At 38.0% G+C, this 72,089-nt stretch overlaps 2 protein-coding genes and 1 long non-coding RNA gene across 3 annotated transcripts; all 3 read right to left on the reverse strand.

The window, feature by feature from the left end:
- Positions 1–25,311: 25,311 nt before the first annotated feature.
- On the reverse strand, positions 25,312–26,163 carry LOC115985524. The gene has a single exon (XM_031108464.1). The coding sequence runs from the start codon at positions 26,161–26,163 to the stop codon at positions 25,312–25,314; it is 852 nt and encodes a 283-aa protein (XP_030964324.1).
- A 252-nt stretch (positions 26,164–26,415) lies between these two features.
- LOC115985526 lies at positions 26,416–26,934 on the reverse strand. The gene has a single exon (XM_031108465.1). The coding sequence runs from the start codon at positions 26,932–26,934 to the stop codon at positions 26,416–26,418; it is 519 nt and encodes a 172-aa protein (XP_030964325.1).
- A 3,876-nt stretch (positions 26,935–30,810) lies between these two features.
- On the reverse strand, positions 30,811–34,750 carry LOC115983284. The gene is made up of 6 exons (XR_004089985.1): positions 34,342–34,750; positions 33,448–33,597; positions 33,090–33,345; positions 32,071–32,162; positions 31,181–31,775; positions 30,811–31,041 (listed from the first exon to the last, which is right to left on the reverse strand). It is a non-coding gene; the product is annotated as an uncharacterized LOC115983284 (long non-coding RNA).
- Positions 34,751–72,089: the final 37,339 nt, after the last annotated feature.

Below are 72,089 nucleotides of genomic sequence, written 5' to 3' on the forward strand. Positions count from 1 at the left end.
GTGTGAGTATGAAAGTAGACCAAGCTGATCGGTGAGCTTGGTGACTGGTGACTGGTTTGTGGACCTGATGTCAAAGGCAGTGAAGAATGGAGGAAGATTGAGAGAAGCGAGACTAAGAGAGAGAAATTAAATGGCTAAAGTTGGGAATTTTTTATTGTTTTGTTTTTGTTTGGACCGGATTTGTGATTTATTTTGTAGTTAATTTTGGTTTGTCTAAAGGTTATTGATGTTGTTCTTATATTTTGTTTTTGTTTGGACTGGATTTGTGATTTATTTTGTAGTTAATTTTTGGTTTGTCTAAAGGTTATTGATGTTGTTCTTAGGGCAATTTCTTTTGTTTAAACAAGAGGATTTTCTGGTTATTCTTGGATCAATATCCAACGGGCAAAAGGCTAGAGCAGTTTTTTTTTTTTTTTTTTCATGGGTTAATATGTAAATATTTTGGAGAAGGAAGGCCAAAATATATACTTTGGGGTTAATTTTTTATTTTTCTGGTTAGATATATATACTATTCTATATTTTTTTTGTCATTTCGGCCACAAAACCTGAACTTTTTTTTGACAAGTCAGACATTATTCTCGCTGTTTGTAAAACTGCCACTATTTACGCGTGAGATACAACATCATTTTATAACACTTAACAGCAATTTTATAGACGACAATGGACAAAAAGTCTAATTTGACATATATGTTAAGTTTAGGAACTAAAATGGAAAAAAATAAAAATTAAAAATTTTAGGACAAAAATAACAATACAGCAAACTTAAATGGTATAATTTTGATTTTTGGCCCTTTTTTTTTATAAATCTTTTTGTCACTTTAGAAAGATTTCAACAAGGTTACGAATGACTATGACTTTGTTACATTGCTGATAAATTAAGTATGTACTATTTAAACAGTATACAGCCCATCTGGATCAAAAGTCTTGCTTGCTCTATCGTTTAACTCTCCCAATTTAAAAATTCACTAATTCCCTCCACTCCTTACTCCCTTATTGATTTGTTAACAATAGCAACATAGAGATAGGGGTGTCAAATGGGTGGATTTGGGGTGGGCACAATTGGATTGAGTATATAAAACTCATTTAACTAATTGCTTCTAACCCAAATCCAACCCAACCCAATTATAATGGGTAAACCTCAACCCACCCAATTACCAAAATACCACTAAAGTGAAAATGACCAAAGTACTCTAAAAATATTAAACAAATTTCTTGTACTTTCCCACACTTTTTCACCTACCAAACAGTTGAAATCTACCAAAAATAAGAAAAATACAGAAAACCCCTAAAAAATCTTACCCCAAATCAAAGAAAAAAAAAACTATTGATTTTTTTTTTTTTAAATCCAACAAATTTTCTATACATTTTTGCCGCAAAAATAATCAACTACATATATTCAAGCGGCCAAACAACCGTTACTTTCCCAGTAACCAAACAACTTTTCTTTACCCTTTCATAATTTTCCTAGCAAACAAAACAATTTCCACACATTACACCCTTCTCTGTCACTAAACTCCATGACAATTCAACGGAGATGCGAGGCTTCAAACCCGACATGGAGCACAGGGAATACACAAAAAGGATGGATGGTCCAGCGTCTTCGAATTCATGGAGGACTAAGATATTGGCAGTGATCAAAATAGAGTCGTTTTGAGACAAGAAACCCAATTTGGAATCAAAAATTGTAGAAGAAGGTGTGAAATCACACCAACTATGAGATTTCTTCTTGGTTGAGAATTTGTGCCAGGAATCACGGTAAATAGTCTTCGAATCGTTGTGAACATTCGCCTCCGCCTCCATCCCTTATCACTACTACTAGGTCCTCTACCACCGCAGCCATTGATGTTGATGACGACGACGATGGTTGTGATGGCTCTGATGATTGGACGGGTGTAGAGGATGACGATAAGACAGCCTCAGGTGAACTCTGATGCTTTGAAGTTGTTGGGTTTCAATTAAAATGTGATTGGAGGCTAAGAAAATGAGGGAAAATGAGGTTGAGAAAATGAAGGAAATGAAACGTTTGAGGGCTAGATTTTTTTTTTTTTTAAATGGGAAGGGCTGGGTTGAATTTGGATATATTGTTTTTGGGTTAAATGGGGCTCAATGGGTTTTAGTTTAAAACCCAATAATCACTGGGTTTAATTGGGTTGATGCCAATTTAACCCAATTAATAATTGGGTGGGTTTGGGCGGGCAAATGGATTTAAGCATATTTTGCCACCCCTACTTGTAATTTGTCTCTTTTATGGTAATACTATTATGGAGCGACTCCTAAAAAGCTAAAATTACCATTCCTTTTGTTTTTGTTATTACTATTATAATAATCACGCAATTTGACTTTGGGTTTTAAGTATATTACATGAGCATGTTGTTATATTTCCTGGCTTTGAATAATTAGTAAAGCTCATGTTACATAAGAGTCGCAATATTCAATGCATTTCTACAATTTAGCTACATAGAATGACATATCTCTATTCCTATATACTTTGATAAAATTTAAAAACCAAGATTGTCCCAAAAAAAAAGTACACCACAAGAAATAAATATTCCATATAAGTTGCACCAAAAAAAGGTCAAAGCTAAGCTAGAAAACAAAGAGATTTATAGCTTCCACTTTCCTTTCCTACATTTCCTCAGCAACCAAACACAACAAAATCAAAGCAAAGCTAGTAAGAAACACAAAAAACACATACCTTTAACAGGGTCAATATCCAAAGCCTCAACATCAACCCCATTATCAAACTCAAACCCACTTCCCAAACTCTCACCCAAACCAATCTCACTCTCCAAAACCCACTTCTCTCTCTCCCCAAACTCACTTTCCCTCACAACAAACCAAACGGGTCTCTTCCCAAACAAAACGCAGAGCCAATCACCTTCCGCCACATCACCCTTCTTACCCTTCCTGAAAACCCATATTTCCCCACTCTCACATTCCCTCACCCACATGGGATTCTTCCTAACAACCTTAGCCCTGGACCCAGTTTGGCTATCACCACTTTTCGCTAGTTAAAACACAATGTGGCGACGCGACACTGTCTTGTCTTTCGTGTTAAGACCAAAGCCTCGTCCAAACACGACCTTGTCCCCCACATTTTGTAGCATAATTTTGGAACCGTCTTCTCCTTCAACCTCCATAGCTTCCCAACTGCTTCAAGCCTTCAACTAATTTGTCTTTTTGGGTCTTATTGCTTTAATTTAATGTATAATCGAGCATGTCCTGCTTAACCCATCTAGCCCAAAATTTGAACCCATCTCGCATTTTTTCCCTGAAGCCCAAATATCTCACCAAAGCCCAATCAGATATATACATATACCTCTCTCTCTCTCTCTCCAAAGCCCAATCAGATTTCGCCTTATGTATGTGTGTATATACAGAAACGTAGCCCACTTTTTTTGGGGGGGGGGGGGTTTAAAAGAGAATAAATTTTTAAGACTAAAAATGTTCAAAATACTATTTTGGACCTAGTTTCGGCTTTTCCATCAGAATAGAACATTTCGATTCCAACCAATTTCATTGTACTTTTTTGGCATTACTATTAAAAATTATGTAAAATATTATATCATATCAAATTGCTTTTTGATATGATATAATATTATATATATAATTATGGGATGGCTAACTAGATATGGAGTGTGGGCTCTTTTGTTCCATAATTGATTAAATCTGTGTGAGAAAGGGCAGTTAGACTTAAATGATTATGGAAATTAGGTTCTTCAAATCTCTTTACAAGCAATTGTGAACTCTAGGAGAGCATTTGTGGGCCATGATTGATGATGAGTTTGTGGTCAAGTTTTGGATAGCATTTTTTTTCCCAAATAATCTGATCACATCTTGAGGTACAAATTTTGGATAATAAATTATTGGAGAATCAGCCATAATCCTCACTCTTTGTTGGCTAGAACTTTTAAGGCTAAATATTTCCCTAGCTGCTCAATTCAGGAATGTAGACCTAAACCTCACCACTCCTAGTGTTGGAAAAACATCATCTAACAAGAAAACCACAAACTAAGAGAGGGGAAATGGTGGGTTGGAAATGGTTATGGTATTCCACTCAACCACAAAAATTGGTTTCATTACCCTTCTTTGAACTTGAACCACCCAAGCCTTACTACTGGTAAAGTGGGAGACTTAATTGATCAACATACCAATACCTAGAAAACAGATCTGATTAGATCCTTATACCCATTCCCCCAAGCCTCTACAATCTTGCAAATTCCTATTTCCAAAATAAGATCAGTTCAAGATAAAATGCTATAGAAATACTCAAAGAATAGGGATTATCAGGTCAAAAAGGAATTTGAATTTCTGGTGAAGGAACATTCAACCCTTGCTAGGCAAGCTCAAACTCAGGAAGGGGTGTGGAACTTAATTTGGAGAGTTAAGGTCCCTCTAAAAATCAACAATTTTATGTGGAAACTCATACATGATAGCCTACCCACTTTACTTATCCTAAAAAACAAAGGCATCTCAACCTCTAGTATATGCCCTCTATGCAATGAAGAAGATGAATATACAACCCACCTTTTCTTGCTTTGTCCCTTTACTAGAGCTTGCTGGCATAGCTCCACCCTAGCCATTCATTCCTCAGATTTTATTGACATATTTGTTCAACATTGGTTAACTTTGCTCTTGTCTAAATACAAAGTAAGATGGACAGATTCAATAGTGTCTTGCAAGCCATCTTCACGACTCTATGGACCATTTGGAACCATAGAAATAGGGTGATTCATCAAGGTATGGGTTCTTTTTTTGGACAGTACCTAGGCCCAAGTAGCAACAAGGATCCTAGGCCTTATACTTGTTGTTTGGTGGACTGGGTTTGGTTCACCGTAGCTATATTAGGCTAATTATGAATTAAGTTGTGCACAAAGCATGGATCCCACAACACATACATATTCATACATGCAAATATATACATATTATAAAGTAAATAGCTAAGGAACAATAAAGAAAAAACATTTAAGGACATTAGGGATCCTCAAAAAATAAAATGATATTTCATTATATTAAGTTTTAGTATATTGGGCCCTTCTTTTCACTGGGATGTGTTACTAGATTCAAATAAGTTTAAAAGTCACAAGCTTGGATAGCTTTCTATAGACTTCCAAGACTTGTGAGATTTGAATACAAGTGTATCCTCTAATGCCTATCTCAGGATCCTTCATAGTATTTTCCATTTTTCTATTTTCCTGAGATTTAAAGGAGTTTTTCAGAGTGTCTTTGTGCTCTAATTCCTTATTGCTGAATGGTTTTTGCTGATGACTTAATCCCCCTTTATCATACCTTCCTAGGATTTTTGATATACCATTGATTCCCTCTATTTACTGCCCTAGGTACTAGAACCAATGTTGTGTCAGCAACATTGGTGGCTGGTCCTTTATTTATTCTCACTATATTCTTCTTTTAAGGTTTCCCTCGAAAAAGTCCCCAATTGAATTTCCTCTTTGGGGGAGAGGGGGTCCTAGAGACTGACTTTTAATCTCTTTTTCCAAGGTTTCTAGAGAGACTTTTTAGAACCTCCATTTTGTTTACCTCATCCTTTGTCTTTTTTTCTCTAAATAGGCAAATTCCCCCTCTGTCAGGTTGAAAGATCCCCAGCCACCTTCCTTCATGGTTCATCTTGTTGCTCTTCCCAAGGTACCAGGCTTCCCTTCATAGGTGTTGGTTCCTAAGTCATCATCTGTTTCCAAAGCCTTTTTTTCTGAGCTGCAAGCAACTGATGGGACATGTCTTTCTTCGTTACTTGTGCCCATGAGCATGCTTCTTTGAGCTGTCTAACTCCTAACTGATTCTTTCCTACACTTCCCGAGGATCCCCTCCCTAGTTCTGTTAGCTTCTCAGTATCCTAGTCCAATCTCTTTTTGGGCTCCCTAGGGGTTTCTCTCACAGAGCCTAGGCCAAGCTTCCTTTGATTTTTTCTTCTTTCTCTAAGGCCCAAGGCTTACCCATTCATGAGCTTGTACTTTCTTTAACCCATTTTAAATGGGCCTTAGCTCACGGATTAGGCCTTTTCTATCCTTAAGGGCTCATTAGTTTTGGATTTAAATACTTGTAATATTTTGGATCTCAACAGAGGGAACTAACCCCAACCTTATGGATGTGATTCTAACTACCCAATCTTTATCTTGTAAGTACAAGGAAACCTTCATAGAACACCCACACAACAACAGACTCAATAGAAGCCCAAGGCCAAAGCACCAATTAGCAGTAGGGAAATGGCAATTGTTCATCAAAGTTGCAGGTGCTAGGGGCAGAAAACCTCATAAGAATGGCATTGCTTATGAAGCTGTCAATATCTAGGGAGATAGAATCTTTTATGGTGTAGTTAGTAGCAAAGCCAGAACCATAGGTGAGGCATTGCTAGAAGCTATGGTGGAAGCTGGAATCACAGCAAGAAATCATGGTTTTCAGCAAATTTTGTTTCTAAGTTATAGCAAGGAACTTCTTCAATCCTTTTAGAAGAAAAAGGCTCCAGATTGGCATGATAGTTCTAGAATGGCTGATCTAATTTTCCTAACTCAACGTGGTCTTTCCTTAAATATGATCTTCATTCCCCATTTGGTTGTAAAGGAGGTTTGGTCTGTGGCTAAATTGGCAACTCGTGTGCCAATGAACCAATGTTGGTTTAGTCCAATCCTTTTGTGACTTTTGGTTTTGTTTTTTATCTCCCTATGAATGGTATCAAAAAAAAGAGGAGATGAATTGCTTATGGCTATATGAAATTTTGGATGAAGAATATGTTGAATGAACATGTATAAAAGTTAATATAAGCTTGAGTACGCAATTATGAATTAAATAGAATCTTATAACTAACTTTTTTTTTTTAAAGGAAATTTTGACTAACTAGATTGCTTTAATTTTAAATAGGTATATTAAAATGATTAACATATTACATTTTATAAGTCGTAATAGTTGCACCCACAACTCTGGTCATAATCAAAGAGTAAGTTACTTATGTTTGGTATGCTTTATTATCATGAACCTCTCTTGAAAAATTTATGCTATTCTATTTCAAGTTATAACTCCTAGTAAGTTATGTTATTGTCTTGATAGCCAAGTCTTCAAATACAATAGTGTATTTATCATTGGCATTCGTCATGCATTTTGAAAAGTTAAAATGCTTGAAAAGCATGAACATCTAGAGATATCTCTTAGAATTTGTATTATGCTTTTGATTCATATGTTTGGTATCACTATTAATGATAAAGTAAATTTTATTTCCCAATTTTATGAGTTTCATCTTCTATAATATTAACATTATTATTTAGGAAAAATTGTTGTAATAACTTAAAATGAAGAAATTTTTGCAATCTATTGCAATGGAAATTTTGAACTAATACCTTATTGCAGTAATTTGATATTAATCATTTTACAATCTATTGCAATGACAAACACGAAATTGCAACAAATATATCATTGCAATAAGATGATATCAATTATTTCATAATATATCGCAATGATAAATTGAAGTAATTATCTATTACAATGAAGATATTATTGTAATAATTTAATTCGACTTATTTTGATCGAGCATTTGCAATCTATTGCAATAAGATTCGTGAAATAATAGCCTCTACTTATATGATATTGGAAACAATATATTATTTATTGCAACAATATATATATATATCATTGCATCAAAGTTATTAGTAAAATATTTATAGTTGATTGCAACAAAAGTTTTTTTGTTGCACAAACCTAATACCTCAATTTTTATTGTAATATTTGGTATCAACTATTGCAACAACTCTAATGTTATTGCAATGATTTTTTTTTCATTGCAATTAAAAAAAAAATTCTCGTAGTGTTTACATTTCATCTTTTAATTTTCTCAAAAAGAAAAATAAAAATTCAAGTTCCTTTCTTACCAATGGCTGTCAACATACCAGTGCAAATTTATGCCCAAGAACTTCTCAATGATAGGTTGAAATCTTTAAAGTCAAAAAAGTTTCCAAACTTCTACCAATCCACAAACACCACCAACTTTGCCTTTGATTTTGCTTCCTTTCATCAACCTTTGGCCAATGATGATGTAATTGGTTTTGTTGACATGTTGGAACATATGTCAACTAACAAACAACTCCCATCATTAACCATTTTTTCCCAAAAATACCCATCAAGGAATTCCTTGCTCCATGAGGCAGCAAGTTTTGGAAGTACTAAGATCACAAAATTCATTGTTGATCACTTCCCCTTCCTTCTTGCCAAGAAAAATATTCTAGGGGACAATGCAATTCACGTGGCCACAAAAAATAAACATCTAACAATTTTAGAAGTCCTCATTAATAGCTCTACTGTAGAGTTGCAAATGAGGAATAGTATAGGAAACACCGCTTTACATGAAGCTATGTTTTTTCCTATTTGTTATAAAGCCATCAATCTTTTATTTTGGGGAGATCCCAGTGTGGCATATATTTTGAATGAAGACAGAAAATCTCCATTGTGCCTAGCTACTCCCGGTAAGCAAATTTTTGGGCTTCTATTACTAGCGCCATATGGGAATCATGATCTTATTGGAAGGTCTCAACTTGAATTACCATTTTATGTTGCCATAAGGATGGAAAGATTAGGTATATTCCTAACTTTTATTTTATCAATTTTTTATTGTCATCTAAATTAATTCTTTTTAATCTTATAAACAATTGAGCATAATGTATATTTGGTAGGTTCAATAATAAATAAGTGCCATCTAAAATATTCCTAATTTGCATAAGTTTAGTGCAATAAAATAAAACATAATGCATTGCATGTTTTGTATCACATTTACTTTGTATTTTCCACTTGGTATTTTTTATTCTCAAAAAAAAAAAAAAAAACTTTGTATTGTCCACATTGATTGTAACAAACATATTGCATGTCATGCATGTTATAAATTAATATATTTTAGTTAATTCTTTCAAATGTCATTCATGTTTTAATTTTTTTTTTTTTTTTTGGTTAACTTAGATATATTAAAAGAGGTTTTTAGCAAGAACCCATTACTCTTCTACATAAGAGACCAAAAAGGGAAGAAACCTCTACATTTAGCAGTAGCCAATACTTACATTGAGGGAATTTAGTTCATGTTAACAAAATTCAGACAACAGGCCCTTTTATAGAGCCTAAAGGGTGACCTTCTTAGCCATATATCAAGCAAGAAGGGATACATTAAGGCCGTTGAAATATTTCTTGAATAGCAATGGCGCGATCAATCTAAATTATTGAATAGTTTAGGTCAAAATACATTGCATGTTGCGACAAAACATTGGCAAGACATGTTGGTGAAAAGTATATTGTCAAACCCAAGGTTTGAGAAGCTTCTAAATGAAAGTGATGAGAATGGACACATAGCTTTGCATTTGGCCTCTATCAATTTTCATTCAAATGTTATGTGTTCTCTTACATGGGATAGGAGAGTTAACTTCAGTTATCTAAATAAAGAAGGTTTGATAGCTTTGGACATCATTTGACAAAATGAATTGATAATGAGATAGGTATAAATGATCTTATCATTGATGATTGATCAAATAATTATTGCATCAACAATAATAAATTGCAATAACTTATAATTTTTTGTTGCAATAGAAGCTTTAATATATTAGGAAAATTGCTATAATAACTTAAAATGAAGAAATAGTAGCAATAAATTGATATCAATTATTTTTGTAGTCTATTGCAACGAAAATTTTGAACAAATACATTATTGTGACAAAGTTATCATTGCAATAATTTGATATTAATTATTTTACAGTCTATTGCAATGGCAAACATGAAACTACAACGAATATATCGTTGTAATAACCTAGTATCAATTATTTCATAATTTATTGCAATGACAAAATGAAGTAATTATCTATTACAATGAAGATATCATTGCAAAAATTTAATTTGACTTATTTTGTTTGATTATTTATAATCTATTGCAATAAGATTCGTGAAATAATAGCCTATATCTACAAGATATTTGAAACTTTAAATTGTTTATTGTTTATTGCAACAATATATATATGGCGTAAATGCACTTTTAGTCCATACATTTTGGCTTTTTTCCATTTTAGTCCCAACATTTTAGTTTTACCACTTTTAGTCCCTAAAAATTATTTATTAATTTTAACTAAATAAAAAACATTAAAAACAAACCATTTAAAAAAGAAATTAAATTAAAAAAAAAAATTCTTTACATTATGTTCTTCCCAGTCATCATGAAGAACATGTTCATGTTCTTCCTCAAATAATATGTTTGGTTGCCAAGGAAATTAAAAAAATCAAGAACATGCCAACATGGAACGCGTAAAATCAAAGGGCACAGATCTACAAAATACAAAGACCTTCAAAGATTCAAAACACAAAGAACACAAACCCAAACTCAGCCTTCAATCTCTAGCAAACCCAGAACATCACATGAAAAATCAAACCCTCCATACAAACATCAAACCCAGAAACAAACCCATAAATTTCAAACCCAAATTCGAGAAACCCGTAAACAAACCCAAAAATTTTAAACTCACCGATCTAATAGAGACTCACTGATCTGTGAGAGATTGGAGGTAAACCACTGCCAACCTCAGCCCCTCCACGGTCACTAATCAGTCCATCAAGCCACTGCAAGCCGGAGCAGAGCGAGTCATTCCAGGCCGAGTGCATGATGCGAGTCATGAAGGCTAACTCGGTGAGGAAGCTGAGCCTTGTGGGCCTCAGTTACAGTGGGTTTGTCGAGTACAGCATGGCGGCGAAGTTTAGGGAAGCGGTGGAGAGGGTGGTGCTATGCTGCGCTGGGATGTGCATGGAAGAGAAGGACCTAAGGAATGGTGTTTTTAGGGTTTTAGATTTGGAAGAGGCGGTTAGGATATTGGTGCCTCAAATGCCTAAGAAGCTCAAGGAGTTGATGAGCTACACTCTGTTCAAGCCTCCTCCTTTTAGATTCATGCCCTCTTGCTCTCTCAGACTTAGAGTATCACTCATATCTCATCCACCCATTCACACTCACATACAAAGATTGGAGGTAAAGAATTTTTTTTTTTTTTAATTTAATTTCTTTTTTAAATGATCTGTTTTTAATTTTTTTTATTTAGTTAAAATTAATAAATAATTTTTTTTAAATTTATAAGCTGACATGGCATTTTTAATAGTAAAATAAATTTTTTTATTATTATTTTAATAGTTCCATCTGCCTCCTAAGCAATTCCCGATAGTGGGCTAACAGAAAGGACCAAAATGGAATGCGTTAATTGATTTAGGGACTAAAAGTAGTAAAATTAAAATGTAGGAACTAAAATGGAAAAAATCCAAAATATAGAGACTAAAAGGGCATTTACGCCTATATATATCATTGTATCAAATTGTTATTAAAAAATATTTGGAGTTTATTGCAAAAAAAAATTTTGTTGCACAAAACTATTACCTCAAATTTTATTGCAATACCTTGTATCAACTATTGCAATGACTCTAATGTATTGCAATGATTTTTTAATTGCAATAAACATTTTTTCTTGTGGTGTTTACATTTCATTTTTTGATTTTCTCAACAAAAAAAAATCAAGTTCCTTTTTTATTAATGGCTATGGACATACTAGTGCAAATTTATGCCCAAGACATTCTCAATGAAAGGTTGGAAGCTTTAAAGTTAAAAAAGTTTCCAAACCCCCACCAATCCACGAACACTGCCCTCCTTGACTTTGATTTTGCTTCCTTTCAGCAACCATTAGCCAATGATGATGTAATTGGTTTTGTTGACATGTTGGAACACATGTCAACCAACAAACAACTCTCATTATCAAACATTTTTTCTCAAAAGAGCCCATCTGGGAATTTCTTGCTCCATGAGACAAGTTTTGGAAGCACTAAGATCGCAAAATTCATCATTGATCACTTCCCCTTCCTTTTTACCAAGGAAAACATCCTAGGGGACAGTGCAATTGACGTGGCCACAAAAAGTAAACATCTAAAAGTTTTAAAGGTCCTCATTAATAGCTCTACTATAGAGTTGAAAATGAGAAATAGCATAGGAAACATTGTTTTACATGAATCTATGTTTTCTTTCCTCTTTATTATGAAGCCATCAATCTTTTGTTCTGGGGAGATCCAAACGTGGCATATATTTTAAATGAAGACGGGAAATCTCCATTGTCTAGCTACTTCCAATAAGCAAATTGTTGAGCTTTTATTACTAGTGTCATATGGAAATCGTGGTCTCATTGGAAGGTCTTGACTTGAATGATCATTTTATGTTTCCATAAAGATGAAAAGATTAGGTATATTCCTTGATTTTATTTTATCAAATTTTTTATTGTCACCCTATTTAATTCTTTTTAATCTTATAAACAATTGAGCATAATGTATATTTGGTAGGTTCAGTAATAAATAGGCGTCATCTAAAATTATTCCTAATTTGCGTAAGTTTTGTGCAATAAAGTAAAACATAATGCCTGCCTACACCAAAAACTGATTGATGTCTTGGTTTGATGATAAAGAGCTATCATAAGAAGTGGACGCTATAGGTTGAAACTCTCTAAAAAATAATAAAAATAAATAAAACATTATTACTAGCATCATATGGAAATCGTGGTCTCATTGGAAGGTCTCGACTTGAATGATCATTTTATGTTTCCATAAAGATGAAAAGATTAGGTATATTCCTTGATTTTATTTTATCAAATTTTTTATTGTCACCTTATTTAATTCTTTTTAATCTTATAAACAATTGAGCATAATGTATATTTGGTAGGTTCAATAATAAATAGGCGCCATCTAAAATTATTCCTAATTTGCGTAAGTTTTGTGCAATAAAATAAAACATAATGCCCGTCTACACCAAAAACAGATTGATGTCTTGGTTTGATGATAAAGAGCTATCATCAGAAGCAGACACCATAGGTTGAAACTCTCTTAAAAAAAAATAAAAAATAATAATGCATTTTATATTTAGACATAATCTTATAAACAATTTAATATTGCATAATCACATCAATGGTAACATTATTTGACATTTTTGGAAAAGTTGTTGAGTTAATTATTGAGTTATTGGTTGACTAATTTGCACATCTGTTCTATGAAGCATATTGCATATTATGTAATTTGTCTCCATACACTTAAGGGCATTCAAGGTCTTAATGGTCAATTTCATTTTCTTCGCATGTATGTTTGTTTGGAAAATGAAAGTATATTTTTCCCAAAGTTGTATGTCATAAGATTCAATGAAAAATAGTAATGCACTTGTTTTCCATTCAGTTAACTAAGATATTGATAAAAGTAGTTGATTTTAATCCATATTTGATTCACATGATATAGTAATTGTGGGTCTATATTTGGCATTGGTGTCATGTCACACTATCACCCTTTCAATTAGCTTCAAAAAGTAGTTGTTTTTAAATTGTAATGTGCAAAACATATATGAGAAATCATCTCCTTTGTTATGGTAACTAACATGTGACATTTTAGTTCGTGACAGATTATTTTTTTGGTTAACGATTATTCGGCTTAGGTGGAGGGTTGAAGAATTTGAAACCCGTATAGCCCAACCCAACCGAAGTTTACAGATTTTTTTCAAAATAATATTTTTTTTTATTTAGCCCTCACTGGTTTTTAATCAAAGTGATAAGGCTTCCCACATGTGTCTTCCTCTTATTGGTACAAAATCTATTCTTATCTTGATAAATTAAATTTTTTTTCATCATTCATCAGTTAGCTTGATGCATTAAGTGTTGTAATCCTTATGAATAATGAGTCTGAAAATTTGGTGATGGAACCACTCTTAACTGATTGTAGGAACCTCTTGAAGGAAATTCCAAATAAGTGTGTGATCCATTCTTACCATGAAGCCAATCAATGTGCAGATGCATTGGCTAAGCTAGGAGTGCAATCCTTATCTCATTTTGTTGTATTTTGTAACCCACCGCTTGTGGTGGTGACTTTGTTAGCTTATGATAAAGCTAATATACATTGTAATAGACTTATGAATTCTTAGTTTAATGTTAACTCATGGTTTACCCAAAAAAAAAAAAAAAAACTTACTGTCATTGACTTACTGAGACTTACAATACAATTACAATTCCACACCACTAACACCTTAGAGCATCCATAATGGTGGAGTCATAAATTTAGCAATTTGGATCCACAAAAAGCTACTTTATCTATTTTACCACCTCACTTTACAAAACACCCAACATTAGTAGTTTTATTTTAGCTTTCAACATAATAAAATAATAAAAAACAAACACCATAGCCACCTCCACAAACAACCACAACCACCATTCTATTTTATGTTGTTTGGTTTGGATTTTTAAGTTGATTGATTTTTCTTGGCAACCAAACAAGGGTCTAGGATTTGTGTTTCTTGCTTAATTTTTTTATTTGTGTATTTGTTGGATTAGCATTGGCGGACAAGGAGATAATCATTAATGGCACTAAATTGGATCAAATGGGGGAAAGCTCCTACAATCTTGATCAGCCCGGCAATGGTGGCAATTATGATGCCAGGGTTTCAGAGCTGAATAGGAAGACTGAGTCCTTGGAGGGTGAGAAGCTTTAGATGGTGAACTTGAATTCGAAAAGCAAGGAGTGAATCAAGAAATTGAGTTTGGAGATCGAAGAGCTTCGAAACGATAACGCATCAAAGAAGGAAAAGCTCAAAGAGATGGAGAAGGAGATCGAATGGTCTGGAGAGGAGCTAAAGACTTTGGAGTTGGTGGCCAAGAGAGCAGTGGAGCTTGAGACTGAGGTTTCGAGGATGCAACATGATTTCGTCGATGAGCAAAGGTGATGAGGCGAATAGGGAAGTGAGTGAATTGAAGAGGGCTTACTACAGTATCAGGAGAGAGAGAGAGAGAGAGAGAGAGAGATGAGTTGAAAGAAAGAAAAAAGAATAAAAAGAGGAGAAAAGAATTTAAAAAATATTAAAAGCAAGTAGCAACTTGCTACAGGTACTAGTACTTGTTTAGAGCACCATTATTGGTGGAGGGATATTGCTATAATGTTATTTTTGCCTCCTCGAACTACAAAATGTTGTGCTTCATTGGTGGTGCCATAGCCAAAAAAATTTGGCTACATGTTAAAGTAAACATGTACTAGTACACACAGCTAAACTTTGTCCTAATTTAAGCTATTCTTGACATTGCTAATGTTAAGTTCTACTTAAAAATACACATAAAACTTAAATTTGAGGATATCGAATTTTACACAGAACTTGATTTTGTTAAAATTGAGTTCCAAAACAGGGGCATTTTGCTAAATATTTTGAAAAGATGAATATTTTGCTACATAGGTTTAAAATTAAGGATATTTACCCATTTTTCCTCTAATTTGAGTTTTATATGTTTGGCTTTTGAGTAATGTTTTGACTTGTTTGTACTGCCAAGAATTTTGGCAATCTCTTGGAATTTGAATGAGCAATGCAATGAATATAATTTTTATACTACTTTTATAATTTATAGAGATGATAGATTGTAATTAAACCATATTTCTTTTATATACAGCTCCCACTAGTCCGAAACCTCTAATCCTATACATAGTGATTTTTTTTAGTAAACAGTAATACTTATTAGAACACACGAACATAAAAATAGTATATAGAGTTTTTTAAACAGAGTTATGATATATTACATAATCAAAGTACTATTACAAAATGGCCTAAATTTTGTAGTAGTAGCCTGAGGTTATAAGGATTAAAACTCTAACACACATAACTAATGTAGGATAAACATCTCTATTTTTTTTATACATAGTGATTAGTGTCACTATACCTATCCAATATATATATCATAATGACACCGAACATATTGAATTTGTATTGGACAATCTTTAATTTTTGGGACTGCTAGGCTGAGAAAGAAAGTTTTCTCAGGAAATGCATAAAGAAAATCTAGTTCAGTTGTAGGGCCTATTCGTTCAGCTTATTATTATTTTTCAATATATACCTGTAGTTTTTACATGATAAACAAAATAATATGATGAAAATAAGCTCATCTAAATGCAGACTTTAATTTCATCAATTTGTGTGCATGAGAAATTACACTTTATTCTCATAAATTTTAAGATTCTCTAAAGTTTCTAGAACGAGAGATGCTATGTCCATAACATTTTTACAACAAATCACAGATGGTTAGTTGTTATTGGTTCAAATTTGAAACTAACACTAAGATTACTTTTTTGCCCCAACAATAACAACCAGTAACAACCTGCCACTTAGGCTTTGTTGTAAAAATGTTGTGAAAATGTTGTAGACATATCATTTCTCTTCTAGGACATATTCTACCAGGTAAAATTCGTTTAATTCCCACCTTCCTTTTAAAATAAAAGGCTAAGATTATGCCACTTCATCAAATCACAAACCTAAAAAATAATGCTTTCCAAAAAAAAAAAAAAAACTCAAACTCAATCACGGAAACCCAAAACTACTTCACTCTCCCTTCCTAATACCAGTCTCCGGTGATAACCCAAACTCACACCAAACATGAATCCACTAAAAACCCAACCCACGGGAATAGATCCATTGCACGTGGCCAAATTCAATCATACATACATACCATAATCCAAAAGGAAAACCAATAGGAAAGTCTTAATAGAAGTGACAATATATATTTAATTGCCATTGTTGTTATGTTATGACTTGTGTGAAACCTGTGGCTGGTTTTGTGATTGAAATTAAAGATACATTCTTTTCCTTTTCTTGATAACCTATGGATGATCTTTTGATTTTTAGAATATTGACTGTAATGTAAGACATTTGGGAAAGATAAGAATACCCAAATCGGATCTGGGTTGGTGGTGGAGTATAATTGGAGTGTGGTGGTAGGACCAATGAAGTCAATATCATATCGGCTCTGGTTGTACAAACAATACTAGTACTCCTTCAATATGTTTTTAAAAAAACACCGAGTTGCACCAACCTATACCGGCATGTATTGGGGTTTCGGCCAGTACAATAAAAAAAAAATTAAAAAAAAAATTGTTATTTAAGCTTATACATTGGTTAATGTACTTAAGCTAATATGTATAAAATATGTGGATTTCAAATTTTATCTTGATAAACATAAAATTTAATATATTCATACTTAAATAATATATATATATATATATATATATGTAGGGTGTTGGTATGAGCGCTCTTCCTATTGGACGAAAGGTCTCAAGCCCAACTGGCCCAATACAATGAATTTTTAGAGAGTGGGCCTAAGAACTAGGTGTTGGTCTAAACCACAATCACTATACATGGTTGGGTGTGGACGGACCAATAAGGAAATGGATTCAAGCTTGAAATGTTGTCCCTGAGCGTTTCGTCCGAGGAGCTTGATGTTCTTCTTCTTTTACTTTCAATACTAGGTTCCCGTGGTTTTTCCAGACCATGCAGACTACTGCCGTTTTCTCCTTTTTCTCTCTTCCTGTTCCTTTCTCGCTATCCCTCATTCTTGGGGGGTCTCTCCCATTATATATTTCTTTCCAGCCGATCTTAACCCTCCATCTGTTGAGTGTGTAGGCCATTACTCGAGTGCTCGTCCCATCAGCCACCTTCCCAAACCCTCTGTGAGTTGCGGCAACTAAGGCCATACTGTTCAGGAGTCCTTTCATCATTAATGCAGCCAGGATGTTAGTTGGGCGCATTAAATGCGGAAGTGATAGCCTTTCCTTCAATTGCTCCTACGCCATACTCCCTTATGCGTCCTACTGTACTCGTCCTTTCTTCGGGGAACGCTTTGGGAGGCTGCCTTTAATGGCGTGTTGTTCTTTCCTACTGGAGTCTGGAATGCTGAGGACAGAATCATCCTCGGCAACATCTCTAGGTCATTTGGACTTTCGTCATGCGTCCTCGGGCATTTCTATCCTCGGCGCGAGCCTTGGGCCCAGCACAAAATGGGTCGGGGTCGCCAAGTTCTCTGGCCCCACAATAGCCCCTCAAAATCTTGCTGTCCGGATCCTCGGACGGAAAGAAGGGTTTTGGTAACATCAGGCTTCTATCATGGCTTGTCAAGTCCTGTCCTTCATTAATGCTAGAGTCTTTTCATATGCCCGAGACACGTTCCTAGCGCCTTGGTATATGAAGTGTGTCTTCAATGAATGCTGGCGGCTCCGTGCTCCCCACATTCAATGGTGCGATGGTGATTTTGATGGTTGAGATTTCCACACCTTTATGGGCGGGAAAACCCGCACAGTTATTTTTAATGGTAGGTATAAATTCCCATTTGAATGGACTTATCTCTTTACCTTTGCACTTAAGAATTCTTGCGCATATATCCTGAGTTCAGTTAACTTCCAGCCAAACTCAAGTTTCTTTCCAGCATAAAGAGCCTCTCCGAAGAGCTTTTCCTCATTTCTGTAAGTTTTCTTTGCTCTTCAACTTGTGCTTTCCCTCTTCTAAGTTTATCTTTCTTTTGCTCCTTTCTTTCTTTCGTCATCCCCTGGGTCTCTTTGGCAATTTCTAGAGATGGGTAAATTAAAAAAGTTGGTTGAGGCCGAAGAGGCGATGGAAAAATTCATCGTCGATTATAGGATACCCCCCAATGTGGGTTTGAGATACTGTGAGGAAAGGGAATGGCACTTTAGGAGAAAGACGGGTGAGGTGGTGATTCTCGTACTTGCCTTTATAGAGAAGGGCATGAGAATCCCCATGGGGCCAGTAATGAGGGATTACCTTAGGCACTTCCGATTAACCCCCACCCAATGTGCTGCTAAAGTGTTTAGGATCTTGGGTTGTGTGGATGCCTTAAATGAGAAAATGGGGCTAAGGTTAACCCACCACAACGTGAACTGGTGCTACAACCTCCAACTCCTTAAAGGCAAGTCCTACTATTTGAAGACAAGGGACAATAAGGGTCGGCTTATTCAGTGCCTCCTTGAGTCCAACAAAAGGCTAAATAAGGACTTCCTCATCGTGTCTGGGGAGTGGCATGATGGCCTTCCTTGCCCCACGGTGGAGGGGGACCAGGTGGGGTATCTAGAGTGGGAGAGGGATGATCCCCCCCTTTTTTTTTTGCCATCACGTTTTGCACGGTTTGGTTATTGATATGAACATGCCTTCTTTTTGCAGATCCGCACGCTTTTCAGCAGCACTTCCACCTGATCAACAAGGAAGATTTGGAAACAATTCTTAGGGCGGCAGTTTTTGTAAACGAGGCGGACAATCAAGTCAGGGCCGCTCACAAGATCTTGGGGTACGATCTTATCCAGAGGTCATTTGCCAATCTGAAGTACGTGATCAGAGCAAACTATCCCTGGCTTCAAAGAATCACTATAGTTGAGCACGAGTTTTTGATTCCTGGAGGGTCTCCTGTCCCGAAGGGCATCTCGCTGGCCGGCTCTTCTTCAGCCCACCAAGCGGCGGAAGCCGAGAGTGATTCGGATTTGCCCAAAGAAGGATTTGGTGCATTTGACCAAGCTAGTTCTTCTGGGGATCCCGTTGGTGACTTAGGTGACCTCGACCTTTCCGAGGCGGATTTCTTGTTAGCGGGGACATCCTCTCAGGCGAGATAAGTCTTAAAAGGAAACCCCAGACAAGCCTACTCGACCTAATTGAGGGCCAACCGGGGAAGGAGGCACCAGGAAAGTCGCAATCCAAACCTCCATCTCCTCTGCCACAGCCTCAACCTGTTCAAACCAGGTCTTCCCCTGCTTATTCGCAAACACCGTCTCCCTGGCCCAAACACCTTGCTTCCCCCCAATCATCTTTACCTCCTCAGCTAGAACCCATCGACTTAAACAGGAAGAGGAGTTCTAAGGGCAAAAAGCCGATGGATGAGGGGAAGTCTCACATGCCTCAAGAGAAGGGCAAAGCCCCACGGGCTCAAAAGCAGCTAAAGATTGGGCCTCAAGGCCAAGGCAAGGAGATCGATGCTCAATCTACGCCCGAGGCTTGGCTTCTGGCCCCAATGCTCCACGGGGAACCGTTGATGGAAGATGCCTCTCTGAGGGACTTTCGAGGCAGCGAAGGCGCTTATATGGCTGACGCTTTGGAGAGGTCCCTGCTCCTTCCCGCTGACATGAAGGAGTTAAAGAATATGAGGAGGCAGGAGGTCTTCCTCAGCATGAAGAGGTACCTGGCAATGGTAAGGCTTCTGATACTTGTGACTCCGTCAATTTTTTGCTCCTTAATTTCCATTCATGGTGTGTTTGCTCCGATTGGCAGGCCGTCCAGGCCACTTATAAGCTGGAGGATGACTCTAAGGAGCAGAGCAGGTCCTTGGAGACCGAACGTAATAAGCGCCTGGATGCTACTCATACCATTAAGAAATCCGAGGACGACCTCGCCAAGGCCAGGGAGGATCTGAAGGAGATGACCAGGCAGAGGGACAGCGCTGAAACAGGCCTATCTGGTGCCCAAAAGCAGGCCGAGGCCCAGACGGAGCGCTTACTTGAAGCTGAGGATTAGCTGGGGATTGCTAAGGAGCAGATTGTTGATCTCAAAAAGAGGCTAATTAAGGTGGATCAAGCCAGAAAGGTTGCGTAATGGGCTAGGGACGAAGCTCTAAGGGCCAAGACGGAGGCTGAGTTTGCCAGGACGGAGGTCGAGACCTCCAGGGACAAAGTCGAGGAGGAGGCCTATGACTCGAGGGTGGCTGACACCCAGGCCATCCTCAAGGCCCAAATCCTTGGGGTGTGTCAGCTTTATTGCTCCCAGGTCTGGAATGAAGCCCTCAAACAAGTTAGGGTGGAGGCTTCCTCCGATCTGTAGAAGGTGGAGAAGGTATACTATCCTCTGGCCATCCATGAGATGAATCCTTAGACGGCGAGAGCTCCCGAGGAGACTGAGGATGCTTAGCTTGAGGCTGCTTTGATCGCGTCCACCACTAACGAGCCAGCCGAGGGGAGCGAGCTCCCTAAGGTGATTGACGCAAGTGGGAGCTTCAACCCCGAAGCGCCCCAGGAGGCTGTTAGATCTACAGTTGGCGCTCCAGGTTCTCATGTCGAGGAGCCACCTCTCTTGGTTCAGCCCCCTCAGTCCATTTCCCCTGCTGATGTCACTCTTGGCCCCGAGGCCAATCTTATTCAGCTTTCCAAGGAAGGGACCAAAACGAAGTCAAAGAAGTAGGGGTTCCAGCCAACCTTTGTATTGGTTCTCTTTTTAGTTTAGCTTTTAGTTAGTTTGTTTCTGTTTTAAGAGTTTTGGGATTCGTTTGTAACTGAATTTTTCGACTATATATATGAAACTCCTTTCCTCATTTCCCTTTTGAATTATGTGTTCGTTGCCTTTACCGATATTACTATTACTACAAATCTTGTGGCTTGTGAATTAATTATCCTAACGGGTGTGAATGGTTGTGTACATAATATGTTTGACGTTAAATCCCTCAATATTGTCTTACCGGTATCAAGGGGACGCTTAGTTTGCGTCCACCCATATTTTTAGGGGGTTAAGTATGTAATCCGAGGTGCCGAGCATGCGCTTAGTTTGTATCCACAGCTTTTACAAATCTTGAAGTAACTAGTTTCCTCATAGGCTTGAGTCCGAGGACCATGCAAGGCCTTGGTTCTGTCCAGCACTTAGATTTTCTTTGGAGTGACTAGTTTCCCCATAAGCTTGAGTCCGAGGACCATGCAAGGCCTTGGTTCCGTCTAGCATTTAGATTTTCTTTAGAGTGACTAGTTTCCCCATAGGCTTGAGTCCGAGAACCATGCAAGGCCTTGGTTCTGTCTAGCACTTAGATTTTCTTTGGAGTGACTATTTTCTCCATAGGCTTGAGTCCGAGGACCATCCAAGGCCTTGGTTCTATCTAGCACTTAGATTTTCCTTGGAATGACTAGTTTCCCCATATGCTTGAGCCCGAGGACCATGCAAGGCCTTGGTTCTGTCTAGCACTTAGATTTTCTTTGGAGTGACTAGTTTCCCCATAGGCTTGAGTCCGAGGACCATGCAAGACCTTGGTTCTGTCTGGCACTTAGATTTTCTTTGGAGTGACTAGTTTCTCCATAAGTTTGAGTTCGAGGACCATGCAAGGCCTTGGTTCTATCTAGCACTTAGATTATTACCAGAATACGAGACGTGTAATCAAGATGGATTCAAAATCTGAACTAGACAAACACATTTATTAATAGTAATACCTTCTCAGTTTATTTACATTCCATGGATGAGGTACAGTTTTTTCATCTAAGTCTTCTAAGTAGTACGCTCCTATCCCCGCGACTGAAGTAATCCGGTATGGTCCTTCCCAGTTGGGTCCAAGCTTTCCACATGATAGGTTTTTGGCAGCACCCATAACTTTCCTCAGCACCAAGTCCCCTGGTGCCAACGGTCTAAGTTTCACGTTGGCATCATATCCCTGTTTGAGCTTCTGATGGTAATAGGCCAATCAGACCATTGCCTTTTCTCTTCGTTCGTCGATCAGATCTACTTTCTTCCCCAGTAGTTCGTCGTTACTATCCGAGGTGAATGAACTCGTCCTCCGAATTGGGAAGTTTGCCTCTATGGGGATAACAGCCTCGCGTCTATAGGTCATGGCAAAAGGCGTTTCCCCTGTCGACCGTCGTGGTGTAGTCCAATAGGTCCATAGGATGTGTAGCAGCTCTTCCACCCATCTTCCTTTGGCATCATCCAGTCTCTTCTTAAGTCCGTTGACAATGACCTTGTTGACAGCGTCAGCTTGCCCATTTCCCAGAGGATAGGCGGGGATTGAGTACCTGTTAGTGATCCCCAACTCACAACAGTATCTTCTAAAGGCCTTGCTGTCAAATTGTAGTCCATTGTCTGAGATGAGGGTACGAAGGACTCCAAATCGTGTGACAATGTTTCTCCAGATGAACTTCTTAGCATCCACATCTCTGATGTTGGCAAGAGGCTCAGCTTCGACCCACTTGGTGAAGTAATCTATGCCGACCAGTAGGTATCTCTTATTTTCTGCTGCCTTTGGGAAGGGTCCTACGATATCCAAGCCCCACTGGGCGAAGGGCCACAGACTGGATAGAGGGTTGAGGGCTCCGCCAGGTTGATGAATATTCGGGGCGAACCTTTGGCACTGTTCGCACTTTTTAACATACTTTAGGGCTTCTTTTTGCATCCCCGGCCACCAATATCCCTGGGTAATGGCTCGGTGCGACAGAGATCTTCCTCTTGTGTGACTCCCGCAGATCCCTTCGTGCAGTTTTTCAAGCAGCAGTTTTGATGCCTCAGGGTGTACGCACAATAAGTATGGTCCGGAATATGAGCATTTGTACAATTTATGGTCCTCGGACAACTAGAACCGAGGAGTTTTTCTTCGTATTTTCTCCGCCTCCGACTTCTCCTCAGGCAGGATGTCATCTTTGAGGAACTTCACAATAGGATCTATCCAGCTAGGGCCCACTCTGACCTCATGAACATGGACCATGCCTATGACTACTTCATTCGCTCTATCCAGGTGCTCAACGAGAATAATTCAAGGCAGATCCTCTGCCGAGGAGGTAGCAAGCATGGCCAGCGAATCTGTATGAGTGTTTCCACTTCTGGGGACATGCGACAAGTTGAAAAAGTCGAAACCCAGCTGTAAGCATTTAACCCGGCTTAAACCCTTGCATCCTTGCATCTCTAGCCTTTAATTCTCCCTTTACCTGGCCTATTACCAACCTTGAGTCCGAGAACATCTCCACTGCCTTTCCTCCCATTTTCTGTACCATGGCAATTTCTTGTAGCAGGGCCTCATACTCGGCTTCATTGTTTGTGGCTGAGAACCCAAGTCTCAGGGACTTCTCTATAATAGCTTCCTCGAGGGATATTAAGACTAGCCCCACTCCAGATCCTCTCTAATTTACTGCGCCATCGATGTACACCTTCTAGCATGGGGGTCTTGGTGTAGAGATCACTCCAACCGATTTTCCATTCATGTTCTGCCCCTCTGCCACTATTTCTATTGGGGGTTCAGCAAATTCGGCCACTAAGTCTGCCAGGACCTGACCCTTCATAGAGGTCCGAGGCATGTATTTGATGTCAAAAGCTCCCAAAATTGTGCTCCATATGGCAATCCTTCCAGTGTAGTCAACGGTTCGCAGTACAGACTTCAAGGGTAGTTGGGTTAGAACAACCACTGTATGGGCCTGGAAATAATGGGGAAGCTTTCGCGTGGCGTGGACCACAACCAGTATAGCTTTCTCCAGGGGTAGATACCTGACCTCGGCTTCTTGCAGCGTCTTACTCACGTAATAGACCGGCTTTTGGGTGCCATTGTCGTCCCGTATTAGCACCAAGCTCACAGCATGGGGGGTTACAGCAATGTATGCGTACAGGATTTCATCAGCCTCAGGGCTGGACATGATAGATGGCCAGGATAGGTTATCTTTGAGTTGCTGGAAAGCTACCACACAGTCCTCGGATCACTCAAACCCCTTCCATTTGTTGATCAAGAGATAGAACGGCCTACATCTATCCGCTAATCTTGAAATGAATCGATTGACAGCTGCGATCATCCCAGTAAGCTTTTGGACCTCCTTTACGTTTTGTGGCGGTTTCAGGTCGTTTATGGCCTTGATCTAGTCAGGGTTAACCTCGATTCCCCTATGGGTAACCATGTAACCCAAAAACTTACCTGACCCCACACCAAATGAGCACTTGGAAGCATTCAGGCGCAGCTTATGTTTCCTTAAGACGCTAAAGGTGCTGCCAAGGTCCCTTAAATGCTCGGACACCACTTTACTCTTCGCCACCATGTCATCGACGTAAATTTCGATGTTCCTACCCAGCTGTGGTTCGAATATTTTTGTCATCATCCTTTGATAAGTTGATCCCGCATTCTTCAGGCCAAATGGCATTACCTTGTAGTGGTAATTTCCAATCGGTGTTATGAAGGCTGTTTTCTCCTAATCCCCCAACGCCAGTGGTATTTGGCGGTAACCTTGAAAGGCGTCAAAGAAGCTCATCCGAGGATGGCCTGCTGTTGTGTCCAATAGCTGGTCTATCCGAGGCATTAGGAACGGGTCCTTAGGGCACGCCTTATTTAGGTATGTGAAGTCCACGCAGACCTGCCATTTCCCACTTTTCTTTTTGACCACCACCGTGTTGGCCAGCCATTCGGGGTAAAAGACTTCTTTGATAGCCCTAGCACGTTTAAGCTTCGCCACTTTGTCTCTAATCGCGTCGGCATGCTCTTTTAATGGGCGACGGGGTGGTTGCTTCTTGGGAATGATGGCCGGGTTGACATTGAGGTGATGGCAGATGAAGGTTGGGTCGATCCCAAGGGCGTCACAGGCATCCCATGCAAATACGTCAATATTTCTTTTAAGGAACTCAACCAGCTTCTCTTTCTCCTAGAGAGGCAGCCAAGCCCCTACTCGAAAGAACTTCTCCTGGTCGTCGCTAATGACCTCCTCTTCCAGGTTTTCGCATTTCACCTCCCTAGCAGTTATGTTAGGGGGCAAAACCGGGGTCTTTAGTTGCTATAAATTTTCTTCGGCGGAGGCCAAGGACTCCGCGTCGAGCTGATGTGAGATGACTGCTACCACGCATTGCCTCGCTGTGGGTTGGCAACCATGGATTTCCAGGACTTGTTTTCCTGACGGGACCTTCACCTTTTGGTGCAACGAGGAAGTAACAACCCGTAGGGTATGGAGCCAAGGCCTACCGACAATAGCTGTATAGGGAGAGTAGGTGTCCACCACGATGAAGTTCACCTCCACTATTTTCGGGCCGATCCGGATGGGCAGCCTAATCATGCCCATTGGAGTGATAAGCTTCCTGTCGAAGCTCATCAGAGGGGAGTTGTAAGGCATCAAGTCCTCCGGCTTTAACCTCAACCCCTTATATAGGTCAAGGTACATAACCTCAGCCGCACTGCCGCCATCCACCATTACTCTTTTCACATCGTAGTCCCCGATTTGGAGGGTGATTAGCAGTGCATCGTCATGGGGTTGGATGGTCCCGATCTTATCTTCCTCTGAAAAGCTCAAAATGGGACAAAAGCTCATCCTGGCCCTCTTCAGCCCTGGTTGGGACTCCTTGGCGGGCAGTTGAGCCATCAATAACACTCGTGCAAGGCGCATGCCCGTTCTCCCTGGCACGACCACGATTACGCTGATCGTTCCCGCAGGTGGCCTTAGGGCAGCATCCCTTCTGGCCTCTTGATGGCTTTGATGACCACTGGAATGATGCAGAAGGTGTTTCAGCTTCCCTTCCTGGACCAGTTGGTCTAGGTGGTTCCAGAGGTTCTTGCAGTTCTCTATAGTGTGGCCATGGTCTTGGTGGTATTGGCAATAAAGGTTCTGATCGCGCTTCGAGGGTTCTCCCGCCATCTTATTCGGCCACCAAAAGTATAACTTGTTCTTGATTTTCTCCAAAACCCGATGCACTGGTTCTCGGAATACGGCATTAACAGTCCGTGCATTGGTTGTTCCGAGTTGCCCTACAAAGTCCCTCTTCGGGCGGTTGCTGCTGTATCTGTCCAACCTGAAATCCCTCCTCTCCTGAAGGATAACCTTCTCTTTTCCTCTTCCCTATAACTGATCTTCCTCCACTCGCTTGTACTTGTCAATCCGATCCATCAGTTAACGTATACTGGTGGCGGGCTTGCCAGTCAGAGACTTCCGTAGGCCGTGATCGGCTGGGAGACTGTTTTTAAAAGTGATAATGGCGACGTCGTCAAAGTTGTCTTCCATTTCATTGTACGTCTCCCAATATCTATCCGAGTAAGCCTTTAAGGTTTCTCCGTCATGCATGTATAACGACAACAAAGCGCTCAAAGGCCGAGGGGCTCTGCGGTTCGTTATGAAGCGGGAGCCAAAAGCTTGGGTCAGCTGCCTATACGAGTCGATGGAGTTTGTCTTCAAACCATTAAACCACCTCATCGCCACTGGTCCAAAGCTAAACAAGAAGACCTTGCACATCAGCGCCTTGTTCCTAGAATGGACAGTCATCCTTTGGTTGAACTGGCTCACATGCTCTTCCGGGTCTGTTCTACCGTTGTAAATGGCGAAGGTTGGCTGCTGGAACAGTCGAGGGAGTATGGCCCCTTCTATGTGGTGCATGAAAGGCGACTTGGAGAGTTGATCCAGTGCCTTGTTCATGGCGTCATTTCCCAAGCCCCTAGGAGATGGGCTTCTGCACCTACACCTCCGGCAGTGTTCTTCTTCGTGGGAGAAGGTCTCGCTTGGGGGAGTCCTCGATCTTCGTCTATAGTCGTCGTCATTTTCATCATCGGAGGGTGCGTCAAGTCTGGAACGAGATTGCCTTTGCTGTGCATGATACAGCTTTCTTTTCAAATCGTCTATCTCTCACTGCATGGACTACCTACTATTCTATTTCTGAGACATATGGCTCCTGACTTCCTCTTGTTGCGGGGCTCGGCTGTTATTTCGTCTCTGAAGCATATAGCTGCCCGCGCGAGAGTGGCTCCTGCTAGTTTGGGTGGTGTTTACGCTTCCCTCTCGAAACCTTCCATTCTCTTCGTTTCGGTCGCGCTCAGGGTTGGGGAAGTTACCCTATTGTTGGGATTTTACTGGTTCGAGCTGATGGGAACCTGCTTGATGAGTGCCTGACCCTACCATGCCAGATTGTTGTCCTTACTAACACACAAGTTCTTCCTACAGACGGCGCCAATTGAAGGGTGTTGGTATGAGCGCTTTTCCTATTGGACGAAAGGTCTCAAGCCCAACTGGCCCAATACAATGAATTTTTAGGTGTTGGTCTAAACCACAATCACTATACATGGTTGGGTGTGGACGGACCAATGAGGAAATGGGTTCAAGCCTGAAATGTTGTCCCTGAGCGTTTCGTCCGAGGAGCTTGATGTTCTTCTTCTTTTACTTTCAATACTAGGTTCCCGTGGTTTTTCCAAACCATGCAGACTGTTGCCGTTTTCTCCTTTTTCTCTCTTCCTGTTCCTTTCTCGCGATCCCTCATTCTTGGGGGGTCTTTCACATTATATATTTCTTTCCAGTCGTTCTTGACCCTCTATCTGTTGAGTGTGTAGGTCATTACTCGAGTGCTCGTCCCATCAGTCACCTTCCCAAACCTTTTGTGAGTTGCAGCAACTAAGGCCATACTATTCAAGAGTCCTTTCATCATTAATGTGGCCAGGACGTTGGTTGGGCGCATTAAATGCGAAGGTGACAGCCTTTCCTTCAACTACTCCTACGCCATACTCCCTTGTGCGTCCTACTGTACTCGTCCTTTCTTCGGGGAATGCTCTAGGAGGCTATCTTTGATAGCGTGTCGTTCTTTCCTACTCGAGTCTGGAATGCCGAGAACAGAATCGTCCTCGGCAACATCTCTAGGTCATTTGGACTTTCGTCGTGTGTCCTCAAGCATTTCTATCCTCGGCGCGGGCCTTGGGCCCAGCACAAAGTGGGCCGGGGTCGCCAAGTTCTCTGGCCCCACAATAAATATATATATATATATATATATATAGAAATATATAAATAGCAGTAATCCCAAAACAATACACCAGTATCAATTGATACTGAAATATTTCATTCCCCTAGTCAAATTGAAATGGCCTCCAATACGAAATTAACTTCCTTAGATAGAACACCAGTGATTGGTAGCAAGAGGGGAGAGTGGGGCAGTTTTGGGTTTAATAGTGAGTTAGTTTGAGTTTTTTGTGAAAATAATTAATTTTTAATAGATTGACGAGGTGGTAAAATCTTGGCCTTTTATTTTTAAAGAAATTTTAGGATTGTTGGAACTATATCTGTTAAGAGTACCCTAAGAACTCTAGAGGATTTTAATCCCTAAATTATACCCCATTTTACACTTACTCTCCTATACTATAAGAATATACACTTTACTCCCTAAACTATTACTAATGTAACAGTTGCCCCTCTAAATTATTAGAATGCATACCCTTCTATTACTTGTGGAACACTTTGCACCCCTACCCCATGGGTAGTAGTTTAGGAAAGTAAGTGTGCATTCTTATTGTTTAGTGGGGTAAGTGTAAAAGGAGTCATAATTTAGGGGGTAAAATATGCATTTTCATAGTTTAGAGGGGATGAATGTAGAGGGGGTATAGCCTAAGATGGTAAAAGTGTTCTTCTTTATAGTTTATGAGGCTAAGCGTAAAAGGATCATAGTTTAGAAAGTAAAGTATAATTTCCCTTGTTTTTTATGATACCTCTCTTGGTTGGATTAATTATGTCATGTGTGGAGAGAATTAGTTGGTTAAATTTAGTATTTGCAAGGTTCAATAGAAGATTAGTCAAGACTTGAGAAGTGTTGTTTACTTTGGAGTACCTTTATGTTTTCTCCATATCTACCATGATAGCAAGTCAATCGATCGAGTCATGAAGGTTGATTGATTTAAGTGTAAATATTGGATTTTTTTGGGCTTAAAAACCAGTTTTGAAGTGTTTCAAATGGTTAGTGAGTTTTGTAAACATTTGTTGATATTAAATCAACCAAGATATTTCTCCAAAGGAAAATGTGGGACAAAATGGGCTTCTACCCTTTTTGGGTAAAGTAATTAGCCTTTTGCCCTTCTTCCCAAACTAAATAGGAAAATGCCCATCTTTTGAAAATCGAGTTTCTCAAAATCGAGTTTAAAAAAAAAAAAAAAATTCTGGAGCCCTATAGTGACGTTTTTAAGGACCTATAGTGACATTTTAAGAACCTATAGTGACGTTTTATAACTTGATATCCATGAAATCGAGTTATAGGCAATTAAATTGCCTATAACTCGATTTCATGGATATCAAGTTACAAAACGCCACTATAGGTCTTTATAAACGTCACTATAGGTCCTTGAAAACGTCACTATAGGGCTTAAATCGATTTTGAGAAACTCGATTTTCAAAAGAAGGGCATTTCCCTATTTAGTTTGAGAATAAAGACAAAAGGCTAATTACTTTACCCAAAAAAGGCAGAAGCCCATTTTGTCCGGAAAATGTGTTTATTGAAAAGATATAACTCATTCCCCATAAATTCCGATCCATATTAAAATTTTAAGAGGCCCCATCACCATTATATAAAAATTCACGAGTAATTTTTCAAGAATGCTACTTGAAGAATTCTTGGCTTATTTAATTGTATCTTGTATAAAAATTTGCAGTAATCATTTTTGCTTTTTATATTATTTAATTTTTTTTAGAAGAAAAAAAATATTTAATTTAATTGAAATTTTAATTAAATTTGTGATTTGACAGATGACTGTCTTGTTAAACCAATGACTCTGGCTTGAAACCCATTCCGTGTCAAGTTGCGGTCTGAATTTAATAAATATGTTTCCACATCCAACTATTCTTGAAAAAATAATAATAATACAATTGTTAACTTTTTTCTCTTTTTTTAATGGACCATGAATTATTTTGGAGTACACTATTGTGCATCAGTGAAACAAAACGAAAGTAGTTTGAATTAACCAAATTACATCATAGAAGTAGAATCAACGGACGGACAGACAAAGTGACTTTCATGTTTTCTTTTTCTTTTCTTTTTGGGAAGTAAACAGCCCGTGCAGATAAGTGAAAGTGAGTCGTGTGATAATGACCAATTAATGACGCTTAAGATTAGGAAAAAGATTTAAAGTTTCAAACCATTAAAGGCCCAATTCTTGCACACTTTGTACGAATTTTTCATGCATGCATGAATGACCGATGGCCAAGAAATCTGTGGATATTAATTATTTATCGTCACTAACCAGAATCAGTCTTTAACATTACCAGATAAAAACTGCATTTTTTTTATCATACTCGATTAACTTTGAAATTTCAAAACCTCTTTTGAGTCTTTGAGACAACCGACTTAAATAGCGATTTTAAACTTCATAGCTATAGTGAAGTGATATAAAGTCTGCCCTTTAGGAAGGGGTAGAAACTGTTAAACATACCAGGTTGCACATGCACGTGTGACTTTGGGCTGAAATCCTGAGGTTTTTATTTTTATTTTTATTTTGTTGATAATCTGCAATGGAATTAAACAAAGGAATCGAAACAAAGGGGACAATCTTCCTTAAAAACCGACTTGATAGCACTTTACCCTTATTATAACAGACAGACAAACGGAATTTAAAGCAAACATGGGCTGAAATCCTAAGTTGAAAACAAAATAAAACTACACTTTTAGGAAAACGGGCAGAATAAAAGAGAATAGAGATGCGCATCCAACAGAGAAGCCTTTTTATTGGATTTGGGCTGACGCCACCAGAGTGAGACTTTAGACTCAAATAATCCAGCAAACTGCAAGAGAAACAATGAATAAATAAATAAATCTCCTTATTTTCTTTTCCTGAATAAATGTCAGTTATTTTAGATAGAAGAATTTTTTATAACTTGTGCCAAAATGCGTACAAGACTACAAGTTATAAAAATATCTTACCGCAACTTCATGGTTGCGTACCAGCATCAGAGGTTGTAAAATTTTCATGAGCAATAACATCCCCAGTAAAATTTTCAAACATTCCATCCAAGGAGAAACCATATTCTCCATGATCAATATGATAAGGAATCCGAACAGGAGCATTAATGGAGAAGAAACCAGGATCTCCAGAAATATCATTTGTTGATGCATCGATATCATTGAGAAAGCTTTCATAGTCAAAAGGTTGACCTCCAGTGAATTCATTCCGGATCTGTTCACTTGAAAATGCTTCAACCATTTGGGTCATCAAAGCATTGCTTTGGTTTCCACAACTGGTACTACCTCCCATGGTTTGTAAGTTGGTTTCAGAAGGCCATGTTACACTCTGAAAGCCTTTAGTGTTCTTTGCTGCTGGAGCTTGTTGCTCTGGTGATAATATATTTGGCTCATTTGCAACCGTGGTCTTCAAGACTTGATCGACCAAAGTCATTGGTGGATGTTCCTCCATTTGATATCTGGACTGAATATGCTCTGAACTGGTACCATCTTTGTCTTTGCGCCCCATCATACGCAGCTGCACCTTTTCTTTTTTTTTAAGGCTTTCACAGTATTTCTGCTCCATGAAATAGTGAATAGTGAGTATCCTTTACCGAAAGAGAAATCTGACTTCATAAACTATCACTCAACAGGTGTGATTTTTCCTTAAGAGGCATCTGACTCGGTAACTTGATAAATCACCATTTCACACCAAGTTTTAAGTCAAGAACACTTGATATCATGTTAAATTAGCGTGTGCCCTAACTGGATATGACCTTATAATCGTTATTCTAATATGATTGTTTAAGTTTAAATAGATATGCACATGCTGGGGAAAAATCAATTAAGGATATAATAAGAATAACAATTACCTGCAGATGGCTGGAAACCTTTTCCCTATCAACATCTTCAAAACCCTTAAAGTTACTTCACAAGAGTTGCAAAATTTTCCTGGGAGTTGCATCTGCATCAACATATATAAGATATTGTAATACAGGCTAAAATGCTAACAGTGAAGAATGGGATGGAGTGCACAAACAATCATTATGGCTGAGTTTAATTACCTGTCTTCAGAAACAAAATTTCTATTCTGAAGAAACAAAATTTTCTATTCTTGGACTTACAGAAACACAAAACAAGTCTAACAGATTGCATTTAAAATATAATAATAATAACCCTTAGCACAAATATTTTTTCCAGAAGTTGCTTTAAGAGAATAACCCAAACAACTAATAAAATGATTATTTTCAACCTCATTGAACTAACCACAAACTAATGATTCCAAAATTAACATTAGTTATTGTTTCAAAAAAGGAAATATTAGTTGCATAAAGTGACACGCTGGTATGATAAATGCACACCCTTAAAGAAAAAGGGTAAAACCTGTTTTACACACACATTTGTACATAGGTATTTTTGAACTGAAATCGTTAGTTGAAGACATGAGTTACTCAAAATTTCAGTTCAATATAACGTGTATGGACGTTTGTGCAAAACAATGTGCGTGTAATTTACACTACCTTTAGGGGAAAAAAAGAGAGAGAGCACAGATGCATTATATGAATTTATTGAATTATTGCAAATAGTCGTACAGAAGTGTTACAGAATTAAGGCTCCATACAATGTGCTATATTTCTCAGCGAGAATAATTAAAATGGACATATTTAACTTATGGAGAACTAGTTCCAGTACAGTTACTCCATATGTTTTCCTTCCCATATCTAACAAACTCATTTTTTAGTCATAAATGGGCCACTAAATTATTTTAAAGTAATTGACTTCACCAACTTGCACCATTAAAAGCAATGGACAAAGTGAACATGAGCAGATAAATGACTAGAGTGTGAGAACAACAAATTAATGCAGATAAGATTAGGAAAAAGACTCATACTATCAGCGCCTCCCAGTTTTTGCACACTTTCTTCAAACTTTTCACGAGAGTCTGGTGTCCAAGACATCCGCTGATTTCTCACTCTGGACACATTATTTGTTGGCTGCTGCACTTGAGCCCACTTATTGTCTTTCTTGAAAAACATACATGTACACCACATTAAGAACACTCATCGGGATAAGCTTCAGCTGATACTCACAGGTGCCATTTTCCAAACTCCATTGAACAATGTTAGGTTGACCATCCTCGAATGTCACTACGTAACATTATAAATATTGAGATGTTAGATTCACAAAATTGTTAATGAAACAGAAAATGACTTACTTATCCAAGAAAAACACACACACTGTGTACTTACCAATAACAGGCAAATCCATCTCTCTACCAATTCGAAGAAGTTCAAATTCATTCACACCAAGCAAGCATTGTTCAATTATAATAATATGAAATACACTTCCCTCCATCCTTAGCAGAGTTGAAGCATCCTCCACTCGAACGCATTTAGTAACTGCAAAATATTTGTGGTTAGGGTAACTGGTCTAATTGCCATTTAAATTAGAAAAAAATTATAGAAAAGGAATCCTATCAGAGGCATTGACCACTAACTAAATAGTTGCTAAAATGATGCTAAATAACAAAATTTCCCCAAGGGGACACTGTGTTTACGTTTCAGTGTTGCTCAAATGCGTTTGGTCAGGCAGAGAAACAAAAACTGGTCATCAGGCCTGAGAATGGTAGGGCAAAATTGGGTAGACCGTAGACAGCAGTTGGCTGCTGCGAGTGGCAGCAATGGGCAAACTGCTGCAGGTGTATTATGATCCTAGTGTCCCACATTGATTAAGTATAAGTTTAACCATGTGTTTATAAGCTCTAAGACACCCTCCTCTTGCAAGCTGGTTTTTAGGGTGAGTTTTCAACAATTTAGAGAAACAACAAATTCGTAATTCAATTACTAAAGAGTCAATTACTGACCAATTTCACAATCATTCATGTTAACAATTTCCACAATTAGAAATTACTTGCCTGCATTGCTCGCCTACATAGGCAGTCGCATTCCACCGGAAGTAGATTCAACAATTAATTTCAGCCTAAATCAAAAAATAAGTTTTCTGTCTAAAAAAAAATAAGTATATAAAATTGAGAAAAAACATTTTCAAAGAGAAAACCCAAAACAAAATCAAAGCAATCCAACATACCCAAAACTAAATCATATTTCATACCCAAATATAAAAATAAATAAAAAAACCTTTACCGTGGCTGTGCCGACGATCTTGCAATAACGCTTCAACTCAATCCAATTTGATGGTGGCCCTTGTTATAGCGCTTCAACTCAATCCCTTAGCATGCTAACTCGCGGCCATTCGAGACCTGCAGTTTAAACTCAATAAAAAACGAAAGGAATAAGAAGTAACCTTCATATCCAAATCTCCGAAGGTTCGCCTCCATTTCTTGCAGACTTTGCTGACCGTGATCCACAATCAAAACGCTCAAACCAAGGGGAAAATTATTAAAATTTGTGTCGCTTTCCCTCAACAAGGCACTGCCATTGTTCTTCATGTGGAAGATGATGAATGGAAAAAACCTGTGTTCTAGTTTGATATGTGGATTACTGAGTAAATTCAAATGGATTAGTACCGATAAGAATAAGACTGCGCTAGCGTATATATAAAGCATTCTGCAAGGGAAAAGGTGAACGCTTGCTGGAATGTACGGGTCCCACCGCCACAAACATCACAAATACTTTTTTAGTGAACAAAATTTCTTTTGGATATTCTTATATTGAATGTAAATTTTAAAAATTTAACCATTAAATAATATGTTCTTATTATATCTTTCATGCTTATAAAATTTTAACGAAATCAAAAATTAATTATTATATCATTGAACAAATGTTAAAATTTCAAATTTTTATGATATAAAATTATGTATAAAAAATAATTTTATTGATCGAATAGTAAATAACATCTGATTTGAACAAAATTTGATATACGTGTTAAGAACCTAAAGAACATGACGTTCAACGATTAGATTTTTAAAATTTTATATAAAAAAGAGATATATGAGAAATTTGAAGAGTTATATGAGAAGTTTGAAGAGTACTAGTTTGGAGAAAAACTTTTGTTCTTTTTTAATTAACCATTTTTTTTAGTAAATAATTAACTAGTTTAAGAAAGTTTTTAGGGAGAAAAATATAAAGTAATCAATATTTTGAGAACTTTTTTTATTTTTTGTAAAAGTGTTATCAAAAATTTTTTCAAATGATTTACTTTCAATTAATCTAAGGGTTCGTTTGAGAATAATTTATTTAAATGAAACTGAAAATTTGTTGCTATAAGTGTAAAAAAAAAGTTAAAGGCTAACTAAATAGTATAATGAAATTTATGAATAATACCGAAAAGTGCAATGAAACTCACGAATAGTATAAAAAAGAAACTAAAAAAATAAAATAAACTAAAGCTTGCATCACATTCCAAACAGGTTCTAAGAGCATCTGTTAACATGATCTATATCCTAAGGAATAAATACTTTCGGTTCCTACCTAAGTTTGTGTTCCCTCTCACAAACGACTACAAATTACTTTTTTTTTTCTTATTTTATATATTGTTAGTGGAATGTGGATTTAAAGCTTTTTTTTTTCTTCAATTTTATTTCAAATTACCTAATTTTTAACTTTTTAAAATTAAATTAATTTTTTAGCTTTTTATCTCACATTAATCATTATATAATTGAATTTTTGTTTATTTATTTATTTCCGAATTATGATGTACACAATCTATTGGAAGATAACACCATAGTCATAATAGCATCATCATTAGTGGTGGTAAAATAGCAAGAAAGCATAAAAAAATATTATTGTATCACTTAGGCTGCGTTTGAATCGTATTCAAAGTGATTCCGGAAATGATTTTCCGGAAAATGCATGCGTTTGGCTGTCACGGAAAACATTATTTTCCGGAAAATGATTTCCGGTTGACCACAAATTTCCCCTTTGACCACGGAAATCGATTTCTGCCTTCATTTTCACTTCAATTCACTTCCGGAAAAAGAGAGAGAGAGAGAAGAGAGAGCCCAGATCAGAGAGAGAGAGGGACGATCGCGCCGCTCGTCCGACGATCGCACCGTGCGGACGAGCGACGCGGTGCACGATCGCGATCGTCGATTGAGCGGGGCGATTGACGATCGCGATCGACGAGCGCTCTTGTCTCTCATCGATCGACGAGCGCTCGTTGATCGATGATCGACGAGTGCGTTCGTTCGACGAGTGCGCTCGTCGATCGACGAGAGACGAGCGCGTTCGTCCGACGAGCGCGCTCGTCGGACGCTCGTCAGACGCTCGTCGTACGAGCGTTTTGCCGGATTTGATGCATTTTCTGGTAAAATGATGAAATGAACCAAACACCAAAATTAATTTTCCGTAAAATGAATTTTGTGACAGCCAAACACATGAAAACGTTTTCCTTTCCGGAAATGATTTTACGCGAACCAAACACAGCCTTAGTTGGGTTTCGTGGCAGAGGAAAAGCGAGGAAGTGAGAAGGAAATTAATAAAAAAAGAAAATTGTTTGGATAATGGTAAAAAAGATCTATTTTTGGCTAAACTAAGTAGTTTTTTAGTTTGCCAAAAATATCATTTGCAAAAAAAAAAAAAAAAAAAAAAAAAAAAAAAAAAAGCCTAAACTGAGTAGTTTTTTAGTTTGCAAAAGAGATCATATCTTTAGTTAAAAATAAAAAAAATAAAAAATCAGAGATTAAACAAAAGATTTTTTTTTTTTTTTTTTTTTTTTTTTTTGCTAACCAGATTAAACAAAAGATTGAACTTTGGTCTTATGCAGAAATCAATTCCACGCGTGTTGGCCTATTGGATCATATTATTTTTATTTGACCATTAGAGGGTTGGTAGGGGAGCCTATTGCATCGTATTCTTTCTCTTTTGTTTAATCTCTGGTTTTTTATTTTAACTAAAGATATGATCTTTTCATATACTTTATATTTACATAAAAAGCGCCTACTGCTAGGAGTGTCAATGTTTGACTCAACTCACGAACACGACACAAACCCGACACGGGTTTTTTCGGGTTAGGGTTGGACCTTAATAGATTTGGGTCATAAACGGGTTGACTCGAAAGCGACACGATAAGAAACGTGTCATAAGCGGGTCAACCCGCATAACCTGCAATAGACACATTTGACACGCTAATTTATTTGTGTCAACCCAAAATGACCCACTTAGCACAACCTGTTTAACTCATTTAACAAATAAATATTTATTTTATTTTAGATTTGTCAAATACCTTTTATATCCAACATATATTTTAAATTTAAAAAGAAAAGTGAGTAATTACAAAAATTTACAAGGGATATAATTGAAAATTGAAACTTCACAGACCCTAGAACTACTATTTTTATTTTTTTTTGGCATAGAACTTGCACAAATAAAATTGGATGAGCTTGTGGAAGATGTTATGAATTTGGACATCAACAAAGAATCTATGGATGATGATATCGCTCTGAATCAGTAAGGTAGATGATCTGGTTTCGGTGGGTTACTGAAGCGGTTGAAGGCTTACAAAAAGTAAGCGCAGTCAAAGAGGAAACCGGAGAAGACCGGCCAAACCCCCTCCGATGGTAAAGTTAGTCTCACAGGAATGAAGTTCCAAGTATTTGGGAGTCAAGTCTCAGAAAAGTTCTTACCTCTCTCAGGTTCAGACCGGTCCTTTATATAGAGATCTTAGGGACGGTTATTTGTCCAAATAACCTCCCCAAGACTTGTGGAAGCCAACGAGTCCGGAGTTAACTTCCTCAACAGCTATTAAAATCGTAATTGCTAATGGAAGTTAACTTATTTGATGGATTCATGGCGATAGTTACAGGTTTGGTAACCGCTACAGAAAGTCAAAAGTTTTCCAAGTGTTGCGTGTTCGTCCGTCTGGTGTAGGACAGTTTGGTCGTCCATGGACATCTGAGGATCGTCCATGGACGACTTTATCGTCCATGGGAGACTTCACTGATCAAGAGTAGTATTATTGTCCATGAACATTTTTCCTTCTTCTGGGGTGATTCTTAGTCCAACTTGCTCTATTGGCTCTGGACGATACCTTTGGACGAACCGGAGTTGGACTAATTTTCTGCTCCCCTATCAGTTGCCCCTTTGTTCAAAGGGTCGTCCAGGATATTGTTGTGATTTTAATAAAATTTCACTTTTTGTGAGCCACGTGTTGCGAAGCTATTGGCTGGCCAGTCGTGTCGAACCCATTTCCCAAAGGAATTGCCACGTGTCAATTTTTGAGTGGTGAACGTCGCTTCAATGACCCTGTTGCTGGGGCCTATAAATAGTGCATTCTCTTTCATGCCCCTTACTTTCCTCTCATTTTCCCCTCTGCCATCTCGTCCAAAAGCCTCGTCTAGCCCTCGTCCTAGTTCTATCAGGTATTTCTTCTTTCTTTTTAGGTTTTCATCTCAAATCTTTCTACATTTCAACTATGTCTTCGTCTAGTAGTATAGAGAGGGAGATAGACGAGTACCAGGACGTTTCTTCTGGGAGTGAGGGTAATGAGGATAGTGTAGATAGCTCGTCCTGTTGTGATTTCTCAGACGAGCATTACTCGTCTGGGGTTCCTGGCATTCCCTTAGAGGAACTTCAGGAACTACAACGTAGGATGGCTTCTGGATCTGGGGCTAGCTTGTCCAGACAGCCATCTAGCCCTCCTCAAGACAAGGAAGAGGACGAGGAAGACGTCATTTATAGTTGTGCCCCAGAGGTAGCATCCACCTTAGATGCTGTCAAGTTAAAAACTCTTGTAGATAGATACCAAATTCCTAAAGAGCTTAACCCTCGTCTACCCAAGGCTAGAGAGTGGTGTTGTTCTCCTTCCTCTGGTTTAGGGGTATATACTTCTTACCTTTTAGCTGGCCTTAGGTTTCCTCTAAATGCCTTCTGTAGAGACCTCTTCCAAAGGTTGGGTATTGGACCTAACCAGCTCAACCCCAATGGTTGGAGGACGATAGTTGCCATGCAAGTGTTATGGCGTGAGGCACTGGAAGGGAACCGTCTAATTACGGTGGACGAGTTCCTTTACTGTATAAGCCCTCAGAGATAAAGAAATATGCTGGTTTTTACCAGTTCTCGTCCAGGGGCTCTTATTACAGTTTAATTAAGGGCCGTAGCTCGTCTGACCGGCTTTGGAAAAAAGAATTTTTTATTATTTCTGGAAATTGGGCTGGGGACCCAGCTGATGTGGGTAGTCCCCCCTTCCCACCTTTTACCAGCCCTCTAGATCGTCTTCGTCCTGAGGGTATGTTTTCTTTCCATTTCATTTCATTTCTCTTTACTTTTTTCCTATCTTTCAATCGTCTAACTCTTTCTCTTGGTGATGCAGCTGTTGTTCATCCACACTTAGACAAATTTTACCTGGACCGGATAGACGTGGTTCATACCTTCCCTGGGAGAACTTTCCACGATTTGGTAACCCTCAGTCGTCTAGCAACTTGGGGACTCGGCCCAGTGCCTACTGCAGAGAACCTTAGTCACGAGAAGACTACTCATCGAAGTAAGTATCGTCCACTTTATTTCGTTTCCATTTCTTCTTCTTTTTTTTCTTTTTTTGATTGATTTTCCTCGTTACAGGGATAACTACAATAAGGGAAAACAAAGAGAAAACAGTGACTAGTGGGGACGAGGATGTTGTTGCACCTCCATCTGTCCAAGTGGCTTCCGTCCAAGCTGGGAAGAGGAAGTCTAAGCCAATATCTAGTGCTGTGGACCTAGACGACCTCCCAAGTCGTCGAGGCCCTAAGAAGCAAAAGTCAGGTAAGACTTCCCTTCCCAAGGTCCCCAAGTTTGTACTTCCAACAGTGAACTTGGACTAACCTTTGGTGGATGTGGACCCGTCCAAATAGTCCATCCCGTCCAGGCCGATCCTCCCCCTCCACCCAAAGCTTCTTGCAAGCCTAGCCCGTCTAAGCCCTCTGATCGTCCTTCAAATCTAGTTCTGGACGAGGGTTATGCATGGAGGACGTTCAAAGGAATCGTCACTAATCGTGAAGTGAATGAGTGCTATAACATGTCAGTGAAGGAGTTTGAACGTTCCGGCGTCCGTGACCTTTTTAAGGTAAGTCTTTCCCTCGTCCTTGTGTGAAATTTTTTTTTTTTTTTTTTAATTTTAATTTGAATAGGATGTTTTAACTCCCTTTCGTCCATATGCAGGCTATGTCAAAATTTTATACAGCAACCTGCCAAGCTAAGGAGCTTGCTGCAGAGGCTAAGACAGCTAAGGACAAAGCCAAGGAGCTGAGCAATGAAGTTCTGCTAAAGAAGGGGGAGGTCCTTAGGTTGACTGAGGATTTTAATCGTTTACAAGGAAGTGAGACGAAGCTGAAAAACAAGGTGGAAGAGCTTAAGGCTGATAACTTGGAGAAGGATACTCGTATCGTCCATCTCAAAGGACAAGTCTCTGAGTTTGCCTCGTCCTTAGAAAAAGTACGTGAAGAAGCCATAGCAACTTTTAAGAAGTCTGACGAGTACAAGAATCGTCTAGACAGTCATTACGTAGCTAGTTATGAGGACTTTCATGCTGATGCTAAAGAGGCATATCCTGACTTGGACTTCAATTCTTTTAAGCTTCCCCTCGCTACTGAAAGTTCCTTGTTGCAGACGAGCTCTGAGGACGTCAACATAATGGACGATGCTAACACTGAGGTGACCAAGGACGACCCCAAGACTAGCTTGCCCAAGTGAAATCATTTTCCTTAGAAAATTTACTTTACTTTTATTTACCTTTTTCTGGAAGTGCCCGTTGTTTTGGGCTTTTTACTTCTTTTATTCAAGTTCATACAAGTACAATTGTCTCATCCAAGATTGTGGACGAGTTTTATATACAATTAGTTTCATTTTCACAACTTAAGGGGTTTTTGGACGTGGGTCGTCCCCCCTTCTTTAAATTTCATGAAAATATGAATATTTTCTATTTTCACCTTCCATTGTGTTTGAATACATACCTTTCCAGCTTTATATATGAAATTTTTATTTTTATTTTCATTAGTCATATCATTTGTGGCTATGTGGTTCGTCCACCCAGGAATTCAATTTGCCTCGTCTTGAGTACGGGGTGAATTTTTTATTACATCACCAAGATAGAGCAAATTGAATCCTTTTAGCTTATGTATAGTTCGTCTATGAATGACTTCCTTTTCGATTAGATTTTATTCATCATTCAAATTTAGGGACGATCATATTGTCGTCCTTGATAAGACTTCCCAACAATTTCTCGTCCAAGCAATGGATTGTTACGCTGGTTTTTGCAGTCCTTGTTCGTCTATGTTTTGGACGGCCACTTCTCGGACTTCATCTCGTCTTGAGCTTTAGACGAATATACCCTTAACTCAGGTTTCATCTCGTCTTATGCTTTGGACGGATGTACCTTTGCTCCATTTTTAACTCAGGTTTCATCTCGTCTTAAGCTTTGGATGGATGTACCTTGTTTCATTTTTAACTCAGGTTTCATCTCGTCTTAAGCTTAGGACGGATGTACCTTGTTTCATTTTTAACTCAGGTTTCATCTTGTCTTTAAGCTTTGGACGGATGTACCTTGTTTCTTTTTTCCTTTTGAGGAAAGTTTATGGACGATATATCCTTGCGTCCAAGGATTTCATTCGTCCATGCTTATTTTTCTTTTTTGTGGATCAGTCTGAATGAATATACAAAAATAAAGGATTCCAATAATATACTTGAAAATACATCATATATATTTGAAAATCCAAACTTATGTAAACATTCGTCCGCAGGCATGGCACATGCTCGTGAGCTAGTGCCTTATTGAATTAAAAATACAAACCAACTCGTCCATAAATAGCACAAAAGTGAAAACACTAATGTACTTTCTAGGGGATTATTAAAATACTTAAAACGCATAATAGTAGTAAATAAACATGAGATACTTCTGCTCGTCCAGCTATCTCGTCCAAGGCCACTTTTGTCAAGAGTCGGCACTTATTGATGGTATTTCCTTAGGTGCTCAACATTCCAAGGGTGTTCTAGCCTTCGCCCATCCAAAGCTTCCAAATAGTAAGATCCTTGCCTCTTGCAGTTGATAACCCTATAAGGTCCTTCCAAATTTGGCCCAAGTTTCCTGTAGGCCGGGTTTCTTGTTGCCAAGGTAACCCTCTTCAGGACGAGATCCCTGATGTTGAAGCGCCTAGGCTTCACCATAGCATCATATTGTCTTACCATAAGATTTTTGTACCTTGTTGTTCTCTATTCTGCATCCATCCTGACTTCGTCCATAAGGTCAAGGTTAAGATGGAGTTGTTCTTCATTTTCTTCAGCTTGATACTTCCTCACCCTGTGGCTCGTCATATGTACTTCTGCCAGCATAACTGCCTCACTTCCATAGGCTAGTTTAAAAGGAGTTTCCCTTGTTGGAGTTCTCACTGTCGTTCTGTAAGCCCATAAAACACCTGATAACTCATCCGGCCATACTCTCTTTGCCCCTTCGAACCGAGTCTTGATGATCTTCAACAAGGATCGGTTTGCTACTTCTGCCTGGCCATTGGCCTGTGGGTGGGAGGGTGAGTAGTAATGGTTCTTCATTCCAAGTTGTTCACAAAATTCCCTGAAAGGTGTGTTGTCAAACTGTCGTCCATTGTCAGACACTAGTACCCCAGGTACCCCAAATCTGCATACAATGTTCTTCCAGACGAAGTTCTTGACATTCTGTTGTGTAATTTTTGCTAAGGGTTCGGCTTCCACCCATTTTGTGAAGTAGTCTATTCCTACCACCAGAAACTTCATTTGCTGAGTTCCAGTTGGAAAGGGCCCCAAAATGTCTAGTCCCCATTACGCGAAAGGCCAAGGGGCCATCATTGGCGTGAGATACTCTGCTGGCTGTCTAGGAATGGTGCTGAAGCGCTGACATTGATCACATACTTTGACATATGCCTTAGCATCAGCTTGGATGGTTGGCCAATAGAATCCGCTATGGATGACTTTATGGATGAGTGATCTGGCTCACAAATGGTTACCACATGCTCCTTCATGAACCTCCCTCAACATGTAGTTTGCCTCGTCCAGAGCCAAACATCTTAAGAGAGGCTAGGAAAAACCTCTTTTGTATAACACTTCGTCCATAAGTATGTACCTGGCTGATTTGACCCTGAGCTTCTTAGCTTCGTCCTTCTCTTCTGGGAGCCTTTCATCCTTCAAGTATGACACTATTAGGGTCATCCAATTTTCGTCACCCTCAATCTGCAGCATCTCTGGAAGGTCTACACTTGGCATGTATTGTACTGCATCTAACTCGTCCACTGCTTCATTCGTAGACGCTTCCTTTGCCAGAATATCTGCTTCCACATTCTCTTCCCTTGGGATTTGAATGAAATCAGCTTTTTTGAATTTCTTTACAAGGTGCACTACCTTCTTTAGATATTTCTTCATTCTGTCTTCCTTGACTTCGCATGCCCTATTTACTTGGCCTATGACTAACTGAGAGTCTCCCAAGACAAGTATTGAATCTGCTTCTACAGACTTAGCCAACTCTAACCCCTTTAAAAGGGCTTCATACTCCACTTCATTATTAGTAGTCTGGTATTGCAAACGAGCCTTGTACTTTAACTTGTCTCCTTCTGGCGACTGCAAAACAACACCAATTCCTCCAGCATACAATGTAGACGATCCATCTACATGGACGACCCATTTTTTATTGTACTTTCCTTCCCCAAGATCCTCGTAACTCGGAGTGAACTCTGCAATGAAATCTGCTAGGGTTTGAGCCTTTATTGCATTTCTCGGTTGGTACCGAATGTCGAATTCACTAAGTTCCACCGCACATTGAATCAGCTGTCCTGCGGCTTCCAGCTTGTTCATTGCCTTCTTGAGCGGATGGTCCGTCATGACATTGATGACATGAACTTGGAAGTAATGACTTAATTTCCTAGAAGCTATTATCAGTGCAAAAGCCAATTTCTCTATAAGCGGATACCTTCCCTCTGCTCCTCTGAGTGCTCGGCTAGTGTAGTACACGGGTTTTTGTACTTTCCCTTCCTCTCTGATTAGAGCTGAACTTACGGCGTGTGGGGACACCACTAAGTATAGGTACAGTTCTTCTCCTTACACAGACGGACTTAATAATGGAGCTGTAGTGAGATAGTCCTTCAGGTCTTGGAAGGCCTTTTGACATTCGTTCGTCCATTCGAATGCCTTTCTGAGGACTTTGAAGAAAGGTAAACATTTGTCTGTGGCTTTCGAAACAAACCTGTTCAAAGCAGCAACTCGTCTAGTGAGGGATTGGACTTCCTTGATATTCTTCGGTGGCTCCATGTCTAATATGGCTTGGATCTTGTCCGGATTCGCCTAGATTCCTCTTTGCAAAACCATGAACCCCAGAAACTTTCCTAATGATACTCTGAATGCACACTTACTTGGGTTCAATTTCATCTTATATCGCCTAAGTGTTTCAAAAGTTTCCTGTAGATCGTCCAAATGGCTTCCCTCGTCTATGCTCTTCACAAGCATGTCGTCAACATAAACATCTACATTCTTTCCTATCTATGGACGAAACATGTGATTTACCAACCTTTGATAAGTTGCCCCTGCGTTCTTTAAACCGAAGGGCATCACTTTGTAGCAAAACTAGCCTTGGCTGGTAATGAAGGAAGTCTTTTCCTGATCAGCTTCATCCATCTTGATCTGATTATATCCTGAGAAAGTGTCCATGAAGCTCAGCAACTAATGGCCAGCCGTAGAGTCCACCAATTGATCAATGCGTGGCAAAGGATAACTATCCTTAGGGCAAGCCTTGTTCAAGTCAGTGAAATTTACCCACATTCTCCACTTGCCATTCGCTTTCTTCACCATCACCACGTTGGCTAACCAATCTGGGTAATAGACTTCCTTAATAAACTGTGTCGTGGTCAGTTTCTGAACCTCTTCCTTGATTGCCTTATCCCACTCAGGAGCGAATATCCTCTTCTTCTGACGAACGGGCTTAAAAAAGGGGTACACATTCAATCGATGAGTGATTACACTTAGGTCAATTCCCGGCATGTCGTCATGACTCCATGCAAAAATGTCGATACTCTTTCTCAGGAACTGGATGAGGTCTTTTCTTGCCTTCTCCTTCATGCCTGTTCCAATTTTGGTGAATTTCTCGGGATCATCTTCTTGCAAAAGAACATCTTCCAATACTTCTGTGGGCTCTGCAACAACCCTTCTTTCCTCAATGCTCATTGTTTGCACCTGTTCGTCCAAAGCCATCATGGCTAAATAGCATTCTCTAGCTGCCAACTGATCTCCTTGTGCTTGCCCTATCCCGTACTCCGTAAGGAATTTGATTAATAGATGGTAGGTAGATGTTATCGCCTTCCAACTGTTCAGAGTTGGTCTTCCAATAATGGCATTGTATGAAGACGAACAGTCCACCACGAGGAAATTGACTTCCCTAGTTATCTGCTGCAGGTATGACCCTACCACTACTGGTAATGTAATGGTGCCTACGGGTTGCACCTTCATTCCTCCAAACCCTATCAATGGTGAGCAAACTGGACGAAGTTGATCCCGCCCAAGCCTCATCTGTTGGAAGGCAGGGTAGTACAATATGTCTGCTGAGCTTCCATTGTCAACTAACACTCTCCTGGTTGTATAATCTGCAATAAGCAGAATGATGACAATTGCATCGTCATGCGGGTGATGGATCTTCTCAGTATCTTCGTCAGTGAAGGAAATGGCCGGCTCGTCCATTGATCTCGTCCTTGGTGATCGTCCAGAGAGCTGGACGTTTTGCACCACTTTGAGATACGTCTTCTTCGACTTAGAAGATTGCCCCATTGAGTTCCCTCCAACGATAATCCTTATCTCTCCTAGTGGGGGTCGGGACGATTCCTCTATTTTTTCTTTCAACTTTTCATCTCTATGATCCCTTCCAACGAAGTGCCTTAACTTTCCTTGTCTAATAAGATTCTCAATTTGCTGTTTCAGGTCATAACATTCATCCGTGTCATGCCCATGTTCCCTGTGGAAGCGACAATATTTACTCTTATTGCGCTTATTGGGATCTCCCTTCATCTTCTCTGGCCATTTTAGAGAAGGGTCATCTTTGATTTACATGAGCACCTGATCAAGTGGAGCGTTCAAGGGCGTATAGTTCTGGCTTCTTCCCAAAGGACCCGTCTTCCTGTTATCTCGTTCCTTCTTATCTTTCGTCCGTCCCTTCTTTAGACGAGGGCCTTGTTCTGAGTGGCGTGCTGGGTGCGCTTCCATCTTTTCAACTCTTTTCCTCTTCTTGGCTATGATCGCATCTTCTGCATTCATGAAGTTCTGAGCCGAATGGACGAGCTCAGCCATGGTTTGAGGCTCCTTCTCATATAGCTTATGGATAAATAGATCAGAATTAATCCCGCTGTGGAAGGCCGCCAATAGAAGCTTGTCGTCTACCTCGTCCACACTAAGGGCTTCTCTGTTGAAGCGAGTGATGAATGACCGCAGGCTTTCGTTCTCCTCTTGCTCTATGGTTAGCAAGCTGGACGAAGAACGCTTGTGTCTCTGTCCCCCGATGAAATTGTTAACAAACAATTTGCTCAACTCTTCGAAAGAACCTACAGAACTTGGGGGTATTTTGCTGAACCAAACTCGTGTCGGGCCTTTAAGGGTGGTAGGGAAGGCTGTACACATGATTTCATCAGGGACCCCTTGAAGGTGCATCGTTGTCTTGAAAGTAGCAATGTGGTCAAATGGGTCACGCGTTCAATCGTACGAATCCAGGGAAGGCAGTTTGAATTTTGATGGTAGAGGATGACCGTTGATGGAAGCCATAAAGGGAGAGTCAGTTCTGTGGACCAAATCTTATATAGGATTCGTCCTCCTCATGTTCTCTTTCATTTCCTCCATGACTTTCTTCATTTGGTCCATCTCTTCTTTCAAGTGTGGTACCGTCTGTGAAGTGGTGCCTCTTAACTGACTTCCAATCTCAGGATTTTCTCTATCGCCATGACCTTGTGTTTGTCCTCCTCCTTCACGTTCCTCACGTGTCTGTCTTCTCTGATTGATCTCCATTCTTAACTCTTGGTTTTGGCGAGTCAACTTCGCCATTGCAGCCGCCATAGATTGCACATGCTGAATAGACGATGTCTGCATGACTGGTGCAGATTGGCGATCACGTTGGGGATCACTTGAAGCGCCTCTACTTCCCTGACGGCCTGGGCTAGTAGCCCTCAATTTGGTCCTGACCATCCTAACCCTTTGTTGCGGAAAAGATAGTTGCAAAACAATCTCTTCCCACAAACGGCGCCAACTGATATCGCTCCGAATCAGTAAGGTGGATGATCTAGGTTCGGTGGGCTACTAAAGCGGGTTAAAGGCCTACAAAAAGTAAGCGCAGTCAAAGAGGAGACCGGAGAAGACCGGCCAAACCCCCTCTGATGGTAAAGTTAGTCTCACAGGAATGAAGTTCCAAGTATTTGGGAGTCAAGTCTCAGAAAAGTTCTTACCTATCTCGAGTTTAGACCGGTCCTTTATATAGAGATCTTAGGGACAGTTATTTGTCCAAATAACCTCCCCAAGACTTGTGGAAGCCAACGAGGCCGGAGTTAACTTCCTCAACGGCTATTAAAATCGTAACCGCTAATGGAAATTAACTTATTTGATGGATTCATGGCAATAGTTACGGGTTTGGTAACCGCTACAGAGAGTCGAAAGTTTTCCAAGTGTTGCGTGTTTGTCCGTCTGGTGTAGGACAGTTTGGTCGTCCATGGACATCTGAAGATCGTCCATGGACGACTTTATTGTCCATGGGAGACTTCACTGATCAAGAGTAGTATTATTGTCCATGAACATTTTTCCTTCTTCTGGGTGATTCTTGGTCCAACTTGCTCTATTGGCTCTGGACGATACCTTTGGACGAACAGAAGTTGGACTAGTTTTCTGCTCCCCTATCAGATGATAATTGTGGTCATAGTCAGGATTAGTCCACTGTTTACTCAAATTCTTTCAATATTGATACTTAGCATTTGACGAGTTCCAAGGATATTATATTTTTTTTGAACTATGTTATTTTATTTTTGTTAAACTTAGTTATTTTGAATTTGGGTTGAAGTGTATGCATTTCTTTTGGAGTGTAAAGAAATTATTTTCTAGATGAATGTTATATTTTTGTTGAACTATATTATTTTGAATGTGAGTTGAAGACTTGAAGTGTATGCACTACTTTTTGGGATGTAAAAAAAAATTATTTCTAGATGGATGTTATATTTAATATTATACAGGTTGAAATGGGTTGTGTTACATTCGTGTCAACCCAACACGACTCGTTTATTAAGCGTGTCAAATGGGTTGGGTCAGGTTAACCCGCCTTATTAACAGGTTAGGTTAAGGTTGAAGGATTATGACACGATTATTACATGGGTCGGGTTAGGGTTGAGCCATTTAGTCGAATACCCCTACCTTAACACGACATGAACCCGACACGATAACCCGAATTGACACCCCTACCTACCGCTACAGTATTTTGGTACTGTACACTCAATGTATTTGCACTGTATAAGTACTGTAGCGGCAATTGTTGTTGTTGTTGTTGTTGTTGTTTTCTTTCTTTACTTTTTTTTTTTTTCTTCGGTTTGTTTGGTGCTTTTTGTTTTTTTGTCTTTTCTTTCTTCTTTATATACAGTGCTTTTGCTTTAATTAACTAACACTATAGCTGCAGTCCCTAAAGTTTTTTTTTTAAATATTTATGTAAGCTGGTATATATATTGTTATAAGACGCAACAAATTTCATAATATTTTCACAATTATTATACTGACACAACAAAACACATGCATTGTTGCACTGTAGCTACAACAGTGCTTTTAGTTTAGTTACCGGCACTGTAGCTACAATGCCTAAAGTTTTTTTTTTTTTTTTTCAATAGTCGGTTTGTGTTTTTTTTTTCTTTTAAATATTTATGTAAGCTGGTTTACGCAACAAATTTCATAATATTTTTACAATTATTGACCGGCACTATAGCTACCGTGCCTAAAGTTTTTTTTTCAATAATTGGTTTGTGTTTTTTTTTCTTTTAAATATTTATGTAAGCTAGTATATATATTGTTATACTGACACAACAAACTTCATAATATTTTCACAATTATTGATATGTCAATTTCTTACAAGTTGAAATAAAATAATAAAATATGAGACTGTGACTAAGCACAATTAAAAATAAATGTTTTGAAAAAATATTATAACACTTATTGTGTAGTATTTTTACTTTATCGCGAATGCGTGTATGCATAGTAACTATAGTGCTTTTGGTTTAGTTAAATGGCACTGTAGCTACTATATATAAAAGCGCGAATGCGCTAAATTACCGTAGCTACACTGATTTGGTTTCGTGACCCTTTTTTTTTTTCCAAGTTTTGAACAGTAACTACAATGCCACTTCTACAATAGCTACAATTTTTTTTTTTTTTCGTAATCAGTTTGTGTTTTTTTTTTTTCCTTTTAAATATTTATGTAAGGTGTATATATTGTTATACAGACAAAAAAAATTTTACAATATTTTCACAATTATTAACGTGCGCAAATGCGCTAAAACACTGTAGCTACAGGGCTATGGTTTTGTGAGCCACTTTTTTTTCCCAAGTTTTGAACAGTAACTACAGTGCCAAGTGGCATTGTAGCTACAGTAGTTACATTTTTTTTTTCCTTTTAAATATTTATGTGAGCTGGTATATATATTATTATACTGACACAATAAATTTCACAATATTTTCACAATTATTGACATGTCAATTCTTACAAGTCGAAATAAAATAATAAAATATGAGATTGTGACCAATCACAACTAAAAATAAATGTTTTAAGAAAATGTTACAACACTTATTGTGCAGTGCTTTTGGTTTATTCAACTGGCACGGTAGCTACAGTGCCTAAAGTTTTTTTTTTTTTTCTTTTTTTTTCTAGTAATGGTTTGTGTTTTTTTTTTTCTTTTAAATATTTATGTAAGCTGGTAAATATATTGCTATACTGACACAACAAATTTCACAATATTTTCACAATTATTAGCGTGTCAATTTCTTACAAGTCGAAATAAAATAATAAAATATGAGACTGTGACCAACCACAACTAAAAATAAATGTTTTGAGAAAATGTTACAACATTTATTGTGTAGTGCTTTTGGTTTATTCAACTGGCACGGTAGCTATAGTGCTTAAAGTTTTTTTTTTTTTTTAATAATCGGTTTGTGTTTTTTTTCTTTTAAATATTTATGTAAGCTAGTATATATATTGTTATACTGACACAATAAATTTCACAATATTTTCACAATTATTGAAGTGTCAATTTCTTACAAGTTGAAATAAAATAATAAAATATGAGACTGTGACCAACCACAAGTAAAAATAAATGTTTTGAGAAAATGTTACAATACTTATTATGTAATGTTTTTGGTTTATTCAACTAGCACGGTAGCTACAGTGCCTAATTTTTTATTTTTTTTTCAGTAATCGGTTTGTGTTTTTTTTTTCTTTTCTTTTAAATATGTATGTAAACTGGTATATATATTGTTATACTGACACAACAAATTTCACAATATTTTCACAATTATTGACGTGTCAATTTCTTACAAGTCAAAATAAAATAATAAAATATGAGACTATGACCAACTACAACTAAAAATAAATGTTCTGAGAAAATGTTACAACACTTATTATTATCACAATATTTTCACAATTGTTGAGATCTCAGTTTCTTATAGATCAAATAAAAAAATGCTAAGTCCACAACATTTTAACATTAATTTCTACAGTGCCTATAGTTTTTTTTTTTTTTTTTTTTTCTAGTTATCAGTTTGTGTTTTTTTTTTTCTTTTAAATATTTATGTAAGCTGGCATATTTATTAACTATATAAAAAGAGCCAAAGGCTCATGAATAGTGTATTTTTGGTTTATTCAATTAGTGAGGTGCACTTTTTTTTTCTTTTTTTTTCCCCCTTCAAGTATGCCAGTTGGTTTGAGCTTTGTTTTTTTTTATTTTATTTCTATAAGATCTTTATATGTTTACTTTGTACTTGCAATGCAAGTTTACATTGTAAATATACAAAAGTGGTCAATATTATACACATTTGCACAAAAAATGGTAAATATTGTACAAATTTTGTAAATGTGTACAAAATTTGCCAATTTTTTTGTGTATACAATATAAATTTACATTGTAATTAGGTACAATGTATACATAGAGATATTATGAAAATGTTGTGACGCATGTGTCAATTCCTTATGGGTCAAAATAAAACTAAAAAAAATATATTATACCGAGATCTAGCAGAACTAAAAATGTCGTGACATTTTGTTGTTATTACAATATATTCACAACTATTGAGATGTAAGTTATAGGTCAAAATAAAATAATAAAATATTGGACTGGGATCTGTTACGGACTTATACGAATAAGATTAACTTTTTATAACATAATTATCAAAAGTCTTAAAATTAATGTCTCTTTTGATTAATGTAAATCTCTATGTATTTAAAAAATCAAATAATTTATATCTTTATTTTGTGATACAAATAAAATCTAAAATTGATCCTAATCACTACTTTTTTTCCCATGGCTAGCACATGCCTTGCACATGCTGTCCTGACCAGTATACATATATACACGATTTCTTTTTACCAAAGATATGATTTTTTTTTCTTACTTTTTTTTTTTGTGCTGAAGATATGATTTTTTTTGCAATTGATCCACAACAATGTCTTCCAAATTCATGTGATTCTTTTTCGTCCTTTTCTCAGTAAGAGCATTCATAGTACTGGAGCTAAAAATTTAGCTATTTGACACCTACAAAAGTCACTTTATTTATTTTACCTCTTCACACTCAACATCAATGGATCTATATTTTTAGCCATTTGATTAAATAATACAAATAACTCATTAGAATAATAATAAAAACATCCACCATAAACTTCTGTAACCAACCACAACTACCTCCACCATTAGCCACAATCACACCCACAACCACCACCACCACCACCAGTCCACAGCAGGAAAAAACAAAACAAAAATAAAAACAAAAAAACAAAACAAAATAAGCAACCAAGTAGCCCAAAATGGGTCGATGATGTTGAGCTTCGGGTGGAGAAAAAATAATAAGCCCAACAATAAATTATTAATACCAAATCCCCAATATTTTTCCTTAACCCAGACCATCAAAAATCACCAATCACAAAGAAAATCAAAAATCACCAATCACGCCTACGTGGGTCAGCGATGACTAATTGTATAGAGAGCTTCAGTGAGAATAATGGATGAACAGAGTTGGGCTTCGGTGAGGTGGATGGTGTTGGCATGGGTCAAATATATGATGGCGTGGGTTGGCTTGGGACTTGGGGCTTGCGTCGGCGGAAGGGATGGGTTGGAGCTAGGTAGGCGAGCTGGGTCTGTGGCAGTGTGTGTCGACGGCATAGATCAGGGGAGTGGGCCAGGGAGAGTTGAGCTTCGAGGTGGGCTGGCGGTGTTGAGAGGATGATTAAGCATTAGGGTGGGCTAGCGACGGTGAGAGTTGAGAGAGAGAGGTGAAAGTTATGAAAGTTGAGAGTTAAGAGTGTTGAGAGAGAGGTCTGAAAGGTTGGTTGAGTAAAAATAAATAGAAAAAAAATGAATAACTAATATTTTAATCAAAGGTAGAATAAAAAATTAATATTTTTTTTAGCTTTCAGCTACAGTGCACAGCTATATATAGCTATGCACTGTAGCAAGGTAGGTAAAATATTTACCTATAGCACCACTATTGTAGTGCATTTTTTTATATAGTGATGCTAAAAATAGCTTTTTAGCACCATCATTGTGGATGCTCTAAACATGAATACCAAATAGTGCAGTTAAAGATGGCAGACAAACAATAGGCCAGTTTTGTTGTAAAGGGTATTTCCGTTTATTCAATCCAATGTCTCTTAAATTTGACACTTCATCAAATTAGAAAAAGACTATTTCATCCCTAAAAGATTTCAAACCTTGCATGCATTTCCTCTTGAACAAAAAATCAAAATTTCTCTCTCTCAAAGATTGAAGCTCTCTTTCTCTTCACGACACAACCACTAGCCCAGATCTTCGATTCTGATAATAGTGGACTTTTTCTCATCGAAAAATCCCTAAAATCCCCGTTGGTAGAGTCATCGTCGATGCCGACCAGATTTATCTGCGATTCCTAGGCCGCTTCCTACATCGGACTTCGTAAGGAGATGAATTCTCTCATTTGTATACATCGAATTGAAATAAAAATTACTTATGTAAAATATCTATTGGGGTTTCATTTTAGTTCTATACTTCTACTAGTAATCTATATTTCTTCAATGGGATAATTACTAATGCAGGATGCGAAAGCGTCAAGAAATAGAACATATCTACTTCTAGAAAATAAGAAACAAAACACGTTTGCTTCTGAAAATAACCTCGAATCCACGAGGGTTCCTTGAATCTACAAGAAGAAAGGGTTCTGGAATCTACCAGAGAAATAATAAACAAAATTTTGAATTTTTATTAATATCAATAATACTAAAAAAAACGTTTACAGACTTAGGGGCCTATTCAAGAGCCCTGTAAAATTTAACAGACAAGAAATTAAATTCTAAAATAGCTCCAAATTAATACCTAACCATAACATGAACCAAATTTGACCTAAAAAATATTAAAAGTACCTAAAAACAAATAAATAACAACCCTAAACCTAAAATAACAAAAATTGCAAATTAAATAACAAAATTAATAAATTACAATAATTAAATAGTAAATTGTATCCAACATCAAACCTCTCCACTTGAAACATACTTGTCCTCAAGTTTATCTTTGAAATCTAAAATCTTCCACTCTAAATAAACAAATACTTCGAATGCTTGAGCCCTTTGATCTTTGCTAGGTTCTAAGACTTTAGGAACTAATGTATTAGAACTCCACTTTGTATATGTTGGCAAACCATGATCAAAACATAGTGCCTAGGTTTAGACTTGCTCAAAGTTTGGATTGTTATAAAGTTGGAATCGAGTAATTGCAGGAAATTTCTATTCAAAATCTGCAAGGCTCGATTGATCGAAAGTTAGACTCGATCGATCGAAACTCGTGCATCAATAATTTTCTACAGAATTCTCAAACCAACCCAAGCCCATATGACGTGTAGGATTAAGTATTTCACTCCATTTATAAAAGGAAAAACCCTAGCTACATTTTAGAAGTCTTTTTTGAGTTGTGTGTTGAATCTTTTGTGAGATCTAAGAGAATAACCTTCAAACACACGAAGAGCTATCAAGATCAAGATTCATATCAAGAACTTGGTTGTTTCAGTTTTTGCATAAAGAACTTTCAAGAAGATCTGAAACCTTTGAGTGGAGTCTCAAAGTCACAAGTAGGAGAACTTATGGTTGCTGTAGATCAAGGAAAGAAGTAGTCCGTGGACTTGGAGCTGTCACGTGGTCGTGATAGTAAGTTTTCTTCACGAGGTAGCAATAGGATGTTAGTGGTCTAAGTCTTATTGTACAAATTTCAATTCTTTCATAGTTGATCTGTCTTTACCTTGAGGATAGCTAGGTTAAATCCTCCCCAGATTTTTTACAGGTTAGGTTTTCCTGGGTCATCAGATCTGTGTGTTTTTTACTTTCTGCATTATATTTATTTTACACATATTGGTTTAACCTAGAATTAATTAACAAACTTGTTAATCAACTTGGCTTAATATTAGGTTAAACATATTATGTTAAGGGGCCTAAAAACTAACAAGTGGTATCAAAGTAGTTAGCTCTTGTGTTAGATTTCTTGATCTAAGAGTTAATCCTTGTCTCCTGTTGTCATGGAACACGATCACTTTCTTGTGATCGCTCTTCACTTTGATGGGAATAACTATGTCTATTGGAAGGTGAGGATGAAAGCCTTCCTAAAATCTATAGATGAGAGAGTGTGGAATTCCGTTGAATACAGATGGGAGAAACTAACTACTCCTGTTAGTGAGTGGTCAACGTCCTAAAAAAAAGTAGCCGCTTTTAATAGCAAAGCCATGAACACTATTTTTAATGCTGTTTCAATGGAGAAATTTAGAAGAATCTCAAATGTTGAGGTTGCTCATACTGCTTGGAAAATTCTCCAAACTATGCATGAAGGCATAAAGGCAGTTAAAATAAACAAATTGCAGCAGTTAACAACTAGATTTGAAAGCATTAGGATGTCTGAAGATGAAAGTTTTGATGAATTCTATGCTAAGCTTAATGGTATTGTTAATTCTGCATATAATTTGGGTGAAATTTATGATCAACCTAAGATTCTTAGATCCTTAACTGAGGACTTTAGACCCAAAGTGACTGTCATTACTGAAAACAAGGATATGGACTCCATCCCTATTGATGAACTTGTAGGATCTCTTCAGTCCTATGAGTTAGACCTACCCAAAACAAACAAGTCCAAATCAATGGCTCTTAAGTCAGTTGATGACAATGGATTTGATGATGAACTCTCTTCCACAAAGATTGCATATCTTGCCAAGAACTTTAGAAACTTTCTCAGGAATAACAATAGAAGGGCAAGAGGTAGAAATAATGCTGAACCTAAGAATTTTAAGAAAAATGAACCAGCTAAAATCAATAATGCTGAAAAATCAAAAAGAAAAAGTTGGTCAATCTTCTAGTAATTCTCTAGGTCAACAATGTTTTGATTGTCAAGGGTATGGTCATGTAAAATCTGAATGTCTAACATTTTTAAGATCAAAGGGTAAAGCTATGGCTGTAACCCTTAGTGATGGTGAAATTTTTGATCATGAGTCTGGAAGTGATGAAGATGAAAACTTCTTTGCTTTCACAGCTACTGTTGTAGTTGATGAAAGTGTTTTGGTTGAAGAGAACCCTTCTGATAGGGAACTCTCTGAGTGTGCTGACTTGCAAAAAGTTTAAAACAAGCTATGCAAGGTTGCTGCAAAGGATGCAATGAGTGTGGATTTAGGGCTAAAGAAGATAGCCACTCTTGAACATGAAAAGAAAAACTTGTTGTTGAATTTGCTTGATGCTAATGAACTGGTTAATAAGGTAAAGACTAAAAATATTATGTTGCTTGATAAGATTAAGAACCTAGAACTAGAATTATCTATTGCTAGAGAACAAACAAATAGGTCTGCTAGTTCTAAACTTAATCACATGTTAAGTATTCAGAAGTCTCCCTTAGACATATCGGGTTTAGGTTTTGTTGATAGCATCTCTATGTTTGAAACTCATTCCACAAACTTTGTTCATTCTTCTAAGCCATCAAAGATAGAGGTTGTCAAACCAAAAGAAGATGTTCTTGCTCCTAGGAATATTAGGGTTGATCTTAAAGAGTCTAAGCCTAAGAATCCTAACCTCCCTAAGGACAAGAAGCATGATAGACCTTTGTGGGTTTGTCATTTTTGTGGAAAGGTTAGGTGTACTCACCCAAACTGTTTCAAATTGCAAGCTGCAAAGTAAGCAAATAAGCAAAAAGTACCTGTGCCTTAAGCACAAGATCCTATGGTACTTATTGATGAATTTGTAAAGGCTTTAAACCTTTATACCAATGCTAGAGCTGCTCATCATTCTAATATGAATAATAACTCCAAAACTAGAGTTGTATCTAAGAGGTTATGGATGCAAAATACTCAATCTAATTGAGTCTTTCTGATATGATCCTTGTGTTTCATCTCAAAATTCTTTGTGACCATATTTCTTTATTTTTTTTGTTTTCTTTTGCTTTTAAGATTTGCATTGCATTACATTCATGCATTTCATATTAAGTTGTTTTTTGTTTGTTTTTCCAATAAATAAATAAATAAAACAAAAAATGGAAAGAGGAATGTGGAAGGATGTGTTTTGTATTACATATCATGGATGTGTAGTTAAGATTGACCATATTATCTTTGCATAACATGCTTGTGTACCTTGGTTAGCTTAGATGAGCTTATTTTTCTGCACTTTGCTAGTTTTAGCTATGTAGTGCATGTTGTGTGTAAGCTATTTATGGTTTTTGATCACATAATCTTGATTTTGAAGTCACATGCTTTTGATTGTAAGGGCTAAAAAATCCTAAGATAAAGCATAAATAACCATCTCACCACTGTTTACTAGTCAATCATGAACACCTTAATGCATATCGTAAGTTTTTGTGCTCGAGAAAGTGTAGCATATGCACAAAAAGAAAATAAAGTGTAGCCATAAAATAAAAAAATAATATATATATATATATATAATGTCTGTATACAATAAGGCTAAAAAAAAAAATGCATAATTGCCAGCTTGTTTTCTAGGAGATGTGGGGAGTTATATGATATAACTCTTTAGGTGATAGTCACTTTCAAACTTATGTGATAAATATTGTAGAAATTGTGATTAATTTCTATTTACATATCACCTTATATGTATCTCATGTTGTTACTAGTTGCACACACTTTACAAGTTATTCTTTGCTAAACTTAGTACATGAAATTGTGTGTGAATTTGGTTTAGCCATCCAAGATTACATGTTCTATGATTTTGATACAAAATATGTTCATTGATTGAAAATTTGAGGGTAAAAAGTGTGAAAATCTTGTTTTTGAAGTTCTGGGTTGAAAACAATGATTTTGAAAAACTTTTAAACTCACTCTCATGCATTTTATTTATGAAATTAATTGGTTTGAGTGTTTTCTACATAAAACTTCTGTTGTTTTTCAAAAAATACAGTTTTCCAGAATTTAGATCGATCAAATGTGTTTTTTAACTGATCGAAAATCCCTTGAGTTTTTTAAGCTTGCTTCTACCTGTTCGATCAGTCGAAATTGCTTTTCGATTGATCGAATCCAATTTTTTGATCGATCAAAAATTTTAAAGTTTTTAAACTAAACCTTCTGTCTGGTTCAATTGGTACCCGATCAGTACTCAACCGATCGAGATTCAAAAGAAAAGAATATTAAGGTATTTTTCTCAGCACGTATTCATCACTTTTTCAAAGACTTTTCTATCTTTTTCTAACTTTTCTTTCCTAATCGATCCAATCCAAGATTGTTTGTCGTTTTCTTCCTCAAATCTTCAAGGGTTTTTGTCCTCAAGTGTAGGTAAGACCTATACACCCTTCCTTTTTCAAGTTATCTACATTTTTCATGCACTTTTCACACATTTTCTTAGTGATTTTTGAATTAAAATTTTTGGGGGTTTTGATGTTTGGGTTGTTTTTGTTCATGTTTAATCAATGGGTTTTTGTTCCTAGTTCATATGCATATAATTCCCATGCATTAATTTGATCAATGTTGTGATTTGAGAAAAATTGAAAATTCTAGGGTTTGGAATTTTGAGAAATTGAGGGTTTTGTTCAATTGGACTAAAATTGATGAAATTGACTTGTGTAATGGATGGATTAAGTCATTATATGATGTTTTTTAACTAGTGTAATGATTAATTGATCAATTTGATTTGGTTTTGAAAAATGGGTTTTTCGAAAATTGGGATTTTTGGTTAAAACTTTTTGTTCAAGTCAATTATTGGTAAATGTTGGAGAATTGAACAAGCTTTTTGTGCATTAGAGCTTGCATCATATGTGCATTCATTTCATGCATCATATAGATTGTTATTTATTGATATATTTTGTGCTCTAACCCTTTCTAATGCAGTCTGCCCATGGTTTTTGTGTTTTTCTTACTTTTTCCTTTTCCTTTTCCTTTCTACTCTTAGAGTCATGGTTAGGAAAACTAGAGCCAAGAAAACCTCTACCTCGTCTTCTTCTAATTTCCAACCCTCTAGGTTTTAGTTTAGGTTAAATCAAAAGGCTTATGAGAAACTAAATATCTTTAGGTCTGTTTAGGCTAAACAAAAAGTTATCCTAGATGACGTTGACCTTGAGATGCGTAGGAACTTTGGGAGTCGAAGTTGGTTACCTCTCTTAGATGTTGAGCATCCCTCTCCGGCTGCTTTGATTAAAGAGTTTTATTCAAACCTCTCTATCCACTCCGATGATTCCAACACTCACTATGTGAAGACTTGGATAAGGGGTGAAGAGTTTGTCATTACCCCTGAGGTAGTGGCTTCTGCTCTTGGTGTACCTTTGGTACAACAGCCTATGTATCCTTACAAAGAGTTTCCTACTTTTGATGACATTATGTCACTTTTCACTAGTACTACCATTAGTTGGGATACTAATCCTAAGGTTACCACACATGAGCTTACTGAGCTCAATTACTTGTTCTTTAAGATTTCTTGTCATAGCATTTGGCCTATTTCTCATAGACATTCCATTCCCATTGAGAGATGTGTGTTTTTGTACACTCTCATCACCGGTGCTTCTATCAGTGTCCCTACTCTTTTCATTCGTTCTCTTGTTGAGGTTCATAGGAGTAGCACTAAGTCACATGGTTTGTTCTTTCCTATTTTCATTCATAGGATTTTGTTAGATTTAGGTTTAGAGGACTTTCCCACATCTGAGCCTATTCATATCATTGCTCCCATAGGTGCCACCTTTTTTAGGCAAAGGGCTGCTCAATTGAAAGCAAGTTCTAAACACCCTCGAGTCAAGTCTTCTACAGGTGATGCATCTCGAGCCCCTCCTTTTGGTGATCCTACCGCTGAGGCATTTGTCAATCCCACTGCTACCGTGGATCCTCCACCATCTACATCATCCTTTTCTTCTATGTGTACTATGCTGGATACGTGTCTCACCGTTTAGGCAGCACATGGACAACTTTTGTTCGATTTTCTTAATGAGGTTGTGACCTTATGAGCAAATTTGGCTGATACTAGAGGTGCTTCTCCTTCGGCTCCACCCTCCATTTTTTTGGGTTTTGGATGTAAACATTTGCCCTCCATAGGCTTTTTATTTATTTATTTTTTTGTCCGTTGCTTGCATTTGTTACTTGTATGTCTGAACATCCTTTGCCATAATATTTCAACATATTTTTTCATCTAGGTGGGATCAAACACCTCGTCATTCCCTTCTGGGATCCGTCGCACGTGGCATAATTTTTATTCGTCCATAAACTTAGCAATCTTTGGACTTAATAAATTGTTTGAATATAAGTCATACCCATCTATTATATAGGTTAAAAAATTTGCAGGCATCCCTTAGGATGCCTTCGTCTACTTAAGGACTCAGTGAATTTCAAGGCATCCCTTGGGATGCATCCGTCCACTTAAGGACTTAATAAATTTTAAGGCATCCCTTGGGATGTATCCATCTACTAATGGACTTAATAAATTTCAAGGCATCCCTTGGGATGTATCCATCCACTTAAGGACTTAGTATATATTTTAAGGCATCCCTTGGGGTGTATCCGTCCATTAATGGACTTAATAAACTTCAAGGCATCCCTTGGGATGTATCCGTCCACTTAAGGACTTAGTATAAATTTTAAGGCATCCCTTGGGATGTATCCATCCACTTAAGGAGTTGTATAAATTTTAAGGCATCCCTTGGGATGTTTCCGTCCACTAATGGACTTTAACAACAAGGCATCCCTTGGATGCACCCGTCCATTAATGGACTTTAACAAATTGCAAGGCATCCGTTGGATACACCCACCCATCAATGGACTTTAACAAATTGTAAGGCATCCGTTGGATGCACCCGTCCATTAATGGATTTGGTCATAGATATGGTTTTGTAGAGATGTATATATGCACATGATATTTCTGAATAACTTCTCTTATTATGATAAACACGTGCATAAGCAAAATTGTCCTAAAAAAATAAAAAGCTACCCTGTGGGCTAAAAAGTACTTTAGATAATAAAAAAACTGTAGATAATAAAAACAACTAGAATGAAATAAACTGGAAATGAGGAGTGGTCTTCATGCCGTCGTCTACTGATAGTATTTCTTTAGGAGCTCGATGTTCCATGGATGTTGCAACTTTCGTTCGTCGAGTGTCTCCAGGTGATAGCTGTCTTTCTTCTGCCACGAAGTGATTTTGTAGGGTTCTTCCTAATTGGGTCCTAGCTTCCCTTGGGAGGGATCTCTTGTAGTGCCTGTCACCTTCCTCAGGACGAGATCTCCAACTTGAAAGTCTCTATGTCTGACTTTGGAATTGTAGTGCTTGGCCATGAGGTCCTGGTATCGTGCCAACCTTTGTTCGGTTGTTGCTCTGACCTCATCCACTAGGTCCAACTGTAGGCGCATGGCTTTGTTGTTCCTACTCTCATCATGGTTCTCCACCCTGTAGCTTATAAGCCCAAGCTCAGCAGGGATAATGGCCTCGCTCCCGTATGCTAATCGAAATGGTGTTTTTCCTGTAGGTGTTCTGGTCGTCGTCATGTATGCCCACAGTACACTTGGTAGCTCGTCTGGTCATATGCCTTTTGCCCCCTTAAGCCGAGTCTTGATGATCTTGAGTAAGGATTGATTCGTGACCTTAACTTTTCCGTTGGCCTGAAGGTGGGCGGGTAAGGAGTAGTGATTCTTAATCCCGAATTGTGAGCAAAAATCCCTAAACGACTTGTTGTCAAACAACTTCTCATTGTCTGAAACCAAGACTTTAGGGATCCCGTACCTGCAGATGATGTTTCTCATAACGAAGATTCGTATGTTTTTCTCAGTGATGGTGGCTAGGGCTTCAGCTTCCACCCATTTGGTAAAGTAATCTATACCGACCACTAGGAACTTTAGCTGCCTTATCGCTGTTGGGAATGGGTCCATGATGTCCAACCCTTATAGAGCAAAAGGCCACGGGGCCGTCATCAAAGTGAGCTCTTCTATTGGCTGTCTGATGATGTTGCTGAACTTTTGACACTTGCCACAAGCTTTGACATAGGCGTAGGCATCCTTCTGCATGGTAAGACAATAATATCCTGGCTGAATCAGCTTGTGTACTAGTGATCGTGACCCCGAATGTTTCCCACAGATCCCTTCATGAACTTCCCTCATGACATAATCAGCTTCCTCGGGGCTTAGGCACCTTAGGTATGGATGGGAGAAGCCTCTTTTGTACAAGATATCTTTTATCAGGATGAATCATGCCTCCTGAACCTTCAACTTCCTTGCGGCCTCCTTCCCGTCAGGTAATGTGCTGTCTCTCAAGTAGGAGACTATTGGTGCAGTCTAGTTGCTTTCGGAACCTATCTCTTGCACACCGATGCCATCTATTAAAGGTGAAAGCTGAACAAAAGAAAGTACCTTAGTTAGGAAGAGCATGTGTTCCTTTGATGCAGCCTTGGCAAGACAGTCGGCTTGCTCGTTCTCTCCCCTTGGGATTTGAACAAAATTGGCTTATAGATCGTCCACCCATTTCCTTACTTGCTCTAGGTACTTCTTCATCCTTTCACGTTTACATTCGTAATCACGGTTCACCTAACTTGTGACCACCTAAGAGTCATAATAAACAACCACACTTATGGTGCTGCTTTGGCAAGATCTAGTCCTACCACTAGAGTTTCGTACTCCGCCTCATTGTTGGTTGTAGGGAAGTCGAGACGAACCATGCACTCGATCTCATCCCCTTCTGGAGAGTGGAGTACTATACTTGCTCCGCCAGCCTGCCTGTTGGATGATCCGTCCGTGTGGATACTCCACTGAGGATGCTCTTTTGCCCTCTAGCCTTCCATATTGGTGAACTCCACAATGAAGTCAGCGACCACCTGTCTCTTAATGGCAATGCGCGGGCGGTACTATACGTCGAATTCACTTAAGTCAATAGCCCATAGTGCCATCCGTCCAGCGGCATCAATATTACTCATTGCTCTCTGTAGAGGCTTGTCTGTCAAAACAATCATTGTGTAGGCCTCGAAATATGGTTTGAGCTTGCGAGGTGTGGTCACTAAAGCGAAGGCTAGCTTTTCCATCGGGGGTATCTCTCCTCTGTGCCTCGGAGCACTCTGCTAATGTAGTATACGAGCTTCTACACCCTGTCTTCTTTTCTGACTAAGGTTATGCTGATGATAGCTGGGGAGACAGCCAGGTAAAGAAATAACTCTTCTCCAGCTTTGGAAGGGCTAGCAATGGCGGGGAGGAGAGATATGCCTTTAGGTCCTCGAACGCCTGTTGACACTCGGCCGTCCACTTAAAGGACTTCTTCAATGTACGAAAGAAAGGCAGGCATTTGTCCGTTGCCTTTGACATAAACCTGTTTAGCGCTGCTACCTTTCCATTGAGGCTTTGCACTTCTTTTATGTTCCTAGGCGGTGCCATCTCCATTATGGCCTGGATCTTGTCTGGGTTGATTTCAATGCCCCTCTTAGATACCATAAACCCTAGGAACTTTCTAGCCGTCACTCCAAATGCGCATTTACTTGGATTGAGCTTTATGTTGTAAGAGCAAAGGGTATCAAAAGTCTCCTTGAGGTCGTCCAAATGGTCGTCTTCCCATCAACTTTTCATTAGCATGTCGTCCACGTAGACTTGGACATTCCTCCGAATATGATGTGCGAACATTTTGTTCATTAGCCTTTGATATCTTGTGCCCACGTTCTTGAGACTGAACAACATCACTTTATAGCAGAAGAGGTCTTGGCTAGTGACGAATAAAGTCTTTTCCTGATCAATCTCATCCAACTTGATCTGATTGTAACCAAAAAATGCATCCATGAAGCTCAACAACTAGTGTCTTGCTGTCGAGTCTACTAGGATATTGATCCGTAGGAGTGGGTAGCTATCTTTGGGGCACGCCTTATTTAAGTCCGTGAAGTTTATACACATCCTCAACTTTCCATTGGCTTTCTTGACTATCACTATGTTGGCCAACTAGTCAGGGTAGTACACTTCTCGTATGAACTCCGCTTCCTGCAATTTGCAAACTTCTTCCGCTATAGCCCTGTCTCGCTCCTGGGCAAACACTAATTTCTTTTGTCGAATAGGGGGAAAAGAGGGTGATACATTCAGCTTGTGAACCATGATCGAAGGGTCAATCCCAGGCACGTCTTCGTGGCACCAGGCAAAGACATCCTGGTTCTCTCTCAGGAATGTCGTGAGTGCTTGACGGACTGAGGGACTGGCGAGGGTGTCAATCCTGGTCGTTCGCTCAGGTTTGGAGTCATCAAGGAGTATCTTTTCCAACCCTTCAACAGGCTCTGCAACTGTCCATTGTTCTTCTTTGCTCATGGTCTATAAGTGGTCGTCCATCTCTAACATTGCTATGTAGCACTCGTGCACTGCCACTTGGTCTCCACGTACCTCTCCTACACCGTACTCTGTGGGGAACTTGATCATCAGGTGATAGGTCGAAGTTATGGCCTTCCAAGAATTGAGGGTAGGGCGGCCCAATATGGCATTGTAAGCAGACGAATAGTCGACAACAAGGAATATAATATCCTTAGTAATTTGTTGAGAATAATCACCAACTGTCACGAGCAATATGACCGCATCGAAAGGGTATACTCTCGTTCCTTAGAACCTAACGAGCGGTGCATTGGTAGGTACGAGCCGTTCTCTCTCGATCCTTATCTACTGGAATACTGGGTAATAGAGGATATCAGCAGAGCTTTCATTATCAACTAGGACCCAATGAGTGTTGTAATCCCCTACGTGTATGCTAACAACGAGTGCGTCATCGTGTGGATGGTGGAGACGTCGAGCATCTTCCTTCGAGAACCAAATTATAGGGTTGTCGACCCGTGTCATCTTTGGAATGAACTCGTTAGCTGGACGTTCTAAACCATCCTTAGGTAAGTCTTACGTGCCTTTCTGGACAAACCGATAGCTGTGGTGCCCTCTACAATCATTCTTATATCTCCCTGGGGTGGCCTGAGGTGCTCGTTATCCCTTCTTGCAGTCGGCTCTTATAGTGGGTCTGTCCTTTCCTTGTTGACAAACTGTTGTAGTTTTCCTTGTTTGATAAAGGCTTCAATCTGCTACTTCAAGTCATAGCATTCAAATGTGTCGTGATTGTGATCCCGATGAAAACGGTAATACTTGTCTCTAAACCTTTTGCTGGGATCTCCCTTTAGCTTGCCAGGCCACATCAATGTCGTATCATCCTTGATCTACATCAATACCTGATCAATCGGGACAGTCAGTAGGGTGAAGTTGGTGAACCTTCCAATGGGGGGTTTGGAGCACCTATCTTCCCGTTAGTCTCCAGTTCTAGTCATCTTCCGTCACCGTGTATCTTTTTGCCTTTCCCTCTTCTTGGGTTTCTCCTCTCGGGCCAGTAGCGCATCCTCTGCGTTCATATACTTAGTAGCTCAATAAAGTACATCTGACATGGTCTTTGGGTTGTTCTAGTACAAGGAGAACAAAAACTTCCCCTTCCGCAGACCATTGGCGAATGCAGCAATAAGTATCTTATCATCAGTTTCGTCTATCGAAAGAGCTTTTTTGTCGAAACGTGCTATGTAGGACCGCAGCATCCCTTTTTCTCGTTGCTTGATGCTTATCAAGCATGCAGTGGATTTCTTGCACCTATGCCCCCCTATAAAGTGCAATGCAAACTGTGCACTTAGCTATTTAAAGGTACCGATGGAGTTGGGTGCTAATTTGCTGAACCATATCCTGGCAGGACCTTTCAATGTAGTTGGGAAAGCTCGGCATATGATCTTGTCCGAAACACCTTGTAAGTGCATAAGTGTTTTGATGATTTTAAGTGATCTAAGGGATCCTTTGACTCGTCATAGGCTTTTATTTGCGGCATACAGAACTTCGCTAAAAGGGGGAACGATGTGATGGGTGCTATAATTGGGGAGTTTGTCCAGTGGACCAACTCGTCAAGGTCGTTTGACACCCGCCCCTTAAAGGCATTCATCACGAAGTCCATCCTTTCCTTCATCATCTGCATCTTTGCAACCTTATGTAACGATGTCGTATCTGCGACAGATGGACGGCTGGAATTTTGTCGCTCTTGTTTGCTTGGGGCATTGCTGCCTTCTGGTCCTTCTTGGTCCCCCCTTTCGACACTGGTGCCTCTTGCTCCTTTCTATGAGTGTTAGGCCCAGCATCCTTTTGGCGCAGCTGTTCCTCCAAATCGTGGTTTTGCTTAGTAAGGTGTTCCACAGCTGCGGCTAGAGTCTGTACTTGTCTTTTGAGGGCAGTAGTGCATGGTTCATCTCTGTTATTGTTGTTGGTTGCCATCGAGCGAGTGAGTACCATACACTTCTTTGTCTGGGAAGTGTTAATATGGCTGCTATTATTTTTTGAAAGCTTCCATTTCCCACAAACAACGCCAAATGATGATGTCAAAAATCATCAATGAGTTGCACAGTCCTCACGTGCTCTAGGCAAAACCTGTGAAACAAAGACAAAAAAGACCTTGCAGAGTGGTACCGGCCAAATACCCTCCGAAAGTTAAGTTAGAGAGAATTTCTACAACTCTAGAGTGCTAAAGCTAGAAAAATTACGCGTACCTTGATTTGTGAGGGTTTTAGGGTTTCATAGTACTGTAGAGCCGACCTTAATTTCTTGGTGGAGAGGGTATTTCTTTGTAGGGGAGATCTTCATCGATATTCGCAATTTATGGGATGATTTCCTTATAGGGATTCCTATAATTATGGTGGGGCGTGGGGCGTAAGATACTTCCATACTAGAATCCTTGGAGACTACCCATGCCACGTGGGTGCCATGTAGATGCCATAAAGGTGACATGTGGCTTCAACAGATCGTTCCTTTTTATCCGTTCACTTAAAAGTGTCTCCCCATCTCCTTACATTTCTATTCGGGTCTCGAATCAGTCAACTAGCTTTGTTAGACCAACTGCACCGTCTCTTCTGGTTACCTCGTCTCTAAAGTCTGACTTTGTTTATTCAATCCGTCTATTCTGGAATTTACCCCTATCAGTAAATAAAGGCCGTTTGGTAAGAGATTTTTAGTAATATTGTTTGTATTTTTTGGAAATACGTGTGGGTGAAAAAGTGTTTGAAAATATGTGTAATGTTGTTTAAACATTGAAAACTGTTATTTAAACAACAGTAACAAACGGGCCCTAAGTCTCAAGAGACTTTTTTAAAAATAGTTTATTTATTAAAAAAAAATGTCTCTTGGATTTCATTTTTATTTGGATAGAAGATAGCATTTTATGATAAATGAGGAAGAAACCTAGCTGTGATTGATTAAGTTTCTTAAATTTTGATTGGTAAGTTACACGCTATACTAATGGTTTTTTAACCCATGGCCTCACCCTCCAACCGTTATTATGGGAGAAGTTATATTTGAACTAAAGCTCTTTAGCTTGATTAGATTTATTCTTATTAAGTTCTTCCTTTAGCTAGATAAAGAAAGGAAAGTGGTGAGTGGTGACCATATATGCCTTTTGTATTATGTTGTGTCTGTAGATCATTGATTTCTTTGTAGAAGTGGAAATTTTGCAACCAATTACAAAGTGCCACGTGCTATTTAGTGGGTCCCGTTGACATTATTTAGAGACCAATGGAAATATTTCAAGTGTTTCTAAATAAAAATTGCAAAGAATACTTAAGGGCCAATCACATGTCAACACGTGTTGATATTTAATTTAAAATAACATAATCAGTCAAATTAAATACTGCCATGTGTTATTTTAAATTAGAATACTTTGGCTAATCATATAAAGTCATGTGTCCCTTGGAGAACAAAACATAAAATCCCTCCATTTAAATCATGACACGTGTCACGAAAGTGAGCCAATCATGTACCTTGAAATCTCTTCAAGACTCTTATAAATAGAGACCCCTCTCAGTCTTGTAGGGAAGATTCAGACACATTCAGAAGCCTCGAAGCTCTGCTGGAATTAAGCTCCAGAGCCTTCAAGAATTTCAAGAACTTCAACCTTCGAATCTTAACAACATTCGAAGAGAAACCATTTAAGCCATCTTCCTAGATTTCAAAAGCACATTGGAATCAAGTCCAAAAGTATTCAAAAACTTCAAAAGATTGCAAGTTAGTGAAGATCTACGGGTTCAAGCCTACAAAGCCTAGAAGAACTTCCACTAGAATCTTCGAAGACGAAGAACACACGAAAAACACAAAGAACACACGAAAAACACAAAGAACATTCAAAGAACACACGAAGAATATGAAGAACGAAGGATTCCTAACAAACACATAGTTAGAGATTCATCGTAATTCTACTTCAAAGATCTTTTGATCATTTTCTCAATAAAATTGAGAAACATCTGGTGTTCGAATCAAGTTTATACTTAAATCAAAGATTTTTCAAGGAGATCGAATCAGAGAAGTATTCTTTTGTAACAAGATTCAATTCTAGAGCATTGTACTTACTCATACATCAATACAAATTTACTCTTTTGAAACATTGTCAATTGTTTGATTTTCAAACTTGAGATACTTGTGTTTACATTCTTCTTTCATCATTCATCCTTTTCTTGTTGGATCTTAATGGTTTTCTATCTAGTACACTATAGATGGAGGTTATAGGGAAACTATTGAGAAATGAACAATTTATGGAGATGCTGTCTTTTTACATAAAGTTGAACATCAAATTTTATACCCAATTTTAATCTTTCTCATGCTTTCCTTTATTTGTTACCTTAAGTTTATTTATTTCAGTTATTGATACTTATTTGAGTCATTTACACCCTGGGTGAGAGAAGCTTGCAAAGACCGATACTAATTTTATGGCAGTTGCCCTGTAAAAGATTTTGGCGTGAAATGTTTCTTCTTTTCTTTATGTATACTCTCAAATGCGAATATTTGTTTCTTGTAATTTATCTCTTTTATGGTAATACTATTAGAGCATCTCCAACAGGCTCTCTAAACCCAAAATTTGGAGAGCAAACCCATTAAAACGTGCTCTAGCAGTCTCTCTAATTCACTATTCATTTGCAAAAAATTGGTTGCTAATGAACAGTAGCTCTCTAAGTCTGATGACCTACTGTTCATGAGCAAAAGAATTAATTCGAATAAAATATTCAACTATCAATTAAAATATTGAATTTTTACTCAATAATCACAACGGTAACAACAAAACTATTCTAGATCTTTTCTCTCAAACATCTCTAAATTCAATCTCAATCAAAAAACAAACTCAAATCACAGTTTTAAAACTAATCAAATCAGAACAAAAAAAGAAAAAAGAAAAAGAAAAGAAAAGAGCAAAGTTGACCCATTTGAGCCTCGGTGGGGAGAAGGACAAGCGGTGGTGGGAGGAGGACAAGCAGAGGACAAGCATGCATGAACGCCGATTTAAAAGGTTGTCCTCTCTAGCCTTTGTCATCCGCCGACGATCTTTGCGTGTGAGAAGAGAAAGAAAGAGAGAAAGTTTCTTGAATGTTTAGGAGTAGATGAAGTGGTAGAGAAGAAAAGCAAAAAGAAAAGTGAAGATAGAGATGAGGGAAAGAATACGTGTGTGGAGGAGAAAAAAGAGGAAAAAGAAAAAGAAACGTGTGGATGAAAAAAAAAAAAAAAAAAAAAAGAGATAAGGGAAAAATAAAATAAAGAATAAGAAATTAAGTGGTGGGTTGTTACTAACTAATGCTAATGAAAAAAAAAAAATTAAGTGATGTGTTCAAATTAAAATCAGTAATAACTTACCATATATGATTTGTTGTGAAAATATTGTAAAATATTGAGAACATAGCACTTATCATTAAAATTAGATGAATGAATGAAGATTGAAAAATAAATATGAAAGAAAGAATGAAGAAATAATATTTAAATGGGATAGAGAAAGGATAGAGAGTCTGTTGGAAAATGTATTTGAAAATGTAGGTAAACAAAAGGTAAAATGAACTGTTCACTCTCCAAACCGTACAAAAATTTGAAGATGCTGTTGGAGATGCTCTTATGGAGCGACTTCTAAAAAGCTACAATTACCATTCTTTTTGTTTTTGTTATCTATATATATATAACCGAAACTTTTGAAACTCCCACAATTTTCCACGTCAGCATTTAAAATTTTTTTTTTAATTTGATATATATATTTTGATATTTTTTCCAACCCATTTACTCACATCAGCATTATTAATTTAAAAATAAAAATTAAATCTCATTATTTCCCCCACCAAATACGCATTACAAAACCAGTACTTCTTCAAAACCTAAACCTAAAACTGATACTTCTTCAAAATCTCTCCTCTCTTCTCAGATGCTAATATCATTTTCCCCTAAACCTAAAACTCACCCTTTCCTTCCCCCAAAATCAAAACCAAAAACTCAGATTCTCCCACCGCGACCGCTGCCACCACAGATTGCCGCCACCACAGATCGCCGCCACTACATCTTTTGGTTTTCCTGTATTATTCAACTCATTCCCTACCTGTTATTATTTTCAATTGAAAATCAAACTCCATACCCAATGCCCAGGTACGCTTGCTTTCCTCTTTCTCTTTTCTCTGAATTTAAGTTCTTTAATTGAGACCAAACAGAGGAAAGGCAACCTACTTAATGATGAAAATAGAGGAAATATTTCTCTCTCTTTTTTTCTTTTTTTTTTATAAATTTGGAAATATGATTTAGGTTTTGGTATTGTGGTCTGATTGGTTTTGATTTAGGAATAACGGATGCTTGACATTGATTTGTAAAGCCTTTACTTTTTTTAGTTAGGATTATTTTAGGCAGGGTACCGATGGTTGTTTTTCTTTGATTTTTTAAATTCCTCTGTTTAAATTATTTAACAAATTTACCATCTTTGGCTCATATATTTGTTTCATGTTGACCCAGAAAGTTTATTTTGATGTTGAGATTGGTGGAAAGCCCGCTGGTAGTGCCCTATTCCATTACATTTCTTTTTTGTAAAAGAAAGAGACTTGCTTTGTTGAAAAAAAAAATGGGTATTTTACTTTGATATTGTAGAAGTATTTTGCCAATTCCATGTTGGAATTGGCTATGAGTAATGTGTATCAAAAGTTGTGAAATTTAAGGATATTGTGTTGTTAGAGGAACTGTGATCATGGTTAATATGATACGCTTTAAATCTTTATGATCTATCATCTTTCCGGTCGAATTTTGATGGGTCTTTTTGGGAAGGCAGTTCCAAAAACCGTAGGTATGATTGTGGATTATCTGTTTTGAAAACACTAGATTAGATGATAGATACAATACATCAACCTTTCAAACTTAATACATTATATGATTATTGACTTTTGCACCCTTCATTTTGGATTGCAAATGCCTAAAAGAGGTATTGTATCATGTTTGAAATTTCACCTCAGTATCAGAGGATGTAGCTAACCAGTGCCTATAATCTCTCTTTGATTTGTTTCATTTGTTTCTCTTTTATTTTCTCAGGCCTCAAACTCAGACCTTATCCTCTCTCTCTAATCTCAGCCAAATCCATCACCACTCTCAATTTGCTTTTGTCGCTGATGTTGCATAAGGTAATGTTTTGTATTCAATTCTTTATTATATAATATTTTCTCAAATTTAGTCAGTGTTTTGAGACTTAGACCAATTCTTTTCTTAGTGCTATTTGATTAAAATTTAGATGTCATGGAGTCAAACTTAATTTGTGTTGATAAAATTTTTGATCGTTCGATTACAATTATGCTTTATGCTCTATTCATTCTCTAACATAACAAAAGCTGTAAACTATACTTATCAAAGTTGCGTCAATGAATTTATGGTTGCAGGGCTTCTTAGTTGGTGTTCTTTGAATTGTGGTTAGCCCATGATAGGAAACTTGATGGGATCTGGAATATGAATGATTAATTTTTGGGTTTGTGGTTTAGTTGTTGCTTTAGTTAAATTTATATCCCACAAAATTTTCCTACCAAAATTTAATGCAAATTGGATTTTGGATTTTGGGTTTTGGGTTTTATGTGGTCTTTTAATATTGTGAGTAATTCCAGGCATATACAACCTACACAAAAGATCAACCTCTGGCAACCTGTTGAGGTAAAAACAAAAAGCTATGTTGTTGGGGGCATAACCACATAAATAAATTGTTGTATTTGTTATGTTTGTTTTCATATTTAGTGTCACAGTTCTATTTTTCTTTTTCTTTTTCTTTTTTTCCTTTTTTTGAGAAATAAGTTGAATAATATTATTAAAAAAGATTGGCTAAAACAGCCTGAAATACAGAAAAAAGTTGTGGTGGAACATCCTCCATCCACACTAAAAGTTTGGAATATTAATAGCATGTCTAGCCAAGCTATGAGTAACAGAGTTCGGTTTTGCTATATTGGTAGTTCTAGCAATAATAAGTTGTGCAATGTGATATTGGCATCACTATTTTTTA

Source organism: Quercus lobata, chromosome 4, assembly GCF_001633185.2.
Source record: "Quercus lobata isolate SW786 chromosome 4, ValleyOak3.0 Primary Assembly, whole genome shotgun sequence".
Classification (NCBI taxonomy): domain Eukaryota; kingdom Viridiplantae; phylum Streptophyta; class Magnoliopsida; order Fagales; family Fagaceae; genus Quercus; species Quercus lobata.

What these genes read in the sequence shown, in the direction of transcription:
- LOC115985524 (XM_031108464.1), bottom strand. Translation starts at nt 26,163, where the DNA reads ATGGCGGGAGAACCCTCGAAGCGCGATCAGAACCTTTATTGCCAATAC.
- LOC115985526 (XM_031108465.1), bottom strand. Translation starts at nt 26,934, where the DNA reads ATGAACAAGGCACTGGATCAACTCTCCAAGTCGCCTTTCATGCACCAC.